The sequence below is a fragment of the Pinus tabuliformis genome, chromosome 9, assembly GCF_031772625.1.
Source record: "Pinus tabuliformis cultivar Carrire ecotype Pingquan chromosome 9, CPIR1, whole genome shotgun sequence".
Classification (NCBI taxonomy): Eukaryota; Viridiplantae; Streptophyta; class Pinopsida; order Pinales; family Pinaceae; genus Pinus; species Pinus tabuliformis.
Genome location: NC_142307.1, coordinates 1,497,047,141 through 1,497,119,229, shown reverse-complemented (window position 1 = coordinate 1,497,119,229; position 72,089 = coordinate 1,497,047,141).

Sequence of the window (72,089 nt, the reverse complement as noted above, 5' to 3'; positions counted from 1 at the left end):
GTGCCCTTTTGCTAGTTCCATAGGTATAAGCCTATTCCCATTCCCCTGCATGAAGAGATGAATTCTCATACCCCTTGAGACTTGTATAATTAAACCGAGAATGCACCCCCCGGCCATATCATGGCGCCGACTATGCTCGAAAGGTTTTTATGGCAGAAATCGACAAGGTTGGCACTGAAAGCAGCTACAGAGGAAGGTATAGGAGATCAAGCCTTTGAGGTCAGGCAGAGAAGAGCACCAAGGGATTCAGTAGAACATTTAAGGCCGAAGTGTCAGAGTCGGTCCCAGAGGTGGATGTCGTAGTGAATTAGGGGAAGGAGCATTCAAAACCAAGTATGGTTACCCCCTAGAAGTGGCTCTTTGTAACCCGTTCTCAAGGTCAGTAGCGAATATTTTTAAGACCGAATGATGAGAGTTAATTGAGTAGCACAGGAGCATATGTCATGAACTAGATGCATCCATGAAACAAAAGTGATTTAAGGGATGGGGAGCTAGGGTTTTTGCATTAATGTCTCACATGTTCGATGATTCTGTGATGTGCCTTCGTCTCTGAGGCCATTATTATTGTTCTTAATGTTTTTGGATACAAAATCTCCCCTAGCTGAGAGAGAGAGAGTTGACTTGATAGCTAAAAACTTGTCCCGAGATTTTATGTATGAAACCATCATTGAAAGCACCCCCCATTGTTATAAATTGGGAGTTGGAGCACTTAAAAAGGGTTCTGAATTCTGAAAAGAAAGTCTGAGATTTTTGTAAACGGTATCACTTAGTAACATAGATCTTCCAAAATATTATAGGATTGGTGGTGATTCCTCCTCTGAAGTTTTAAAGTGTGTTATTTCCATGTTTCATTCATGTTGTATGTTTTTCTCTTTTGAATTCACGCAATAATATATACTTTGATTTTTCAGACTTGTCTACAGATTCATCTGTGTTAAAGTGTTAATGCATATGCCTATGTGAGTGGTTTAAATCACATTTTCAAGTTGTATTGTGTGACGGATGTCACTCAACTACTTTTCTGTCCACTACATCTTCCTATAACTCGGTAGTTATAGTAAATCTCATGGTTTTAGGCTCTATTTTTTACATATAAAATTCTTGGTGCTGTGAGTTCTATATCCTGAGTTGTTATTTTTCTTTGACTTCTCTCATTTATCTTATAAAGATGATTAAAATTGTAAATATTTCAAGTGCTTTGCCTCCACTATTTCTATCATGTTTCTGGGAACTATGTGTGTGTAGAAATGATGAATCATATGGCTTGTATCTTTGGATGAAAGAATGAACTCTATAATATATATGTATAGAATACGAGTGGTGTCTATTCCTACTTGAGAATCATTCGAGGCACACCGATTTAGATGTACCCAGGCATTGGTCTTGTAAGAAATCCAAAGTTGTCTCTAGGAGTGACAACACCATTCAAGATAAATTTCAATTGATGTTTCAAAGTTTTAATTTGTTTTGAGAATCTAGGTAAAGGAAAAATGATCAACCATTAAAATATTTATGTTGAATGGAATTTCTAGTAGTTTTCAATTGGATCATTTATGAGATTTTGGTTTCACATAAAGAAGTCAAAAGGTTTTAGAGAATGGGACAAATGGAGAGAGGAACTTAAAAAGTTCAAAAGATCAATTAAGACTTCATTTAAACCTGTTAAAATCATATAGGTAGATGATAAATTAAGAATTTATGCACAAGAAAACTTAATATTTTGAACTTTGCAATTTCATTGAAAGCCTTATAAAATTCATCAAAAATTCCATGATACTCTTTGAATAATTTTAATAATTTTAAAAAGAATTAAAGAAAACAATCATACTGATTACATAATTCACTTTAACTTAACAATTTCATTTGAGCTTCATAAGAAACCAATTTTACAACACAAATTGCCATGAATATCCTTAAAATTGTATTAACCTTGAGAAAAATAGAAAGTACAAGGTGGATTCTTAGAATTGCATTCATTAGAAGAATAGACAGCCCAAAACCCACTTCAAAATTCCTTCTTACATAACTTCAAAAATCTGAATAGATTGTAGAGAAAATTTGAAAGAGTTTCCCTCTTGATGGTGATGAGAGGGTGGTAATGACGTTTCCTATGTCTCTGAGTGGGGAAAGATAAGAAATTGATTCATTTCCTACACTAGAAAATTTATCCTTAATTACATTAAAATGAGGCCTATATATAGGCACGCAAGACTCAATACCCTATCCTTAAACTACTAGTGATATTGAGAAAACCACAAGGAATATTTACAAAAGGATAGTTTTCTTATAACAAACTTATTTTAGAAGTTTCCTGAAAAATATGCCAGTTTTAGTGTGGGTACCTGCTTTTTTTCTCTAGTGGCTTGTCTATCTCTCTCTTGTGTGGGCGTTTACTAAACTAGACACTACCTTGGCTAGGATGCTGATGGTGTTGATCATACTGATGCTAGTGCCAATAGTTCAGGTAAGCAAGCTACTGTGGTGGACATCTAGAACTAGAAACTACCTCTGTTGATGCCACCTATGACATTGGTTCATATCCACTCTAAATGGCCACCTTGTATAGGTCTAACATTCCTCTATGTTCCTTACCCAGGGGAACATTGCACAACTATGCATCCAAAATTGTCCCTTCCAAGGTTGTGATTGGTTCGTATTCTACCTTCCCTTTTTCTTTAAATATGATCCTCACCATGAACAGAAGTTCGAAATAGTCCTCATATAAATTGACTATATCCTTCCCCTATAATTGGTAGCATTCCTCCTAAAATCCTCTTTTATATTCCTTTATATTGTTCAGGCTTTTCATAAGGGCTTCTTTGGAATACAAATATTTGTGGCCATTGAAGAAAGTTGGGAACTTTCTCTTATATAAAACTCCACACTTATCTTTAAAATCATGTACTTCATTATCCATTGTGTCTTCTTTCTTTCCTACCAATCCTATCAACTTTTGTTTCCTTTTCAATCCGTTAGTCCCGGTTACCAATTGGGACCAGTTGAGATTAGCCTTTTTGACCTCTTCCTTTGACATATAGTTAACCAAATTTATGATCAATCCAGCCTTGGCCGGGGTTTCTCCAATAATTCCATTAAGTGAATTCATTTCCTTGTAGGAGACTCTGACAACCTATATCTTTTCCTATACCAACTCTAGGTGACCCCAAAGTTTGTCTACTAACTTCATGATTTTATCCCAAATGATCCTTTTAATAAAATTGAAAGAGGATTTTTTAGGATGATTTCTCTTGAGGAATTAAAATTTAGCATCAACTTTGTGACCATACTCCTTCGCTCATTACATTTCTTTCTTGGTCCACTCATGCTCCTTTTATTTTTCTTTCAGTTCCCATTCTCAAATTGAAAGGAGAGTTTGTAGCTTCTTTGCATCATCTAACACTGTCATGGATTCCACCTACCCAATTAGAACATCTTGGGTCTATTTAAACTACATAGTATCATCTTTCTTCTCTTTCATCCCTTGTACCTATGCCTCTAGTAGCATGATACGGTCCTTGTACTCCTTGTTATTTGTAAGGGCTTCATGTAGCTTGACTTTTAGATCCTAGCTTTATTTTTATGTTTCTTCCACCTCAACCATTTGTGTTTCAGGGAAAATTAGTGTCGATTCGAACTACTAGTCCCACTAAGATGGGTAGCTATCTTAGAAATAAACTATGAAAGCTTTTCAAGAGTTTCTTTAAGTGTTATAGATGAGAGGGAAGAAAAAAGGACCAACCTGGATCTTCTGCTTTGATCCTAGCTTAATTTCTCCTTTCCTTGATAGAATTTGCCACTCCTCTCCTACTTGTCCCACTTCAAAGAGTACCTGTAGAGTCAAAGTAACAAAAAACCATCAAAGCATCTCCATCTAAAACATCATAAACAATGCGGAATCAGAAACACATTGACCATACAATTTCATTCATAAACGATAAGATTCATAAACACACGATTATATGGAGGAAAACTCAAAGAACTTTATTAATAGTAATGAAAGAGAGGATTACAACCCAGTTGTCTGATCCAGCATCATCCTCCCAGTGTAGAAGCCCTATTCACCTCATGAACAAGCAAATCACCCAACAATGCAATGTCTCTTCTCACCAACAAACCAACAACACTTCCTTAAAAATTACAAAATTTCAGCCTCCAAATCTCTCAGATGAGGGATCCATTTATAGATGTATTGCAAGGGTGTGAGTCAGCTCTGGGTTTTTGATTAACTTCATTCCATTGATATTTCTTGGTTCCACTTGAAGATTTCTTTGATCTCTTACTCATCACTGGGAAAATTCAGAGAGGCAACTGTCATAGGAGAAGTTTTTGGAAGATTCCATGATCATCCACTTAGCAAACTGTCTCTGCCATTTGTCTATTATCACTCATTGCACCCCATAGAAGGCCATTTTAGTATGCATCGCACCTGGCTAGTGTTTCAACCAGTATGCATTGCACCTTGTTCATGGAGTAGTTAGTATGGTCCAGTTTTGGCCAGTTTTGAGTAGTTTTTCAAGTGGAACTTTTGAGAAATGATGTAATCAGTTGACCATGATCCTTTAGGGTATGAAACAACACTTTTAGGGACAAAAGAGCCCTTATTTTATGGACATATGAGTTTGGGGTTACAGTTCCCAAATATGTATATAACAGTTGCCCCCTAAAGCATGAGGTCGTAAATCTTCTAATGTCGGGTGAAATGCTTTATCATGAGGATCCGAGCTATTCGTACTAGAAGGTGACATGTATAAGATACAATACAATACATCATCATCATATTATTTTCATGATCTAGCTAAGTTGGGCATTCCCATGCTTAGATTTATAAATTCATTTTCATGTACATAGGACATACAATCGTTTGTTGTCGCAGACTAGTGATTCTTCGCACAAAGAGTCATCTTCCCTAGCTTAGATGACTATCTGTGCAGCTTCTGTGTACAATTGATGTCTTTATTTTCCTGAATATATCATAGCCCCGATGGATGAAACTAGATCTGGGGTCTTCAAAACTCGTTAAATCTTCACCCGATGTACAAGTCAATCCATGTGAAAAGATGTTTTGAAGTCGAACATAGAAAGACATCACCTGATTACCAGCGAATAATGTAAGCTGTTAGCAGGCATGAGAGGAGCCACTGATAATGATGATGAACCTCAAGGTACTACAGTACAATTCACGTGGTGTGAATATATGAGCTTATGTCGAACACCACGCAAAATCTTTTGGTCAAAGGTCATTGATGTAAACCTATCGTTGGAAGTGAGAAACTTGCCATTGAGGCACGCAAGCTTCAAAGTACTAAAAGGGTTGTTTCTAAGTCAAATTCTTGGATAATAAGCTGATGTCGACAAGAAGTGACCTATTGTAGGAGGGCCTTGATGTATCCCACATCTATGATGCGAAATGGAGCAAATGATTTTTGTGGAGGTGAAAACGATCTGATGATATAAGGTTCAGGAATGGCGGTCATGAAAAATTAAGGGTGGAAGTATTGCAGTGGATGAGGCGTTTGCTGGATGGTGAATTCTCTGAATGACTTCTCTTGAACATATTGGCAACACTGATATGGACTTGGTAGCATTAACCCCATGGATGGTACGGAGGACCAATGGTGATGGTGAATGGAAAAACCCAACCCAAATCAATCACGGTGATGGAGTGAAAGTGTCATGTTCAAGAGTGACCTGCTACCAATAAAGTTCTTTAAGTTTTCTTCCCATTTTTCCCCAGTCATTGCTGACCAGTACCTCTTTATTTTTGTCAAGCTTGAGGAGGATAACATATGCTTGGTCTATAATTTTCCCTTAGGGAAAACCTGTCGCTTTGTGTTTAGCAAGCCTAGTGTCAGTGAGACTCGTTCTTGTCTGGGTGGATAAGTTTTTCGCTCTTGTTTTAACGAGTTTAACGACAAAGATACCTCAGTCCTTTTCATGTTTAGAGAGTTTGAAAAGGGACGAAAAGGAGACTCCAATAGTCCTTTTTCGTGGCATAATCCCTTAAGTCCGAAAAAGTATAAAATGATATGAAAGGGATGTCTTTTTGATAGCTTTAACGAGCCGACAAAGACAAGCACTTGATCTTTTTGTTTAATAATCCCTCAGGTCCAAAAAGATTAAGATATATGAGAGGGATGGCATTCCCTTTACTTTAACGAGCTGGAAAGGCCAATGGCTCAACAATATTTTTATTTTTAACGAGTCTAAAAAGAGTTTAAAAGGGACTCATTTTTTAGGAATGAGTGGTATTTTCGGGTAGCAACCAGTTCCAAGGAAGTTTCGTACTTCTCAAAACATGGCAGTGTGAAGAGGGTGGCAATCAGAATCACTCGTCGCAGATGTTCCTCAAAAGTGTAAATAATCAAGTGGAAGCATATGGTTGACCAAATGAATGGAGGTGACGGTAGGAACACAACCAAGGTTCAAAAGGGCTGATAGCAAAGTGATCACAAAGGTTATTTACCAAAGGCGGGTTTATTTTTTAATGAGCTTGAACCTTGTGCCAACATGTGCTCAGTGCAGGTTGATTTTTTAACGAGCTTGAACCTTGCAGGAACATTGCTCTTACCAGTCTTTTGATAATGTCTCTTGGTAGATTTATTTTTTAATGAGCTTGAACACTACAATAACATGTGCTCATGGCATTTTTATGCAGGCTAGAAATGACCGAACTACGAGGTTAAAGGGTTGAGAACCTACAAACTAAGAAAATCAAAGGTCACTTTTCACTTGTATACAAAGGTTTGCATGCCCCCAGGTGTTTCACTAAAAGGAGAGTTTCCAGGTTACCAAATGGAAGTCTCTGCGATTAGGCAGGATTGTTTCTATCAGCAGACAAAAAATTTTAATTTGCTTTGTCCATCGAAATGGACGAAGGTGAATGGTGTGAGCTTCCAATCACATAACATACAAGAGGTGAATGCTGTGAGCTTCTAGTCACATAATGTGCAAGGAAATAAGTGTATCAGACTAATCACATAACCTGCATGGGAATGTTTTTCATTCCAAGCATTATAACCTTTCAAGAAAATCTCTCTTTTCCTCTGGGTTTGCTTGCCGAAGCAGACTAGGGTGCATGCCCCCTAAACTTCATCACACTCACTAAACTGCTCGTTGTAATTAGGTGGATGGAATGAAGGTTGAAGAGACATTGTTGATGCGAAGAGACCGTTTAGGGGTGATGGTTGATTCATAGTTTTGTTTTTGTTATGAAACCAACTCAAAAAAAATAAAAAAGATAGATCAATGCCTTAGAATTCAGCCTCTTCATGGGGGCAACCTCCTTTACATTACACAAATGAATGATTCCTTGATGATTCAAATGAAAAAACATCCTTTCTATATATAGGAGTCTAAGGAGTCACAATATAACCCAACCGACCTAACAATAATAATATAAAGGCACAAAATTAACAATAAAGGGATTCTATGGGGCACAATAATAACAATATGGGGACAATAGGGGCACAACAATATTAATAAGGGATACAACTACAATAGTAATGGGGTAATCACTAGTATTATAGGGACCTAACATGCCCCTCTACTTCAAAAAAGTGTTGTCCTCAATGCTTGAGTAGTTCTGGATGCTTCTATATAAAATTCTCATCCTCCCATGTGGAATCTTCAGTGGATAAGTTCTTCCAATTGATGAGATACTCTGAAATTGATCGATTTTGTAGTTGTCAAGTTCTTGTTTCTGTGACTGCTTCTGGTTCCAATATAATTTTTCCTTCCTCGTCAAGTTCTGGTAATATTGTTTGAATTGGGAGCTTGTCACCTATAACCTTCTTTAAACATGAAACATGGAAAACTGGGTGCACTCAAGAAGTTTCAGGAAGCTCCAATTTGTATGCCATAGTACCAATCTTTTGTGACACCTTGTACGGACCATAATACTTTGGTGATAATTTATTATCATTCTTAGCTTGCTTGAGGGACATTTGTTTATATGGTTGTAGCCCTAGGAATACCCAATCACCTACATCAAAACTTATTTCACTGCGATGTTGATCTGCCTGTTGTTTCATTCTATTCTACGCCAACACGAGGTTATCGTTTAAGAGTTGGAGGACTTACTGTTGATGCTAAATGTGATGTTCGACTGCTTGAACCTTAGCATTTTCTCTTAAATATGATGTGATGGATGGTGGCTGATATCGATAAAGTGCCATAAATGGGGTCATTTCTGTTGCTGTATGGAAGGAAGTGTTATACCACCATTTAGCCAGAGGCAACCATTTGACCCATTGTGTCTGTTTATCAGATACAAAGTAACGAAGATATCCTTCCAAACATTTGTTTACTATCTCAGTTTTCCCATCAGATTGAGGATGATAGGATGAGCTATGAGCTAACTAAATACCGAGACAAGAAAATAATTATGTCCAAAAATTTCCAATGAAAATGGGATCTCTGTCACTTATAATAATCTTTGGGTTTCCATGTAGCTTTTGAATTGTTTCCATAAATGTAGTAGAAACTGTACTGGCTTTAAATGGATGTGATAATGCACAAAAGTGTGCATACTTGGTAAGTCTGTCAACTACCACCATGATGACACTCTTTCCCTCAAAATTGGGTAAACTTGTGATAAAATCCATTGAAACCTCCTCCCAATGTTGGCTTGGAATGGATAAAGGTTGTAATAGGCCCGGGGTCTTAATTGTTTCAACTTTATTTTGTTGGCAAACCAAACATTCTGCCACAAAATTTTTAATATCCGATTTAAGGCCATCCCAAAAAAATTCCTTCTTAACCCTGTGGTAAGTTTTTTAAAATCCTGAGTGCCCTCCTAAGGGAGAAGTGTGCAATTCCATAAGAATCTTTTGCTTGGGTTGGGAATTCTTACAGAGGTATAAGCGATATTTGTACCATAACGAATCATTTTGCCAACTAAATGTATCCGATTTACTGGAATCTTGTTGCAACTTTCGAATAAGTGCCCACACTTCTTTATCATTCTTCCATTCCTCCCTTGCTTCATTTATCCAATCTGATTGGATAATAGAAATGGTACACAACAATGCTTCCACATCCTCATCCTTTCTTGATAGTGCATCTGCCACCACATTTTGCTTCACTTTTTTGTAGATGATTTCAAAGTCATAACCCAACATCTTTGTGACCCAAATTTGTTGCTTTTCAGAGGATAATCTTTGTTCTAAAAAATATTTAAGGCTATCATGATCTGTTTTTACCTTGAAGTGTCTTCCCATTAGGTAGGGTCACCATTTCTTAAGTGCATGTAGTATTGACAACATTTCCTTCTCATAAATAGCTTTGTGTAAAAAATTTCCCTTGATTGGACGACTTTCAAAAGAAATGGGTCTTTCATATTGCATTAAAACAACACCAATTCCATTTGATGAAGCATCACATTCCACAATAAAGGCTTTTGTGAAGTCCGGTGTAGCTAAGACCGGTGCTTGGCACATTGCCTCTTTAATATGTCCAAAGGCCTTTGTTGCTTCTGGAGTCCATGAAAATGCATCTTTCTTCAATAATGTTGTTAGAGGTGCTGCTATTCTCCCATAATTCTTAACAAACTTGCGATAATACCCTATCAACCTGAGAAATAATCGCAGATGCTTTATGGATTTGGGGATTTTCCATTCCTTAATGGCTTTAATTTTGCTAGGGTCTACCTTAACTCCTTCATGAGATGCAATATGACCCAAATATTCCACCTCTTGTACTCCAAAGAAACATTTGGGTCTTTGTTCATATAATTGTTTCTCCTCCAATAGTTGTAGCACCCTGTCAACATGTTCAACATGATCCTTCCAAGACTTGCTGTAGATTAGTATATCATCAAAAATACTAACACAAATTTTCTGAGGGCTTGAAAATGGAATTCATCAAACCTTGAAATGTAGAAGGTGCATTGGTAAGGCCAAAAGGCATGACCAAAAATTCATAATGACCCTCATGAGTTATAAATGTTGTTTTCAGAATGTCTTCAGTCTTCATTCTAATTTGATGATATCTTGAATGAAGATCCAACTTGGTGAAGTAAATTGATCCATGCAATTCATCTGGTAATTCATCAATGATGGGAATGGGAAACTTATCTTTGATAGTGAGCTTGTTGAGCTCCCTATAATCCGGACACATGCGCCATGATCCATCCTTCTTGTGCACCAATACTACGGGAGCAGAGAAAGAACTTTGACTAGGTTGAATTAAACCAACCTCTAGCATTTCTGCAACCATACATTCAATTTAACTCTTTTGGGCATAGGGATATCTGTACGACCTGATGTTTGGAGGAACACTTTTTGGAATCAAATGAATAGCATGATCATGATCACAAATAGGTGGGAGACCTTTGGGAGTCTCGAATACCTTGGAATGATTGTCCAAGACTTTTTGAAGATCTAGAGAAATATATGATTTTGATGTGGAAACATCTAGCGAACATAATTGTGCAATTACACCTCTTTGTTCCTTTTTTAGAAGCTTTGTCATACCATTAGAGTTGATTATCTTTCCCTGTTTCCCTGCAATACCCCTTAATTCAACATCCTTTCCTTCCGTAGAAAATTTCATGAAAAGTTCTTGAAAATTAAAAGCTATTCTACCCAAGGATTGTAGCCATTGGACTCCTAGTACAACATCAGCACCTCCCATTGGAATGGAAAGCATTGGGCTAGTTAATACATATTCTCCCGTGGCTAGCTTGATATTATGGCACTTTCCAGAGCAGTTTATTGTTCCTCCATTTACAGCCATCAGTTGACACTCTGGTGCTGGATATAGGAAGCAATTCAATTCTTTTGCTACCTTACAATGAATAAAATTGTGGGCACTTCCTGAATCAATCAACACTATTACCTTTTCCTTTTTTATTTGTCCTTCTATCTCGATGGTTTGAGGAGTGGTAATTCCAGCCAATGCATTATAAGATATGGTCAGATTCATTTCTTCTTTATCTGGGCTTTGTTCCTAGAGTATATCCTCTTCTTTTGACCTTTCTTGCTCCTTTTCTTCTTCCTCTTCACAATCTATGTAGAATAATTTCTTCTCAGCACACTTATGACCTTTAGTGTATTTGCTATCACAACTGTAACAAAGCCCTTTTGCTCTTTTTTCTTCCAATTGTTGTGGTGTCAACCTTATAGGTTGTGGAAGACTAGGTCCAACAACACTTCCATCTTTATAGTTGTGAGTGGTATGCTCCTGGTTGCCATAATTTTGCTTTCCATTTTTCTTGCTAACATGAATGCCTTCTCTAATGAATTAGGTTCCCAAAGGTGAAAATCATGTTGGATATTATCCCTTAAAGTCCCTATGAACACATTAATATTGTGCTCCTCTAGAAAATTTCTTACCCTTATGTTCAATTTTTGGAACTCCTCAATGTGCTCCATTATTGAACCCTTTTGTTTGAGACTTATCAATTCGCTAAAAAAAGTGTTGCTTTTTGTATCCTCATAATGTGCTGTCAATTATTCCATTAAAATTGCCCAAGTGATAATTTGTTTACGAGAGCAAAGCCATTGATACCATACAAACTGATTTGGTTCAAAATATAAAGTTGCAATGCATACCTTTTGTGTGTTTTGCACATTAATGAGATCGAAAAATTGCTCCATCTGTAATATCCATGTTGCAGGATCCTTGCCATCAAACTTCCTCATATCGATTTTTGGAATATGGTGGGTCTTTAATCCAACATTAGAGTTTATGAAATCATGATTAACATTTCTTTTATTTGCATCATGAGTTTCCTTTACTACCCTTTCACCATCAGTAAGTATTTCTTGTAGAAAATATGTCAAAGCTGTCTTCAAATCTGCCATGCCTGTCTTCAAATTGGTGTTCAAATCTATCTTCAAATTGTCCATCTTAGCTTCCATTCCATTCATCTTAGCTTCCATGCCATTTATCTTAGCTTCTATTCGCTTTTGTGAGAGTGACATTTGTTGCACTTGGTCTTGTAATTTTGATATATCATGTAGCATTTCGTCCTCTTCTTCATGAGTCATGCTAGAGCTTTCAGGCTGCTTACTAGGTGTTTGCATTTTCTTTCCTTGGGGCATCAGTTATTGATAATAATGCTCTACTATGCCCTTTGAATTCCTTAAAAATAATTTTTCAAACCAAGCTTAAGAAAGAATTTAAAAAAATATACACATCTTTTTTCACTTTGTAGGAGCTCGATATTTCCTCTGATGCATCTCTGTAATTTTGGATCATCCAGTTTTGAAATTGTGATCTATAGAAGCCCTCTATCTCCTCTTTCCAATGCCACCAGTCTGATCCAAATTGGATTCTCCAAGGAAGAGTTATGCCAAATCTCCCACAGTGACCTCATTATAGACTAGTTCAGTAGAGCCAACTTGTACGGCATGCCACGTGTCCCTGTTTCGACCTTTGGATTTGAAAAATATATACAAGAAACTACAGTCTATCCTCGTTCTGTACCTTCTTACAAAATTTCAATCCAATACTCAGAGAGAAATTTATGACGGTTTTCCCCAGGTCACCTATTTGGAATGTAATTCAGGAGTCTGAAAAAAGACCAACTTCCTCAGATCATATCTCCGCAAATATAGCGCAAAAAAATTTGAAATTTGGATCTGAGGTTCAACTTGATTTCAGCTAAAATTGGTTTTTTTTTTCATTTGAAACATCACAGGAAAAAAGTTATAGTGAAAATTGCATGATGATCTATTTGGAGCAGCGAAACCCTAGAATCCAAAAGCTCTAATACCAAATGTTATGAAACCAACTCACAAAAAGATAGAAACTATAGATCAACGCCTTAGAATTCAGCCTCTTCGAGGGGGAAACCTCCTTTACATTACACAAATGAATGATTTCTTGATGATTCAAATGAAAAAACCTCCTTTATATATATACGAGTCTAAGGAGTCCCAATATAACCCAGCCGACCTAACAATAATAATATAAAGGCACAAAAATAACAATAAAGGGATTCTATGGGGCACAGTAATAAAAATATGGGGACAATAGGGGCACAACAATATTAGTAAGGGATACAACTACAGTAGTAATGGGGTAATCACTAGTATTATAGGGACCTAACATTTTGAACCAGGAAATGAAAGCTGGTCAACAAGTTGCACCAGTTTGCCTTCATGTGGAAAACACATCACTCAAAAGAATGTGGAAACAATAGCTTCCATGCTATATATATATATATAGTCACATCCAAGGAGTAGATTGTAATCTACTGGACCTTGTACTACCAGCACGTTCAAATGAACGGTTTTCTTTCTCAAAGTTATCGGTAACTTTGGAAGGATCCCTAATGGTCGACTGGTTCATTTGTTGAAGCCACACAAATTTTGTTTTTCAGCCAAAAGTGATGGCGAACCAAGCGCTTTCCAAGAAAATGAGGAAAGGATACTCACTAAAGCCCCTTCATCTATGATAATGTTAGACATGATCATTTTGTAAACTTGTACTATGATGCGGAATGGTACATTAGATGGAAGGCAGGGTTTTGCTAGCTGATTCCAATCAAAGAAAACAACTAGACTGCTTGGAGGAGGTACTGGATAAATGTCTGGATAAGTTTCATGAACTGGGGGGGTCCCTTCCTATTGTAAAGGAATGGGTGGATTGCCCCCAAGTTCATTAGACTCTGTATCGACAAAAAGAATTTTAACGGTGTCATTCTCATTCTATTTGGGAATTGTATCATCCAAAGGTGGGCCTTCTGAAGGCAAGATTCGGTCGATTGCCATCTCGACTAGTTGATTTTGGTCCGGTATGGACTCAGAAGGTTCACTTTCAATGATAGGTGATTCAATTGAAAATTGAGTTATGTCAATCGGGTTTTCAACTAGCGAAGGACTTGGCAACAGTTTCCTATATCCAGGTGGAAGCTGATGCGGTGAATCAGGACGGTTATCCAAAATGCTTTTGGCTTCATCCAAAAAAGGACAATGGTGAAGAGTATAATCACCTTCACACAACCTACATGGAACTCTGAATTTTCCTTTCTATGTATTGACTTCATTTTCACTAGTTGATGTTGTGCTGTCAACCTGACTGTCAGAGGTTGATGACACCGAATGGTGCAAACGGGGAGACCATTCTCTCAAGATCCGTGGGATGCAAGGGAAATATAGATGGTAATGGCTCCCTTTACAAATTTCCCATGGAGTTTTTGGTTTGGAAATTTTAGTGTGTGGATTTTCACTAGATGATACATTGTTGTTCCCTTGTTTAGCTGGCTTCTTCTTCTTCTCCTTCCCTTTCTTTTTCTTCTCAGTAGAGAGCATGGATCACACACTAAATTCACTTTCCTAAATCAAATTTTGCATGCAGTCAAAATGCAAATTCACATGCATGTATTTGTTTTCCGCTTCCTTACTCTGTGAATGCCAAAAAGGAAAGCTAAGTACAAATCTGGACCATTTTCTTTCAAAGCGACATTTCTAACAATTTCTTTTCAAAATGAAAGGAAGACTAAGATGACACTTTTTGATTTCGAATTGAAAACTATTTTTTACACTTCAAATACTAATAACTCAAATCAAGTATAATGACAAAATTACAATCAACTATCTAGAAGAGGAAGACTTTACGACACTCTTCTTTTGATTCAAAATGACAATTATGACACTTGTATCAAAACAACAGTTTGATTAAGCTACTTTCGACAAGGGAAGACTGTAAATGATTCACAAATACACAAAAACATTTACAATTCCTAACTGATGGAGGCTGAAATATGTGAAGGAGGAAGGTTCCAGCAGGAATATACTGATCATGTACAGCAAAACTACTGAATAAAGCTGAAAACAAGGAGGAAAAAACCAACTTTCAGAGAAGAAAACAGTATCACTCAATCATCGCACCTGCAACACAGGGAAATAGGGATGCATCTCACCTGCAACACACAAGAGGTGTGATGCATCTAGGTTGCACAGTTATAGACAGTGCGATGGACCAAGGAGCGAAACTGAGCTTGGTTTTTGCTCAAAATTTGCAACTAAGTTCAGTGATTTAGGCTGAGTAATGATGGACAGTAAAAACAAAGCATAGGGGTAAGATCTTATGAGGTTCTGAGCTACCACAAGGGCACTTAGAATGCTTTGTAAGTCAGATGTTCAGTTCATAAACCAACCTGGAGATTGACTGAAGCAGCATTCATCTACTTCGCAATTGCATAGCAAAGGAATTTTGAAGGCTATCAGATAACTTCAGGCTCTATCTGTAGTTTATAAAGTAAACAATAAACAAACAAAAAAAACTATGCATTCCCTAGCGGAGTCGCCATTTTGTTTCACGGAAAACTAGTGTCGATTCGAACTGCTAGTCCCACTAAGATGGGTAGCTATCTTAGAAACAAACAATGAAATATTTTCAAGAGTTCCTTTAAGTGTGATAGGTGAGAGGGAAGAAAAGAGGACCAACCTAGATCTTCTGCTTTGATCCTAGCTTGAGTTGTCCTTTCCTTGATAGAATTTTCCACTCCTCTCCTACTTGTCCCGCTTCAAAGAGTACCTGTAGTGTCAAAGTAACAACAAACGATCAAAGATTCTCCATCTAAAACATCATAAACAATGTAGAATCAGAAACACATTGACCATACAATTGCATTCATAAATGATAAGATTCATAAACACACGATTATATGGAGGAAAACTCAAAGAACTTTATTAACAGTAATGAAAGAGAGGATTACAACCCAACTGTCTGATCCAGCATCATCCTCCGAGTGTAGAAGCCCTCTTCACCTCATGAAAAAGAAAATCACCCAAAAATGCAATGTCTCTTCTCACCAACAAACCAACAACACTTCCTTACAAATTACAAAATTCCAGCCCCCAGATCTCTCAGATGAGGGATCCATTTATATATGTTTTGCAAGGGTGTGAGTTAGCTCTAGGTTTTTTATTAGTGTCATTCCACTGATAGTTCTTGGTTCCACTTGGAGATTTCGTTGATCTCTTACTCATCACTGGGCGAATTCAAAGAGGCAAGTGTCATAGGAGAAGTTTCTGGAAGATTCCATGATCATTTAGCAGACTATCTTTGCCATTTGTCTATTCTCGCTCATCGCAGCCCATAGAAGGACATTTCAGTATGCATCGCACTTGGCCAGTGTTGCAACCAGTATGCATCACACCTTGTCCATGGAGCAGTAGGTATGGTCCAGTTTTGGCCAGTTCTGAGTAGTTTTTCAGGTGGAACATCTGGGATATGATGTAATCAGTTGACCATGATCCTTTAGGGTATGAAACAACACTTTTAGGGACTTAAGAACCCTTAGTTTATGGACATATGAGTTTTGGGTTGCAGTGCCCAAATATCTCTATAACAATTTGCACAAGATGTGCATGTTGAATCTTGAGTTGTTTCTTCATCGAAGCTATATCTTTGTCCTTCTCCTCCAATATTTCCTTATATTTGTATTGAGGGTATTGTACCCACCAACATTAAGGGGAATTTCCTGATATGAAGTCCTAATTAGACCTCACAACGTTTGGTGTAGGAGTACCATCCAGAATACGACTCGGTTCTCGATGGAGTGGGTTTTAATGATGTGCCTTCGTTGCAATAATGCATAGAGTGATGTATGGTCACTTTAGTGGGAATAAGTGTCTGACTCTATAGAAAGGTCAAATGTAATGCATGAAAGCTCTAACACACAAAGGGAAAATGAGTGAGCCCCTTAGAATCTTGTAATAATACACATCTTGAAATGAACACATGAGCATAAAGAAATCACAAGCTAATCTGTGAAATAGTTCACAAGTTAACAGTGACGGAATTATACAATAGCACACATTCAAAAATATTCATACTAATTCAAATGAAATCGTTCATAACCATAAGCGTAAGTGAAATAACATACATTGCAAACATAAAAATAATAGTACTACTATATTCACAACATATGCAAGAAAATGTATTGGCCCTGATCTATTAATAAGTGAAACTTTCAATTATACATATACCATTGATGGACCACTAGCCCCAATAGTGGAACATCAATTCTACACTTGTTCCTCCAAAGAAATATACTCCCTCTATGCTACAAACAAGCCAAGGATCTTACAAACTCCCAAGCTCCTCATTCTAAACCTAAGCCTAGCCAAAATTTTGGCTCCCCAAAATCACTTTACATCAATTATGAGGGTATATTTATAAAAATTTGGTTACCATTCACTTCCCCTTATCACTCTTGGACTTCCCTCATGACTCTTAAACTTCTTTACAAAATGACTCTTTACATTCATTACATCATGACATTTCACATTCCAATATTGACACTTGGAATTACACTTACAAATTAATTACAAAATAATATTATAATACGTTCGTACCCACATAAGAGAAAATTGGGTAGCACCAATTAGGCATCCTAATAAGAAAAAGTAGTGAAGTTTGCGTTTGGGGGTTAACTCCCACTCAACAACTTCTCCTTGATGTTTATTGGTTGCATCATAGTGCCAAGCTTTGTATTGCATGATGCCATCCCTAAATTGTGTGATGTTGTTAGGATAAAAGAATACACTAGCCTCCATGGCATCCAGGTTCACTGACTTGGAACCGGTTTCTTTTCCCTTCTTGAACAGGAGAAACATTATGTTGATTTGGACAGGGCCACCAATGTACTTCTACATATTCTGCCTATTTACTTCATGATTTTCCTTGATGGTGACTTATCTCAAACGTTCCAAGTATTTTTAAATCTCCTTCTTGACCTAACTCCTATTTTTGCTCTCTGTGAGTGAGCCGGCTGATGGGATCACAAGCAATTTCACAAAGAAGTCTAGGCTGTTGTAAAATCACGCATATGAGCCCTCAGTGTTGGCAATGAACGAGATGAGTTGTTTGTTATTTTGGATGAGAATCTGAACCTTTTCTTCTTTCCCGATTCAAGCAGTGCCCCTTTGTATTGCATTGACCATTCATGCATGGAAGCAATAGTTGATTGCACAACCTTGAGATTTTCGAAATAATATTTACATTTCTACTACAACTAATGAAAGTGGACACCTTCCTTATGTACAGTAACAAGCTCCTCATAAATACTTTAAGTGGTCTCTCCTAGTGTCAATACTTCACTGAGTATCACTGCCTTTAGTTCTTCTAGATATACATGTGAGAGAGTTGCATTATGTAACTCTGTTTGGATTTTTTCAACCATTTTACTAGCAGCCTGCAAGTTCTTTGCCAAATTTTTGTTCTCAACCATCAAATAGTCCATGTTTGACTTTGTAGCACCTACGAAAGAAAAATTGGCTACGACAATGGCACCTGGATTTCTTCTGGTGTCTATCGCAATCACGCTTTCTCTTATGAATCTAGGAGATGTGAGGTCATCCAGAAAATGTTTCTTCCTCTCTTCTATAATATTTTCCAGAAGCTTGTGATAAGTTAAATTGTATATTTCGATAACTGGACCATCATCGAGAGGAAAAATTTCCTCTTCCTCCCTTGGAGCTTGCTCTGCTCGAGGATGGGGAGACTAAATGGTGACCTACTATGTACTTCATGTCAAATCAACATCTTGGTGTTGTCGATCTTGTTCCTTCTCCATGTATTGGATTTTAATAAACTATTCAATCTCTTGAGTCAGCTCTTTGTCTTGCATCTATTTTCTCTCCTCCTCTAGCTTTTGGTTTTGCCCTTGTTCTTTAGCTCGTCTTCATGTTGTTTCTTCTGCTATTGCTTTTTTCCTTTTTCTTCTTATTTCCTCTACCTTTATTCCTCCAACATCTTATACTCTTGTTCTTCCCTCTGCTTCTATTCTTCTACCTACACCCTCTATTTCCTCTTCTTCTATGCTGCTATTGTTGCTTTAAGTATGACTGGATCTACTTTCATATTGTAGATTTTCTCTCCCCCTAGACTATGCACAACCTTCTTCTTTCCCTTCTCGTGCACTAGGTTACTCTCTTCCAGGGAAAATTTTAAGAACCCCCCCTAAATTTATAAATATAATAAATGGGCGAATCTCCATGGTATATAGGAAAAATGGAAGGCGATTTTATCAATAATATAATATGTATATATAATTTTTTGGCGAATCTCTCACCAGGCATGGCGAATATTTTACTCAATTATAAAATCTTGTAAGATCTTGGCGAGTCTTTCACTAAATAATAAAACTTTGTAAAGTCCTAGTGAATCTTAGCATAGGCTACATGTTGGTTTAATTCCCCCATTTAAATAGGCTACATTCCAGGTGAATACCATGGGTCAATACCATGTGCCATTTTGGTGAATACCATGGGTCAATACCAAGTGCCATTTTTATTTTTATTAATTCTAATATTAGGGTTAATAATGGTTTTTTGCATGGTATTAATAACAATCTAGTCCATGGTATTTGTCCCATAGTATTTTGGCCATAGGTTTCACCTAAATATAACCTATTTTTTGAGTGTTCGTAAATATAAGGTGACTTATGGAGTAAATATAAAAAAATGTTTTGTTTGTTTACCATACCTCTCGTTTATTTATATTTTTATTAATTTACCATACCTCTTTTACAAATATCATATTTGGCCCATAGGATTCACTTAAATAAAACCTCTTTCTTGAGCCTTCATAAATAGAACGAGGGTTATGGACTAAATATAAAAAGAGGTTTTATGTATTTACGATACGTCTAGTTTATTTATATTTTTATTTATTTACCATACCATTTGACTAAGTATAAAAAGACGTTTTATTTATTTACCATACCTCCACTTTACTTATATGTTTATTTGTTTACACCGTTACATGTATATAAGGTGACTTATGGAGTAAATATAAAAAATGTTTTATTTATTTACCATACCTCTCATTTATTTATATTTTTATTAATTTACCATACCTCTTTTATAAATATGGTATTTGGCCCATAGGATTCACTTAAATAAAACCTATTCTTGAAAATGGGCGAATGGATTCACTTAAATAAAACCTATTCTTGAAAATGGGCGAATGGAAGGTTGTAAGTCCTAATTTCAAGGGCTAAATTTACCTTTTTTACCCTCTCCCTTTAAATAAGGTGGGCTATTTGAGGTGATTTGTAAAAATGTACTATGATACAAAATATTCGCCCACTAAAACTTTAAAACCCCTTAATTTCGCCAAAGGGCGAACATTCGCCCCTAAAATTATCCTTGCTCTCTTCTAATAGTGCTACCTCTTAATTTATTTCTTTCTACGGATTAACCCGTGAAGTTCCTGTAAAACTGATCGATTCACAGGACTTGGAGGCACTGTAACAATTCTTCCATGGTTCCTCCTCCGGCTAGTGAAAGGTCTCTCTTAACCACTAGAAATGAATCCTCACACAATGGTCTCTACAAACATTCTGGTGATTATACATATTGAATTCCAGAGTACTAAATGAAAACTTTTCTATCACCTCTCCTTTGGTATCTGTGACTTTTAGATTCTTTATATTGTAGAATCTGATCTACATAAAAGAGTTGTTCAAGGGGATTTCTTCTTCTTGTGCAAAGTTGCTAAAGACCCCGTGGAGAGACGATATGAAACTTCTTGGAAGACTAACTTATCAGTGGCATGCCTCAATAAAATATGCAGAGAATGTTTTCCACCGCAAATCCTAAGGAAAGTGCCACCTCATGAGGCAAACCAATCCCCTATCTCTGACATTTCTTCCTTTGCCCCACATGACATGCAAGGTGGCTCTTCCTCAAAGATCAGCTTATACAATGGAATAAAGAACTGATCAGTTATATTCTACATTACTACTCTATTGATACACTCCAAAAGAAGTTTGTAATAAACATACACGACAGGATCTGATGGTATCCAAGTCGAGTTCATGTCGGGGAATGAATTATGTGAACATATTACATCCAGTAGATAGGAAAACATGTAAAATATGGCTTGCCCACCTTAGGTGTACTAAGGGAATCAGATACATGGATCTGAAGCTACTGAGCCAAAAAAATTTACAAATTGAATGGCTTACCTTCATTCACAACCTGGTTTAGTAAGAATTCACACTCTTTAGGAAAGGTCTAGGTGTTCTACTGGACGTAAATTCTGCAACATAAAACTATCAAGAGCTTAAAGGCCCTCCCAAGAGATTTTGTCTTGTAAGTGTTGGTGGATGTCTGACAAAACTTGTTTGGCTCCTTCACCCACCCTTTAAAAAAACCCTTGGTTCTCAAGTTGCTAGTTGTCACATAGAAGTGAGAATCCATGACCGATTCTAGCTCAGAAAAGTAGTACATAAGATGATAGTTTGTTGCCAAAAAAAAAGAAGAAATACTTTGTCTGTTGCCACTATTGAAAGTCATATTCTTTGGATATGTATGGCATAATATCCAGTTGACAATGCCTATGCATGGGAAAGTTAGATATATTCATGCAATCTTGTGTAGACAAGACTGTTTGATATTGACATACACCTGTTGGTCTTCCAGATTTGCTTTGAAGGTTCTTGTTGAGAAAATTTCATTCAATTTCTACCATGTGATATATGATTCCTTCTCTATGAATAGTTGAGCATATGAATAGAGTGACAAGTAAATGTTCATACTCTCAACTGCATCTTTGGTGCCGCTCTTAGTGGTATATTTTGAAGCAGATCTCTTTGGTGCCATGATAACAGTGACTGATGAAGAGAATTTCTAAACACTTGCAATACCTATGGAAGGAAAACTCACTAATGGCAGACATAAATTAGATCCAACAAATCAACTTACAAATAAATACCATGGAATGATGACAAAAATCATGCAATTTTTTAGGTAAAGGAGGAATACTATTTTCTTGAACTGCGCATTGTGTAGTCTCAGTAGCGATTGGTGCAACCTGAGGCTAGATACTATGTAATGCACAATTCTTCCTAGGAAGGCTGAGGTTGAGGTTGTGAATTACACCATTTCAGTGGCCAAGGGATTGGCTTGATCCCTAGAAATGTGCAATGCATAGTTGGGAAAGCTAGGTATTTCTCATTGTGCGCCCTAAGAGGTGAATCTGACAGCTTGAGCTTTGGACTTGCGCAATGCCCAATTGGGTAAGGTAAACACTAACTAAGGAATGAGCATATATGCTTGGTAAGAGTGTGGGAAACACACATATTTGAGTAAGGGTGCAAGTTGAAGTGCATATCTAACTAAGTATGGATAGATCAGTGTGAAAAAAGTGCGAAAGATCAATATTTAAAATGAAAAACAAACATGCATGGAAAGTTGTTGAAACGACGATGACTAAGGGAAAAAATAAAGAAAACTAATGTGACAGTTGTGAAAGTTGAATGATGGACTGAAGAAACACTTGTATAAGCTAATATACATTAATATGCCAACAGCCATGAAACGAAACAAGAAAAACTACACTCACAAAAGCCAAACGACAAAAAGCATAGGAAAAAGCGACAAAAGAAGACAAAAGCAAAACTCACCTCGAAAAGCACCACAAACTCCACCGAAGGGTCCTTGATCTCCTTGGGAATCCTATAGCTCCAAGATCAAATGTACAGATGAGATATAGGAGTATCCATTATATATATCTATACCAATTAGGTTTTATGATGCGCATACGTAAAATCAAGGAAAATGTGACACTTGGTGGAAAGTTCCAAAAATAGTAAGTGTGCCACCTTTGGGAAACTAATTAGTGAATCCTTATTTTCTAGGGATGGTTTTTTTGACTTTTTTTTCCTTTTTCCTTTTCAATAAACTTACATGCACAATGTCAAGAAGGATTGTGCAATTCCCTAGGATTGGGCAACTTCTTAACTCAGTGCTTTGCGCAATTTCCATCATCAAGGTTTGGCTGCCATCTAGAATTGTGCAGTTTCCATGCTTAAGGATGGCCTTCCAAGAATAATTTTGCAGTTTCTAAAGGTAAGGTTGGCCTACCTTCCAAGATTGCACAATTACTGGAGGCAAGCCCAACAATGGGTCAAGGTCAAGTTAGAAGTTAGCTTGTGGTTAAAATATATCAAGTTGAGATCAGTACATCACAAGTGAAGCATGGAAAATACATTTTTTATCATAGAATGAATATTTGACTATAGTAAAAGACAATCTCATTTGGATAGAAGGGAGGCTCCAAAATAAAAGCATGGGAAAACATTTGGAGGGTGGTTGTAGCAGCTACAACACATGGTGAGACATTGGTAGAAATCCTACTCTCTGTATCGATATTGTCTCATGAAAAATATGTATAACTCTTTAGGAAATATTATTCAATTCAATGACTACCATAGCTTCTTTACTTAGCTTGCATTAAATATATAGTCCCTACCATTCTCTTCACTAGTGACACACTTAACCAATTCAAGTGAAACTCAATCGTTTCGATTGGGGACGACGAGTATATAGATATACAAGTGAAAATATCGTCAGAGTCTTATTTTTCATCTCTAGTGTTTCTCTGCTTCCAGTAGGCTTGGACAGTACCCCGATGGAGTCACTTCAGGGACACAAACATTTCTCCGCTACCAACAAGTCTAGAAAGTACCCCGACGAAGTTGCTTGCTTCACCTCTCTGCACAGGAAGCCTTTCTCTTCTTTTTCCTTTTATTATATTTTTTACTTTTTTTCTATTTTTTTCTAGAAACTATACATAGGCACATATTAATTTAAAGAGGCAAAAGAGTGATCCTGACTTATTGAGAGTAAAAGAGTTTTTCCCTTCAAATAAGGATATTTATACATCTCTGACATACTTGGAAATTTCCTCCCTTCCTTACTCTACTTGACTTAGTTCAAAAGGAACCAAAAATTATAGAAGGACAATTAGAGTAGGTGGTATTAGTTATAGATTCAAGAATCATGATTTCACTATGGTTTTGTATGAGAAAGAATGTATTATCCATCAAGGTATCATCGATTGAAAAACACAAGATTCACAAAAAGAGAGGGAATAAACAGATAACCAAGCATTGATAGTAGCACAACTTCCTCCCTAACTTCACCATGCTTTCTCCGGAAACTATCCTACAACTGGAGAGAAAAAAAGAGTGGGGTGGAAAGTAAATAAAAAGAAAACAAAATGAAACCAATAAATCAACAAACTACCACTACTCCTACACTAACCGAGAATAGGCAAGGCTCACGTAAAATGAAACTTCTAGTGTAATCATTGATGCATCAGTTCACCTATATAAGTGAGGGAATGTATATCAAGAAATATGTTCAATAATCACAATAAACATGAATGATAAAGAAATTCATGCCATAACATTCAAATTTTGAAACTGCACGTAGAGAAATACAAAAAAACACATGAAAAACAATCTACGGAAGCATCATGGTGTTCAAACACACTACGAAAATATGATATGCAAGAACTATCTTTCGAACTCTCAAACTGGGTGAAAATAAAGAATGAAGAAAACTTGGGTTTTGTAGAAGACCTCGCTATGTATGGTTCCTCCAATGATTGAGCGATGGGATTGGGCAAAACAAATGGAGGATGCAAAGATTGAGATATGAACTTATTTTCAATTTGTGCGAAGGAGTGGTGAGGAGACTTAAAAGATAGAGTGCTATTATGATTAGGACTTGAACTGATCTCAAGGATACAAGAATGAGATGTAAGCATTTTCTTGGGATGAAGTTACTCGACATTTGCAGAAGTTCTGAAACATCATCGAGTAGATCATAAAAAATTGATGGCTTAGAATTATCAACAATGGAAAGATTAGAGTTGTGACCAATGAATTAGTGAAAAGATCATGACAACCATGATCAAAAATTCAAAGACAAAAAAAAGAGGCATCCTCATGTTTTGATGAATTGTAAAGAGAGGGAGATTGAAAACAAGAAATTTCACCCTCTATTTCTTCATAATGATCACATGACAGATTGGGGAGATCAAGAAGAGAATATTTTTCCTCTTCGCATTTGGATGTAGAAATGACATCCCACGAGTTCTGAGTGTGACAAAAAATAACACCATCAGAAATTAATTCTTTGGAAGATTCAACGGGAATTACATAATCATGGAATATATCAGGATAATGAGGAAGAGGCATGGAATGAGAAAAATGAACCTTCATCGTGGATTCTTTTTCAGAGATAGACTCCCATACATAGTCATCATAAATGATATCGTGGGTTTGATACTCAACACTAAATCCATCCTGAAATTGATTTTCATGAACACCAACAAAAATAGTTGAAATAGGTGAACCAAACAACTCGCAATCACGAGGACCACATGAATCAACAGATGGAGGTCAAGGAGATAACACGTCATCACAAACATCAGATTCATAGTCTAAACCTGCACTAACATTTTGAGCATGTGGGGTGGGAGGCTATGGTGGTGAGTCAACAAATGAACTCTTAAGGTCTCCCACCTCAACCTATGAATATGGAGTTCTTTGATGAGGAAAAGAAGAAGAGTCACTTCATACAACAACAACTTCATCTTAGATTTTAGAGTTGCATAACCAAGGTATGTTGAGACACTTTTGAAAGACTCATATTCTTTTGGATTCATCAAAATATGAATAAGAAATTCAAACTTATCTTTCATTAAATTCCAACGAATATCATATTCGGAAAATTCGTAACAAAAATGAATGAAACTATCATGAAAATTATTAAGAGACTCATCAGCTGCTTTTTGCATTCGCGATATTTTCTTGAAAATGAATTTGTAATCATACCTCTCAAAGGCAATAAAAATCTCCTTGACAAGATGTTTAAAAGAGTGAATGGAATCAAATGGAAATGTGTAACGCCATTCCTTTATGCGTGCTTCGAACATGACGATGAACAACCTACATGTAGTGTCTTCGCATTGAATATTATGTTTTGTGTAAAATTTGAAAAAATAAGCGATTTTCTCGAGAATGGTTGTTCCACACACGCCAATGAATTTCAAATTTGATAAGTCACTGATTATTTCCACTGGCACTTTCAAATTTATAGTTCTAGAAAAGCATGTCGGGGTTAATATTTGGGAAGAATCCATTAAGGATGCCGAAAGTTCAAACAGAATTCATGGGCTCAGATTGTCATATGTTCCTCCTTGTAGTGCCAGAAATGTTGACAGTGTTGGACCCACCAACATTCAAGGGATATCCCCAATATGAAGTCCCAATTATACCTCACACTATTTGGTGTCACAGTCCCATCTGTAATATGGCCAAGATGTCAATGCCATGGGTTTTAATGATGTGACTTGCCTACAATAATGCATGGAGTGGTGTATGGTGACTTTGGTGGGAACATGTGTGTCGCTATGTTGAAGGGTCAAGTGAAATGCATGAAGGTTCTGCTGATGATGCTAGACTCGCCAACATGTCAAATGGATATCCCCAATAAGAAGTCCCAATTAGACATCAGAGCGTTTTGTGTAGGAGTCCCATCAAGGGGTCGTAAGGTAATGGCTTGACCGTGATGTCATACGGAGGCAAGCAAGATAACTCTCTCAGTAGCAAGGGTGTGACTGATGCATAGATTCAAGGAATGTGTACAAGAGGTTCCAACACTTCGAAGAGAGAGGAAGGTGAAGGTGAGTTCCAGGTTGAAAGGGACCAGTCCCAACTCGGCTAGGAACACACCACACGAAGGACATGTACAACTTCCGACAGAGCAATCCACTCAGATGTGGAAGTCACAACAACAAGGTAAGATAACATGAACATCACTCACGGATCAGTCCAAGATGATCGTGACGGTTGATATAGTAAGGTTCATGAGAAAGGTCTATCTGATGTCTAGCAGAGCAGTCGACATGGATGGTGATAGCATTAACAACATATGCAACACATTAACAACAAGATTCATAAAATTGCATAAAAATTAGTTCATATACAAGTACATAAGTTAAAAAACATATATCATTAAGGAAACTGGAACAGTCCAACTACAATAACAACATATGCATGAAAATGTGTTGGCTCTTATTATTAAATAAGTGTAAGTCACAATCAAACAATACACTGTGTAGACCTGCTAGCCTCAACAGTGAAATGTTACAGCCACATCTACCTACTCCTGCAAAGAGATGTACTAGCTTCGTGTAGTGGAGAAACCAAGGCGTGTTACAATATTGTCCAAGACTTTTTCAACATAGTCTTAGTAGAGGCTTGGATAACCAAAAGCCCTTACAATGAGTTATGAGGGACTGTTTATAGCAAAGGGTGGGGTGACCCTTGACATTCCCCTTAGTGACAATTCAACTACCCTCATGACTCTTCACCTACTCTATGACTGTTACATCCAACCATTGACACTTGACTTACACTTGACATGACTCAACATTACAATGCACATGAACTCATGTGAGACAACATGGCTTGAGCAAGCCTTGCAAGACATCAATGACACTCGGTATGCTATGATGAGACCAACACTTTGACATGCTTCTGATGGTGAAGGTGGTGAGATGATGCCAAGCCTAGTCATCCGTGATGGTGTGCATGCACCTCATGGTGACATCTTGCTGAAGCGAACTCTTGTCTCCGTTGCAACCGATGCATTGGTTTGGCCCCTTCATCCAACTCGCCTGCTAACATGTGCATGGTCTTCTTAGGTACAATTGAACTGAAAACACATTGATGCAATGAGTCTATGCTGATCTTCAAGTGTGTGCTAATGGTTATGCACATCAACTTGCTGAAGTGCATGTTCAGACCCAGTTGGACTTACTTCTCGTCTTCACCTTGGTGAGTGTGTTGAATGAAATTGATTGCATGCATGCACTCAACGACATGCATGCTACTGAATCCCTTCCATGCAAGCAACCACACTACTCACCATGTCTACTTTGTGTCAGTTGTTGGGATGGATCATTAACTCGTGCTGGCGCAATTTTATCCATGAGCACATGTTGTGCCCACTATTGTTCTTGTTCCTGATGAACATCTTTGGACTATCTATGCAGCTTCATGTTCTTCCTGAGTTCTTACTTCAACACATGCAACTCCTTCTTTGTTCCATCTTCTGCCTTCACACGATATTCATGTCATGCCATCACTTCATAGCCTGAGTCTCTAAAGTTTCTTTCATTATCAGTGGATTTGCTTGATCTTGCAACTTTTCTCCACCTCTCTGTTGTCAACAATCTTCTTCTCTTTGTCACTACGTTCACTGCATTGTGCCTTTAGCTATTGTTCATGATGCTGCCCTCTATGATGCTCCTTCTTGATGTCCTTGTCCATGAACAACTTGATCTCTTTGTGAGTAGGTAAGCTCATGGACACTTGATCAACTACATCCCCAAGCATGCTCTAAATGGTGTCTTCGTCTCTGCTCTCTTGGAAACCATTGTACCTGTACTGCTAAGACGCAGATGAACACCTGTGATACCTAGAGACATGGCAACACTCATAGCAAGAAATTTCTCAATCGAAAATGAAAATGAACATGAGAACTGACTTGCAACATACCTGGGTGAATGATCATGAAGTCTGTGCACTTTCGGCCAAGAGATCGGGAGACCGACTACCAAGACTATACAAGGCATAGTCTAGGCTACCAGGAGACTAACTGACTGTTGGAACTGCAAAATGCACAATCCAATTGGGTAGTTGGCTGTTGTGATTGCACAATGTGTGATTCTAGTTGGGAAAGACTGCTGGCTGAGGGACAAATTTGCGAAAAATTTTGGGCCAAGCAGACACTGACCTCCATAAATGCGTAATTCACTCCAAGAGACCAGTGCTCAGCTATAATGTGAAAATATAGAGAGGAAGGTGAGCCTTCCTTCTCCAAATTGCGCAATGAAGCCTTGGTGAAGGCAGAGACCGGGCCAAGGTTGGCCCGACTTGCCGACGAGAAATTGAAAGCAATTAAGTCGATGAAATGCATGGAGACGTTAAGTGATAGCAAAAGTGATAAACAGTGCATGCAAAACATGAATGGAGGATTGATCAAACAGATCAGCATGCATGTGGGTGAGGTTGTTCTCGGGTTGGGCAGACATCCGTGAAAAATAGTTTCATGTAAAGTGAGCTTACCCCAAAACAACTGAGTTAAACGTGTCGACTGCTCCTAGATGTGATGTGGGATGTTAGAGCTACAAGGTTGATGTGAGGAATGAGCTCTATAGCGTTCGGCTGATGAGTTTTTATAACATTGAGGTTTTGACGAGCATGCCACAAATCTAGGGGAAGCAAAACTTGGAGGGAGGTTTCTAAATTGGTCCTTGCATGTAACCTCCAACTAATAAATATAGATCCATGAAACAAGTGATGCCTTTGCATGTTGCCTTAGGAGAGACAGCGCATGCATGCAAGTTTGTTTTTCTCAGTCCTGAAGGGAACCGGTCAACTCAATTGTACATGCAAGAGACTTCTCAACCATTGGAGAAAAATGTGCATTCCTGAATATAATATGGGTTGAATACCCAAGGGGATTGTGCCATTTCTGGGCCCAATAGCTAACTGCTACCCAAATTTCCACAAATCCTGGGCTGAATAACCTGTTGATGGGAAAAATTTTGCAAATCATGCTAGGAAGGTTGGCTGGCAGAATTGCACAATCCTGGACCCGAGTGGGCTGTTAGAGGGAATTACGAAATTCCTAGAGGGAAGGCTAATTGCCCTCTAGAAATGTGCAAATTTCACTGGGAAGTTGCTCAGCCTGCAGCTGGACCATGTCCGAGTGAGCAGCCTGTAAAGGGAAAAGATTAATCTGTGATCGACAAGTTTCCTTTGAGCAAGAAAGACACTAAATCTTAAGGACTTGACGAAGCAAGGCAAGTTGCTGTGAAGGTTGGTAGGGAGGCTCCAAAATAAGCTAAGGAAAAATTTTGGAAGGTTGTTGTAGCCACTACAACATTTGATGACACACTGGTAGAACTCCAGCTCTCTGAATGGATCTTGTTCATGAAAAGAAAATCTAACACCTCCGGAGGTATTGTTCAGCTCTCAACTTGTCTAACACAGTTTTTTCTATTGGGGTTGAGGGGTATATAAGTGCACAAGCAGTATAGTCATCAGAGTCTAAGTTTCATCTATGGTGTTGCTCCACTATGAGCAAGCTTGGACAGTACCCCAGTGGAGTCACATAGGAACACAAGCATGGCCTCGCTGCCACCAAGCCTGGTCTATACCCCGACAAAGTTACTTGCATCACCTCCTTGCACAGGAAGCCTTTCTCTACTTTTGCCTTATTCATTTTTTATCTAAATTTTTTTACTTTACATTTTTCTTATTTTCATTGTGCATAACACTTATTCATTTCAGAGGCGAAAGAGGGATCCCGACTTATTGAGAGTAGAGGAGGTTGTTCTAGCAGAGAAGTAGTTTATTATATCTCTAACGTGCTTGTTAAGTTTTCCCCCTCACCTTACTCTACTTGACTGAGCTTACAAGGGTTAACTCAAAAACAACCGACTAGAGCAAGTGACACTAGTTAGCGCATGAGCGTTGTGTTTCCACCAAGGTTCACTTTGAACAATATGTATTTTCCTTCAATGTATCATGGACTAAGAGTAACAAGCTCATCATATAGAGGCAAGATGATCGATAAACAAGTAGTCATAGTTGTACAATCCCTCTTGTACTTTACCTTGCTTGTTTCATGAGTCACACATGGTTTCATGCGAACTAACCTACGAACGAAACAAACAAATGAACTAACAAAAAATCCAACCAAAAGCAGAAGAAAAAATGAGAGCAAAGCAAGCAAACAAACAAGAAAGAAAACAAATAAGAAAACAAAGAATGTAAGAAAACAAGCATGCAAGTAAACAACTGAAAGCAAACACTACTCCTACTCCTACACTAACGGTGCATGGGCCTAATCATGTGAAGTGATACTTCCAATGCAACCACCAACACATTGGTAGACCCATGTTGTTGAAGGCTTGGTCCGCAAGTAACCCAGTTTTGTAGACCAGCACACAAGAAAGATATAAAAGTGAAGACATCCTAATCCGGATTTAAACAGGAACACAACAAATTACAGAGATAACCATAAACACAGAGATGCAGTGGAAATAATACTTCATTTCATTAATGTAAAATACTAAAATATGCTTACAAACAGAAATGGAAATAAACTAGCTAGGGCGATGGTAGCTTATCTCTGAGAAGAGATGTGGTGGCTACATGCCTCTAAATTGCCTTACAATGAGGCTCAAGGGCCTTTTTATTATTGAACAATAAGAGCAAACCCTAAACAACCAAAACCTTAACCCAAGGAGATATGACACCAAGATTTTATGGGCCCCATTGGGGTGAGTTAGACAGCCAACTTCCTGGTGTCATGACTTGGTCATATTATCTTAGTTTGACACATATGATAGCCCGTCGGAAAGATCTCTCGAGGACTACGATGAAAAATATCATTGTAAACAAAAACTTGCTAGCAGTAGATTTCCAAAAAAACGTCGTTTAGGGCCTAAAAACGGCTCCAGAAGTTTAGGACCCAAAAAATTGCTAAAAAGAGTAAACTGTGCTACAGTTAAGGAAACTGAAAAATTGCAAGAAGCAATGGTGGGGGTCCAACTGGAATTGGCAGGTGGCCACCAATATCCACCTAGATCATTCCTCCCCCCTTAGGAGGCAATGGTACCCATTGCATTGAGTTCCTCCATGAGATGAGGGAAATTCTGCTAAACTTCGTCCCTGGTGAGCCACTTGCCCTGGTGAAGGAGTTGGCCTGCTTTGACAACTCGATAGAGTTGGATATTCTACTGGTGAGTGTGCTTGATCTGTGTGTCCATGAACCAATCAGTTACAGCTTGTTCCATGCAATCTAGATTTAACTCTGTGGGTGTGAGCTATTCCGCAATGTCGGATGTGTCTAGTAATGGTGGAAAGTATGGCCGAAGGCAGTCCACATGAACACTGGGTGCAGGCCAAGGAATTGGGGAATGATGATCTCAAATGCATTGTCTCCCACAACCTTGGTAATGGTGTAAGGACCATATCAAAGTGATCTGATTTTCCGATAGACTCGGGTAAGCGTTCCTTTTGCAAATGCAACCAGACTTTGTTGCCCACCTGAAACTTGTGTGGCACCCGATGTTGATCATGTCACTGCTGGTATTTTCCATTTGATTTCTCCAGAATGTCATTGACCTGCTAGCAAATATGTTGGATGTGCTCAATGAATCTGTTTTCTTTATCTGTTTCGGACTGGACATGAGCCGAATCTATGTGAGAAGCTACAAATGGCATGGCCACATCAATGGGACATACTGGCTAGAATCCCAAGCCCACCTGAATAGGGTTCTGGCCAGTCGAGTTGTGGAGAGCCTAGTTGTAGCTGTGCTGAACATAAGGGAGGCTCTCGTCCCATGTGTGTGGATGCTTTGAGTTGTACATGCACAAAATGTGTACGATCATCCTATTGACAACCTCTATCTGACCATTAGTTTGAGGATGGAAGGCTGTGGACTTAGTGAGTTTGGTGTCCAGCATCGACCAGAGACTATACCAAAATGTACTGAGGAACTTGATGTCACGATCTGAGATGATAGACTGTGGGATCCCAGAGTGCACCCACACTCGTTCAAAGAAGAGTTTAGTAGCGGCTTCTGCTATAATATTCTTGTTGCAGGCTGCCATAATGGCCATCTTCGAGAACCTGTTGACAACCACAAAAACACAGTCATTTACATGCTTAGTGGAAGGAAGACCTGACATGTAATCCATGGAGATGGATTCCCAATGTCGACTAGGGGTAGGAAGCAGGGTATAGAGGCCTTGCTTCTTGATGTTTTGTTTGGCAATGGCACAGCCAGTGCATGATCTAATGTACTTCCTGACATCTTGTCGAAGATTCATCCAATAGAAATACTTTTGCGGTACTGCCACCGTTTTCTCGACACCGAAATTCCCAACAGCCCAACTGTAGTGTGCTTCCCAAATCATCTTGGCACGCTCGCTTGAAGGAACACAAAGGTGACCTAGGTGGCATAACAGGGCATCATGGAGGTGGAAATCTAGAACATGCTAACCCTCCAAGAGTGTCTGGTATTTATGGACAAATTCTGGGTTGCTTTGGTAGAGAAGTGGCCAATCAGAAGTCTCGTGCCCACAAGAGTTGAGCACAATGGTTAATGCCATGACCGGTGGTCAACTGCGGCAATCTACAACATTATTGGTGTTGCCCTTCTTATACTTGATATTCAAATGGAATTGTTGCAGGTATGTGGACCACTTCTGATGGCGATCATTCTGAAATTTCCCTTGGGTCTGTATGAACTATAGGGGTCGGTGGTCTTTGTGGATGACCGTTTCCTTCCCGAAAATGTAATGCTTCCATTTTCGGTAGGCCTGCACAATGGAATACATCTCTTTTTCATAAGTGGGATACTTCTAGACTATTTATGAAAGTGTCTCACTGTGATATGCCACTAGATTCCCATGTTGAGTAAAAACTGCCCCAATAGCATAGTTAGAAGCATCTATCTCGACCTCAAATAGTTGCTTCAAGTCTGGTAATGCGAGCATTGGTGCCGAGCAGAGGCGATCTTTCAACTCTGTGAATTCCTTCAGTTGATATTTAGACCAAAATAATTTTTCTTTCACTCCTTCCTTGGTGACTTGACTGAAGGGCCAAGTGTGATATGAGAAAATCCCAACACGAACTTGCAGTAAAAGTTGGCAAGACCTAGAAAGTTGCGAAGCTCTGTCAGAGTGGTTGGAGATGGCTAATCTTGAATGACTTGGATCTTGGCTGGATCCACATGCACCCCCTATTCATCAATAATGTATCCTAGATACTAAACCTGGGTCATGCCAAAAGTGCATTTCTCCAAATTGGCACATAACTTATGTTGTCGCAGTGTTTGGAGAACCTGTCGGATGTGGTGGAGGTGCTCTTCCTAACTCTGGCTGAAGATCAGGATGTCATCCAAGTATACCACTAAAAATGAGTTGGCGAATGGCAACAAGATGTCATCCATTAGTCTCATGAAGGTTGTAGGAGCATTCGTCAATTTGAAAGGCATAACCAACCATTCGAAAAGGCCCTCCTTGGCTTTGAAGGTAGTCTTCCACACATCGGAGGGTTCAATTGGTACCTGGTGATATACTGACTTCAAATCGATCTTTCTGAAATATTTTTCCCCCTTTAGTTGGTCCAGGAGGTCATCAATCCATGGGATTGGGTACCTATTACAGACAGTGATCTTGTTTAGCACCCAATATTCAATACAGAGTCTCCAAGTCCCATCCTTCTTCTGTACCAACACGATTGGGCTCCCACAAGGAGATGAACTTGGACGGATGTGACCTTTCTGTAGCATCTCCTAAATTTTCCTCTTGATTTCATCGTTCTCCAGAATGGAGTGCCAATAGATTGGTCCATTGGGCAACAATGCACCTGGGGTCATATTGATGGAGTGCTTGACCTGATAGTGTAGAGGAACCCTTGTGGGGGAGGTGAAGATGTCCTCGTACTCCTCCACAACCTTGTCCATCTGTAGTTGTCATGCAGAGGGGCCCTTTATGGAGGTCGTGGCTACTGTCTTCTTCTTTCCTTAAGGACGTATCATCAGGAAAACAAATTTCCAGGTTTTGGAAATGAGCTTACTACATTGTTTTGCAGTAACCAAAGAGATGGTGGTAGGCAGTGCTATCTCTGGTATCCTGTACAACTTATTTCCCAAAGTAACAATAACAACATGGGGCCTTGATTCATACACAGCATGTTACTTCCACAAGTATGGTTGTCCTAATAATACATCACAAACTTCAACGGGAGAAATGTCACAAAATAACTCATCCATGAAGGGCTTGATGTTGTATGGAAGGCGACACTGCTGGCTCATGCGAAGATCCCATCCTTGGTGAAGCCACCCAAAGGTGTACGGTTGTGGATGTGCTATGGTCAGTAAGCCCAGCCGTTTCACGACCCCTGCAGAAATGAGATTCTTTTGGCTCCTATTGTCCACATTGAACTGTAGTAGGGAGCCCTTTACCCACATCTGGGAGTGGAAGAGACGCTCCTCCTCCTCTGGATCTTTGGGTTCCTCCTTCTAGATCCTCATGGTGGCAACGGTGGCGTTGGACTCCACATCAATAATCTGCTGCCCTTTTTCATTCCCCTTGTAGGGTTCTCACTCAGAGTCGGAACATGCATCTAATTTTGAAACCTTTAGCTCGGCCACCAGTGACTGCTTGGTCCGACACTCACTTGTGTTTTGAGCGGAGCTCTTATGGAACTCACACCACTTTCCCATGTCCTTTTTCATCTTCACAATGTTGTTCTTTGCTTGCAGCTTTGGCGGGTTGTCTTGGGTCGCCCCGCCTTGGCTTTGGTATTTATTTTGCAGTTTGGGGGCACCTTTCCCTTGCTTCGAATTCGCAAATCCAAAGTCTCGCTTCTTCTGTTTAAACTTTTGCTCGACCTTGACGGTATATTGATGTGTCGTGCCAAGTGAGGAGATGTTCAGGAATTCTATTTCTTCCTAGATGTACCTGTGCAGGCAGCCACAGTATTTGAGTACCAAATGTTGCTCCGTATCCTTGATAACCAACTTTGTGCGAAGGGTATGGAAAATATTGGTAAACTCCAGCACGTCTTGGTCCCTTCCCTACCGCAGTGTGGTCCACTTTATGTATTGATCCTCGTAGCTTCCAACAGGGTAATACTGCTCCTTGATGGCATCCTGGAATGAATTCCAAGTGTGTTATAGATCCACTTGGGCACATCAACCCCAACTTACAGATCAGTGTTATTAGGGCCCATCAAACCCTAATTCAATTGTTTCATGCCCTAAAGAAGTCAACCATCAGAATGCCTAGCTTCCCAAGAAGTTCCATGATTAAAATCATCCAAAAACTACCTCTAAGAAGATCAGCGTAGGCAGGCCTTCATTAGGGTGCGTTATAGTGTAGTCAAGTACACTGCTAGGGTTCTATGCAACGCACTTGAGCCCTCTTTGGCCTGCGCTGGGCGAATTTGAGCAAAATTGCATTGGGGTTTTGGAATATTCTTATCTGTTGGATGCATCTAGAACTTTCCCAAGTCTATCTACTCCTTTGAGCTCAAATTGGATGAGGAAGGTAGTTAAGGAGCATCAATCCCTTTAAGGAACTAAATCCTAAGTTTGGAAGGGCATTCATTATCACCATTTATGGCATAACTTCCTTCATTCACCTACAAAAAGACTACTCATCTAAGTGTTCAGGGGCTGGCTTGGCTAGAAATCATTGAATTATAGGGAGATGTTGTTAGTATGAGACTTGAGTTGGTTTCAAGTATTGTAATGATGTCAAAATGTCTTGATTTTTATGAGGAGAGGATGGGATTGAACTGGAGGAGTGACACTGAATCAAGAAAATTGGGTTGTAACTCTTCCATATGTTTGTATTGTTCATTGATGTTTTCATATTTGTATTATAAACTTGATTCCATTCTATGTTTAATCAATAGATCATTATCATATGCTTTGATCAATTTTTTGTCTTTTGTCTGTGTGCAGGTACTTTTCAAGCAGATTAAGTATGGAAAGAAGTGACAAAATTGGTCAAGGGAGATAAGAAGTAAGTGAAAGCTATAGGCAGGCTTCTTTACTATCTTATTTAATCTATTGGTTATAGAAAAAGTAGAGAATGCTTTGCACTGTTGTTCTAGACTTAGCTACTAGTCTAGGGGATTAGGCGTTTATCCAAAGACACTAAAACTTCCCAAAACAAAGTGGGTGTGGTTGAAAATAGTGAGCATGTACTTTCATCCTTTTGTTCGCAGTAGGTTTCCCACCAGTCCTTGACATGGGTGGCTGCTTTGAGAAGAGCAAAAATAATCTTTTACCGACTGGAAAAATCATGAATAGAAAAATAACCCTCTAGCAGATTTAACCATTTATCAATGGCATATGTGTCTATCTGACCCTTGAATATGGGGATTTCAAAATTAACTTGTACCTTAAATGGTGTGGAATTCCTAGAGTAGCTGTTGGAAGCTGACGCATCGCCCCTAGGTAGCTGCTGAAGAATCTAGTAAAAGCTGTCCATCATCGTGTTCCTTTATTGCTCGAGGGCTTCTTCAAGCAAGATTTTGATAGGATCTCTTGCCCCCTCTTCTTTATTTTTATCCTCCATGGGATGCCATCGAGATTTGCGAGGCTGGTCTTGCAAAGGTTCAACCAATTCCAACCCTAACTCCTTATATCCTGACCTTATTGGGGACATGCAACGAAAAACAGAGAAAAAAAGTAGACCGCTCCAATACCACTGACGCACCAAATTACAGAGATAACTATGAACACAGAGATGCAACGGAAATAATACTTCATTTCATTAATGTAAAATACTGAAATATGCTTATAAACAAAAATGGAAATAAATCAGCTAGGGCGATGGTAGCTTATCTCTGAGAGGAGATGTGGCGGCTACATCCCTCTAAACTGCCTTATAATGAGGCTCAAGGGAATTTTTATTATTGAACAATAAGAGCAAACCCTAAATAGCCAAAACCCTAACCCGAGGAGATGTAACACCAAGAGTTTATGGGCCCCCGTTGGGGTGAGTTAGACAGCCAATTTCCTGGGGTCGCGACTTGGTCATATTATCCCTGTTTGACGCACATGATATCCCATTGGAAAGATCTCTCCGAGGACTATGACAGAAAATATGACTCTAGACAAAAAAACATTGGTCGTAGATTTCCAAAAAAACGTCGTTTAGGGCCTCAAAATGGCTCTGGAAGTTTAGGACCCGAAAAACTACTAAAAATAGTAAACTGTGTGCTACAATTAAGGAAACTAAAAAACTAAAAGAAGCAATGGTGCGGGTCCAAGTGGAATTGGTGGGTGGCCACCAATATCCGCCTGGATCACAACCATCGTTCATGTTTCAAAGTGCCCATGGGACATAAGTGACTGCATGTGCATGGCGAACTGTCTGTGGACTTATCATGGTGTTGTGTGACACTACGTGCAACTTTGAAGCAAAAGCACACTCTTGACTGAGACATGCAAGAAAATGAAAGAAACAAAGATAACTTGCATTGTGAACGAGTGCTTACAATGTAATACTCTTCTAATGCATGAGAAATGGGATCGTTCAGTTTGAGTGGAGGAATTGTGATCTGTGTGTGAGATGGATCTTCAATGCATACAAACGAGTGATGAGGAGCCTTGGGTGATTAAACAATTTCATGATCAGAAGTGAGACTAACCCCAAGAGAGTGAGGGCTTGACATAACCATCAGCTCAGGCTAAAGTTCCTTGACAGTCTTGGATGTCTCAACTTCATCATCATGTATATAATCATAAACCGATGGCTTCGAGAGATCAACGATGATAGATTCATGATCATGATAAAAAATGGAAGCAAATGGATCACGACCACCACGACCAGAAAAATCAATGAATTCTTCGGCATCCTCATGATCAAATGAATCAAACAGAGGGGTAGATGAAAAGTGAAGGACCTCATCCTCTGTATTTCTGGAAAAGATGGATGAAGGATCAAGTGGATCTTCAATCAATAACTTATCCTCCCCGTTGTCAAATGATGGACTAGCAGCCGGTGAGTTTTGCAGGTGATAAACAATGGGTGCATTCATGGATGAAGACACACATGTAAAATCTTGGATGGCAAGTTCACTAAAAAAGCTAGGAAAGAACGAAGGGGGTTCAGACAGAAGGGAGTCATCCTTCATCGAGTCTTGATGTTCAATCTCCCACCCATACTCTTCATGAATGATAGTGCATGTTGGTTGTGCAACACCAACTCCGTTAGTGGGTTGTTCCTCGTTCACAACAAGTGAAGACTCTGGAATGGACGAACACAAGACAACATCATCCGGAGGAACACTCGGGTGTGAAGACGGAGGTCAAAGGAAAGAATTCATATGGGAAATTGAAGGACTAACAACCAACTCTGTGTGAAAATTGAGTGGATTGGTGTTGGGAGGGTGAACAGATGTGTGAACATGATCCTAGACATCATTAGGCGATGGTGGAACTATTGAATGAGAGGGATCTAGACAGTCTATTGAGATAGTGCCTTCTCCCACATGGGATTGCGTAGTTCCATCAACAAATAAGGTTGAGAAAGGCTTGACATCAAGTTTCCTCTTGGGACACACAAATTTCTTAAGACAGTACTTGAACGAGTCCCAAAGTTAAGTGAACTTCATCTGGCTCCTCGGAGCTTGAAACTACATGTCACGGAAGCGCTACCAAAAATCAATAATAGATTCATGCGGAGCCCTCCTTTGCTGTAACAGTTTCCAATCAAGATGGTCTGGATTGAAATGATAGAATGTGCCTTCACTAATATCATAGAAGTGCTCACATGAGTGCATAGTGTCAGTTGATAGGCTCGGCACCCAATGAAATGGATATTTATGAAGTGTGAATGCAAGCAACAGACCAACATGTTCGTCAATCAACTCATCTTCCTCATAAATCATGGAAATAAAGTTATGTAAGTGCTCAGGCTAGGCCACTTCACCTGCACCATCATACATGTGAGTGGACAAGAGATTGAAAAGCTTCACTGAGATGGAGACATCTTCATGATTTAAAAAACACCTCGAGGGAAGAAGAATGAAAGACTCCATGAAAGATATGTAGAGGTTCAAAACTGGGTGAGAGGACACTGCTTGTCATCGGGCCCTCATTCTAATGCCAAAAATGCTGATGGTGTTGCCCCGCCAACATGTCAAGCAGATCTCCCCAGTAAGAATTCCCAATTATACCTCAGACCATTTGGTGTAGGAGTCCCAGCAGTGGGTCATAAGGTAATGCCTTGACCGCAATTTCACACAGAGGCAAGTAAGATAACTCTGTCAGTAGCAAGGGTGTGATAGATGCAGAAATGCAAGGAATCTGTATGAGAGGTTCCAACACTTCGAAGGGAGAGGAAGGTGAAGGTGAGTTCCTGGTTGAAAGGCATCAGTACCAACTCGGCTAGGAGCACACCACACAGAGGACATGCACAGCTTCTGGCGGAGCAGTCCACTCAGATGTGGTAGTCACAAAAACAAGGTAAGATAACACGAACAACACTCATTGATCAATCTGAGACGAGTGTGATGGTTGATATAGCAAGGTTCATGAGAAAATTCTGTTTGATGTCTAGCAAAGCAGTCGACACTGATGGTGACAGCATTTACACCATATGCAACACATTAACAACAAGATTCATATAATTTCATACAAATCAGTTCATATACAAGTACGTAAGTTAAACAACATATATCATTAAGGAAACCAAAACATTCCATCTACAATAACAACATATGCATGAAAATGTCCTAGCTCTTATTATTAAAGAAGTCTAAGTCACAATCATACAATACACCATGTAAACCTACTAGGCCTAACAGTGGAATGTTACAGCCACATCCGCCTGCTCCTCCAAAGAGATGTACTAGCTTCGTGCAGTGGAGAGGCCAAGGCACATTACAATACTCTCCAAGCCTTCTTTAAAATAGTCTTAGTAGAAGCTTGGCTGACCAAAAGCCCTTACAATGAGTTATGAGGGACTATTTATATCAAAGGATGGGGTGACCCTTGACATTCCCCTTTGTGATAGTTCAACTACCCTCATGACTCTTCACCTACTTTATGAATGTTACATACAACCATTGACACTTGACTTACACTTGACATGACTCAACATTACAATACACATGTACTCATGTGAGACAACATGGCTTGAGCAAGCCTTGTAAGACATCACTGACACTCAGTCCCCTGTGATGAGACCAACTCTTTGACATGCTTCTAATGGTGAAGGTGGTGAGTTGATGCTAATATTGGTTGTTCGTGATGGTGTGCATGCATCTCATGTTGACATCTTGCTGAAGAGAACTTTGTTGGAAATAATACTGAGAGGGGGGGGGGGGGGGGGGTGAATCAGTATTTTCTAGTTCTTTTTAATAAATCTTCCTTATTTATACTTTGAATTATTCTTGTATGTCAGTACCATAAAACAATGAGCATGAACAAGAAAAATAGATAGTCACACCAAAGAACACCAGATGTAAGGTGGAAACCCAATGTGGGTGAAAACCACCTGCTGCAATATGTCTCTATCTTCTTTCAATTAGAAACTCCTTTTACAATGATTTTGTACTGGTGCAGTCCTTTACCAGTACGCAGGCTGCAACCTGCAGAGAGCTACAACTCTCTCTCGTTTTCCAGTCTCTCCTGGAAGGGAGCTACAACCCCCTACTTCTTTTCTTTCAAGGACCACCTTTCATAAATTTTCAAACTGGATCTATGAACATCAAATGATCATCAAGTACAAGTAAATCACCCAGTCAACTGCAGTAACCAGATCAATAGTAACAGTAAACTAAACCCAGAACACCTTATCAACAGAGAAAAGTCAGTCAAATAAAAGCCTTAAGACAGGTACGCAATTTTTCTTTATCTGGCATGTGTTGCTATGCACTTCGCCTTCTGCACTTCTGCGTATTCCCGCAGAGAGCCTTGAGCTGCACTGCGTATCCACGCACTGTTCCTTTAAACGCGCCGCATACCTTCACTGTGCCCATGCACCCACTGCTTCTATCGCGCCGCGTACTACTACTGTGGCCACGCACCCTAAGATGCTATCACGCCGCGTATCTACACACCTGCGGCTTCTATAGCACCACGTACTTTCACTATGCCTACGCACCTGAACCTCTGTTGCGCTGCGTACCCACGCACTGCGCCTTCTTCTGCTCTACGTACCCACGCACTGCGCCTTCTTCTGTTGTGCGTACCCACGCACTTGCACTGTTAATCACCTGCGTACCTCTGATTAGGGCCGAATTGGCAGTCCCCCAGTGTGCCACCGACAATCAGATGCCCAGATCTGATCATGCGCCTGAGAGATCACACTTCATAGATTCACTTTAAACTTCACTTTTATATAGATCAAGGTTTTAAACCGACAACCCAATATTTCAGATCTTAAGATATTCAATTTGCAAAAGATACCTTAGCCAAGAGATCTCCTTCCCTATTTATAGTCAAGCCCTTATTCACACCATGGGACAAAACCATTAATAACCAATACAAGGAATCCAAAACGGGGCAAAAATAGATCCTATACCATGGGCCAAAACCATAGAATCAAGAATGGTGGGCTAAATACCACGGGCCAAACATAAGAAACCCCACGTGAGCGCGCTTCTCTGCCTTGAAGTGAGTGAACTGGGGGTATGCACCTCATGAACGGGTAACCTGCGGGTATGAATGCACTTCCTGGCCGGCGTACCTGCGGGTACGCACCTTTTGAACCATTCACCTGCGTACCTCTTAATTTCCAACATTTTGAGAGCCTGATCAGAGCATTGCCACTTGAGGGTGTTGCCATCAAGTACAACATCTGTAACATAGAGCCATACCAGAATCATAATGCCAACAATCTCCCCCTTTGGACTTGATGGCAACCTCAAGATCCTCAACGTCATTCTCCCCCTTTGACATCAAGGGCAAAGGGTTATGCTCCCCCTAAGAACATGCTCCCCCTGACTATAAACCAGATCTGCAAAGAAGAACCATAATCCACCAAACACCATAAATGACCATGAAAGAGATAGAGACATATTGCAGCAATATTCAAACCAGCATCCATGATCTCCTTTTGTACGTCCTCCATAATGCCAACAACGCATTATATGCTCCCCCTGAACCTGTGCCATTTGATCTTCGACCAATCCGCACCCTAGATGAGCCTTGCGTACAACCAACCATCAGAGGAGATTCAACAACAAGATGATGCATCAACAACCCCCAGCTTTTGCCTGAGGTATTCAAAGGTCTCCCTGGGCAATGGTTTGGTGAGTATATCAGCAACTTGTTCCTTAGAAGGAACATATTCCAACTTGACCTTTCGTTCAAGTACTTGTTCCCGGAGAAAATGATACTTGATCGGTATGTGCTTGGTCTTTGAATGCATGACTGGGTTCTTGGAAATGTTGATTGCACTTGTATTATCACATAAGATGGAGATGGGTGGTATACAAGTGATTTGAAAATCCTGCAAGGTCTGCATCATCCAAAGGAGTTGAGTGCAGCAAGATGCAGCAGCAACATATTCCGCTTCAGTTGTAGACAAGGCAATCGAACTCTGTTTCTTGCTAAACCAAGATACTAATCTGGAACCCATAAAGAATGCACAACCACTTGTGCTCTTCCTGTCATCCACGCTTCCGGCCCAATCTGCATCTGTATAAGCATGAAGTGTGAGATCTGTATCTCTAGGATACCATAGCCATAGTTTTGAGTTCCTTGAAGATATTTGAAGATTCTCTTTACTGCTTGAAGATGAGTTTCCTTTGGATTTGCCTGAAATCTTCCAACTATTCCTACTGCATGCATTATGTCTGGTCGGGTACCTGCCAAATAAAGTAGGCTTCCAATCATAGATCTGTAGGTTGGTTGATGCACTGCTGCTGATTCATCATTTGCACTGAGGTTACATCCTGTGACCATGGGTGTACATACTGGTTTTGCATCTTCCATGCCATATTTCTTCAAAATCTGCTTGAGATACTTGGTTTGAGACAAAAAGATCCCTCCTTCTTTTTGTTGGATTTGCAAACCAAGAAAATATGTCAGTTCTCCCAGCAAGGACATTTCGAATTCTTTCTGCATTACCAAGGCAAAGCTTTGACTCATAGCTTCTTCATTGCTTCCAAAGATAATGTCATCTACATACACAACAAGTATTAGCAATTTGTCGTTTTCAACTTTTATATAAAGATTGCTATCTGCTGATCCTTTTGAAAAACCTTGTTGATGAAGATATTTGTCCAAACGATAGTACCAAGCCCTTGGAGCTTGTTTGAGACCATAGAGAGCCTTTTTCAATCTGCATACAAGATTTGGATCATTTCCAAGAATGAAACCATCTGGCTGCTCAATGTATACTTCTTCTTCCAAGTCTCCATTCAGAAAGCCTGATTTCACGTCCATTTGAAATACTTTGAAGTTTTGAAAGCTTGAGAGAGCAAGGAACATTCAGTTGGCCTCAAGTCTTGCAACAGGGGCAAAAGTTTCTTCAAAATCTATTCCTTCTTGCTGCGCATACCCTTTACAAACAAGTCTGGCCTTGTTTCTAATTACTTCTCCATTTTCATTCAATTTATTATTGAAGACCCATTTTGTCCCTATAACATTCTTATCCTTTGGTCTAGGAACCAACTCCCAAGTGTTGTTCTTTTCGATCTGCTCAAGTTCTTCATCCATTGCTTTGACCCAACATTCATCTTTGCATGTCTCTTTCACATTTTGTGGTTCAGTGAAAGAGAGTAATGCCAAATAGCTTGAAGCTTCTGCAATTGTTCTTCTTGTTTGTACACCTGCTTCTTTCTGCCCCAAAATCTGAGATTCTGGATGATTCTTCTGAACATATCGGGATAGAGTCTTCTCTTCTATCCTTATCTACTCCTCTGGTTCTTCTTGAGGTTCTTCTTCTTCATCATTCTGTCTTTGAGGGTATTCTTCATCTTCTTCGATATCTTCATGATTTACTTGCCTAGGAATGTATCCCTTCTCATCAACCACTACATCAATGCTGTCAACAATTCTTCCAAGTCTTTTATTGTAGCACTTGTATGCTTTGCTGTGTGGAGAATAACCAAGAAGAATGCCTTCATCTGCTCTAGGTTCAAGTTTGCCAAGTTTCTCATCAGTATTCTTGATATAGCATTTGCTCCCAAAGATTTTGAAGTGCTTTACCGAAGGAGTCTCACCATACTAGAGCTCATGAGGAGTTTGAGTGCTATTCACCCAGACATTTGTTTTGTTGAGAATAACAACGCAGCATATGCAGCTTCACCCCAGAAAGTTGCGGGAGTTCCAGACTCATCAAGCATAGCACGAGCCATTTGTTGGACTGTTCTGTTCATTCTTTCCACTACTCCATTTTGCTGAGGAGTTCTAGCTATAGAGAATTCTCTTCTTATCCCATGTTCTTCACAGAAATCGAAAAATTCATTTGAGGTAAACTCCCCACCTCTGTCGGATCTGAGGCACTTAATTTTGTATCCTGATTCATTTTCAACCAAGGCTTTAAAGGATTTGAATTTTTCGAATGCTTCATCTTTGTGCTTCATAAGTCCTAACCAGACAAACCTGGAGAAATCGTCAATGAATAATATCAAGTATTCTTCTCCTCGAGGTGTCCTTTTCCTGAATGGTCCACATACATCTGTATGTACAAGCTCAAGAGGCATGCTAGCTGATCCTTCCTTCTCTGGAAAGTTAGTTCTGGTTTGCTTTCCAAACTGACATGATTTGCATATGGTGTTGTCTGGAATTTTGATATCTGGAAGACTGCGAACTGCCTGATATTTGCATGCTTTCCTTATTTGTGAAAAGCTTAGATGCCCCAACCTCCGGTGCCATAACCAGTGTTCATCATCCTTGCTTAGATAGCATTGTTGTTGTCCTTCTTCAAATATGTATAGATTATTTGGAGTTCTTTCACCTTTGATCACCGTTTTACCTATATCAAGATCACGAACAAGACATCCATTTGATCTAAATATCACCTCGGTTCCTTGATCACACATCTGGCTGACACTCAGAAGATTATGCTTCAATCCATCAACATACAAAACATTTCCAGCTTTGACCTTTTCTTTTAACTGAGCAGTGCCTTTTCCTTTTATAGCTGCAGGAGTATCATTTCCAAAAGAAACTTTCTTTCCTTTTTCTAAAGCAGAATATCATTCAAGTTTTTCTTTATCACCTGTCATATGCTTCGAACATCCACTGTCAATGTACCATAGATTTTCATGTCCCTCTGCATAAAATGCTATCCCACATCTTTCTGTTTGTGGTTCCTTTATTCTCCATGTTTTGGTGCTTGAGGCTTGTTCCTTTGTCTGTTGAAACCTACTCCTGCATTCAGAGTCTTCATGACCAAAGTTATTGCAAATAGAACATTCAACTTCATTTTCAAGAGCCGGAAAGTTGTTATAGGTACTTTTTGTAATCCCGGTCATACTTCTTTGTTTTTGAGCTTCTCTAGTCATGATTGTTTTATATGCAACACATTGAGCTGCTTTGTGACCAAAGTTATGGCAAGAGAAGCATTGTCCATTGAAGAAACTTCTGCGGTTATTAAATCTTCCGGCCAAATGATTGTAATTTCTATTGTCATCCATTCTTGAAGCAAATTGAGAGGATTTTACCTGTGGCTGGTTGTAGCTTTTGTTCATCCTTAGGACGGATTGCCCCTGGTTTACCTGATAGTATTTGTTTGATGTAATTCGTCCCTGCTTTACCTGGTGATCTTCATTGTGCTTTTGCTCATTCCTTCTTGCTGCATCAAGATAACTCTTTGAGGTGGATGGTTGAGAAGTTTCTCCATTATAGCCCAGACCTGTCTTGTTTAGAGGAGAACGCTGTACATTGATGATCTCATCCAGAGTTTCAGATCCTTTGACAAACTTAATATTAATAGCCTTTGTTTTCTCAATCTCTTTTCTAAGACCAACAATTTCACCTTCTAACTTTTCAAGATATTTTTCTTTTTCATCAATTTGAGATTGTAGGGTATCAATGATCATATTCTTTTCTTCTATACATGTCTTGAGTCTAGAAATTTCTTCATAAAAGCTATCCACATCTATAGCATCCATGTAATCATCATCTTCAAATGCCATTAAAAGTTTATTGTCATTGCCTCGTTCATCTTCATCACTATTTGATAGACCATCACTATCTTCATGAGTGTAGTAGCTTTTCTTATTTGCAATCTGTTTCTTGTTCCATCTAGCAGGTTCCTTTCCTTCCTCATTCTTATCCTTATGCGGACATTTCGCAGCATAATGACCTACTCTTCCACAAGCAAAACATTTAAAAGGTAACTTACCTCTGAACCTTCCAGTACCCCATTGAAGATTTCGGACAAAATTTGATTCTTCTTCTTCTTCTGGCACGTGACTTGCTTCATAGTAGTCTCCTTTGCCTGAAACCTTGAAAGCAACTTCTCTCCTGTCTGGTGGACCTCCCTTTCTCATTTCATAAGCAGTTAGAATCCTGTGTAGCTGAGACATAGTAAGAATTCGTAGATTTTCCTTTTCTTCATTTGCGGATTTATATTGCATAACCTTTACGAATTCTATTTGAGATAAGCATCCCAGCAGAGTATTGACTGCTTTAGCATTTGTTTCATATTTCTTCTTCTCGGCCGAATCTGTAGGAGTAGCTGAAGGAAAAGTGTAGCCTGTATCTATGATATCCCAAACTTCTGTACCAAGAGATTGAAGATAGGCAGTAACTCTTACCTTCCAATAATTGAAGTTTGTCCCATCAAAAATTGGTGGCCTGATTGATGCTTCTCTCTCGTAATTGCTCATGATGAATGATCTTCCTTCAAGCGATCAAGCTTCTCTGAAGGACCTACTCTGATACCAATTGTTGGAAATAATACTGAGAGGGGGGGGGGTGAATCAATATTATCTAGTTCTTTTTAATAAATCTTCCTTATTTATACTTTGAATTATTCTTGTATGTCAGTACCATAAAACAATGAGCATGAACAAGAAAAGTAGATAGTCACACCAAAGAACACCAGAAGTAAGGTGGAAACCCAATGTGGGTGAAAACCACCTGCTGCAATATGTCTCTATCTTCTTTCAATTAGAAACTCCTTTTACAATGATTTTGTACTGGTGCAGTCCTTTACCAGTACGCAGGCTGCAACCTGCAGAGAGCTACAACTCTCTCTCGTTTTCTAGTCTCTCCTGGAAGGGAGCTACAACCCCCTACTTCTTTTCTTTCAAGGACCACTTTTCATAAATTTTCAAACTGGATCCATGAACATCAAATGATCATCAAGTACAAGTAAATCACCCAGTCAACTGTAGTAACCAGATCAATAGTAACAGTAAACTAAACCCAGAACACCTTATCAACAGAGAAAAGTCAGTCAAATAAAAGCCTTAAGACAGGTACGCAATTTTTCTTTATCTGGCATGCGTTGCTACGCACTTCGCCTTCTGCACTTCTGCGTATCCCCGCAGAGAGCCTTGAGTTGCACTGCATATCCATGCACTGTTCCTTTAAACGCACCGCATACCTTCACTGTGCCCACGCACCCACTGCTTCTATCGCGCCGCGTACTACTACTGTGGCCACGCACCCTAAGATGCTATCGCGCCGCGTATATACGCACCTGCGACTTCTGTAGCGCCGCGTACTTTCACTGTGCCTACGCACCTGAACCTCTGTCGCGCTGCGTACCCACGCACTGCGTCTTCTTCTGCTCTGCGTACCCACGCACTGCGCCTTATTCTGTTGTGAATACCCACGCACTTGCACTGTTAATCACCTGCGTACCTCTGATTAGGGTCGAATTGGCAGTCACCCAGTGTGCCACCGATAGTCAGATGCCCAGATCTGATCATGCGCCCGAGAGATCACACTTCATAGATTCACTTTCAACTTCACTTTTATATAGATCAAGCTTTTAAACCGATAACCCAATATTTCAGATCTTAAGATATTCAATCTGCAAAAGATACCTTAGCCAAGAGATCTCCTTCCCTATTTATAGTCAAGCCCTTGTTCACACCATGGGACAAAACCATTAATAACCAATACAAGGAATCCAAAACGGGGCAAAAGTAGATCCTATACCACGGGCCAAAACCATAGAATCAAGAATGGCGGGCTAAATACCACGGGCCAAACATAAGAAACCCCACATGAGTGTGCTTCTCTGCCTTGAAGTGAGTGAACTGGGGGTACACACCTCATGAATGGGTAACCTGCGGGTATGAACGCACTTCCTAGCCGGCGTACTTGCAGGTACGCACCTTTTGAACCATTCACCTGCGTACCTCTTAATTTCCAACATTTTGAGAGCCTGATCAGAGCATTGCCACTTGAGGGTGTTGCCATCAAGTACAACATCTGTAACATAGAGCCATACCAGAATCATAATGCCAACAAACTCTTGTCTATGTTGCAACTCGTGCATTGGTTCGGCCCCTTCATCCAACTCGTTTGCTAACATGCGCATGGTATTCTTGGTTATGGTTGAACCAGAAACACACTGATGCATAATGTCTGTGATGATCTTCAAGTGTGTGTTGATGGTCATGTGTATCAACTTGCCGAAGTGCATGTTCAACCGTAGTTGGACTTGCTTCTCGTCTTCCCCTTGGTGAGTGTGTTGGATGGGTTGGATTGCATGCATGCACTCAAAAACATGCATGCTGTTAAATCACTTACATGCGAGAAACCACACTTCTCACCATGTCTGCTTTGTGTCAATTGCTAGGATGGATCATTAACTTGTACTCGTGTAGTTTCATCCGCAAGTGCATGTTTCACCCACTGTTGTTCCTGTTCCTACCACAACTCATTGAATTGTCTGTGCAATTTCATGTTCTTCTTGATTTTTTGCTTCAACACATGAAACTCCTTCTTTGTTCCATATGCTACCTTTGTACGATCTTCATGTCGTGCCGTCACTTCATAGCCTAAGTCTCCAAAGTTCCTTTCATTATCAGTGGATATGCTTGATCTTGCAACTTTGCTCACCTCTATGTTGTCAACAACCTTCCTCTTGCATTTGCTTCGTTCACTGCATTCGGTATGCTGCCTTCAACTGTTGTTCATGATGTTGCTTGTTGTGATGTTGTTTCTTGAGGTCCTTGTCCTTGAACAACTTGATGTCTTCATGAGTAGTTAAGCCCATGGACACTTGATTGAATGCATCCCCAAGCATGCTCTAACGGTGTCTTTGCCTCTGCTATCCTACAAACTGTTGTACCTCTACTACTAAGAGGCAGATGAACGCTTGTGATACCTGGAGACATGGAAACACTCATAGCAAGAAATCTCTCCATCGAAAACCAAAATGAACATGAGAACTGACTTGCAACATACTTAGGTGAGTGATCATGAAGGTTGCACACTTTCAGCTGGGATGTCGAGAGACCGACTGCCAAGACTGCACAAGGCACAGTCTGGGCTACTGGGAGACTAACTGACTGCTGGAACTGCAAAATACACAATCTAGTTGGGAAGTTGGCTGTTGGGGTTGCGCAATGCATGATTCAAGCTGGGAAAGACTACTGGCCTAGGGACAGATTTGTGCAAATTTTTGGGCCAAGCAGCCACTGACCTCCAGAAATGTGCAATTCAGTCCAAGAGGCCAGAGTTGGGCCAGAATACGCAAATATTGAGAGGAAGGTGAGCCTTCCTTCTCCATATTGTGAAATGCAACCTTGGTGAAGGCAGAGACTGAGTCACGGTTGGCCTGTCTCACCGACGGGCAACTGAAAGCAAGTAAGTCGATGAAATGCATGGCGACATTAAGTGATAGCAGAAGTGTTAAATAATGAATGAAAAACATGAATGGGGGATTAGGCAAACAGTTCAACATGAATGTGGGTGAGGTGATTTTCCAGTTGAGTGAACGTCCATGCAAAATAGTTTCATGCATGCGACAGTAGTGAGATAGCAACAAAAGTTCAAACAGAGCTAGGAAAATATAGTATACATGTAAATGTCAACAAGCTTCCAAATAAATCAAGCAAACATTACTCATACAAGAAAAAACCAAAAAAGTGACAGAATGTAGCACAAGGCATGGGATGTCAGAGCTATAAGTTGATGTGAGGAATGAGCTCTGTGGCATCCAATTGATGAGTTTTGATAACATCGAGTTTGTGACGCACATGCAACAAATCTAGGGGAAGAGACACTCGGAGGGAGGTTTCTAAATTGTTCCTTGCATGTAACCTCCAACTACTAAACATAGATCCTTGAAACAAGGGATGTCTTTGCATGCCTCATAGGAGAGACAACCCATGCATGCAAGTCTATTTTGCTCAGTCCCAAAGGGAACTAGTCAACTCAGTTGTACATGCAAGAGACTGCTCAACTACTGGAGAAAAATGTACATTCCTGACTATAAGCTAGGATTACTGCCCAAGGAGATTGCACAATTTCTGGGCCCCGCAGCTAACTATTACCCAGATTTGTGAAAATCCTGGGCTGAACAGCTTATTGATGGGAAAAATTGCGTAAATCCTACTGGGAGGTTTGGCTGGGAGGATTGCACAATCCTAGACCCCAGCAGGTTGTCAGAGGGAATTGCGTAATTCCTAGAGGGAAGGCTGGTTTCCGTCCAGAAATGCACAAATTTCACTAGGAAGCTGCTTAGCTTGTAGCTGGACCAAGTCCAGGTGAGCAGCTTGTGAAGGGAAAATATCAATTTTTGATCAACAGGCTACCTTTGAGCAAGAAAGACACTGAAGCTTAAGGACTTGATGAAGCAAGGCAAGTTGCTATGAAGGTTGGTAGGGAGACTCCAAAACAGCCTATGGAAAAATTTTGGAGGGTGGTTGTAGTCGATACAATAGGTTCTAACACGCAAATGGAAAATGATTAGAAGCCTATGATATATGCAGCTTGAAAGGAACACACGAGCATAAAGACACAACAAGCTAATCTATGAAATAGTTCACAAGTTAATAGTGATGGAATTATACAACAACACGCATTCAACAATATTCATACTAATTCAAATGGAATATTTCATAAGAATAAGCGTAAGTGAAATAACATACATTGAAAACATACCAAGAATAGTCCTACTATATTTACAACATATGCATGAAAATGTGTCGGCTCTGAGCTTTCATTAAGTGAAAGTTCCAATCATACATATACCATTTACAAACCACTAGGCCCAATTGTGGAACATGAAGTCTACACCTGCTCCTGTAAGGAAATATACTCCCTCTATGCTATGGAGAAGCCAAGGTTCTCACAAACACCCAGGCTCCTGATTCTAAGCATAATCCTAGCAAAAAGTCTTAGCTCTCAAAAAGTGCTTTAGATCAGTTATAAGTGTTTATTTATAACAAAATAGGTGACCATTCACTTCCTCTTATGACTCTTGGACTTACCTCATGGCTCTTCAACGTCTTTACAATAAGACTCTTTACATTCATTACATCATGACTCTTCACATTCAAATATTGACACTTGGAATTCCACTTACCAATTAATTACAAAAGAATAATGCAATACACTCATACCCATATAAGACAAAATTGGGTAGAGCTAGCTAGGAAACCTCATAAGACAAAACAATTAAGATTGTGTTTGGGGGAACTCTAGCTCAACAACTTCCACTTCATGTTTCTTAGTTACATAATGGTGCCAAGCTTTGTACTGCTCTATGACATCCCCAAACTATGCAATGTTGTCAGGATGAAAGTGGACTCTAGCCTCCATGGCATCCAGGTACATTGACTTGGAACCGGTTCAGGTTCCCTTATTAAGCAATAGAAACATTGTGTTTATTTGGACATGGCCACCAATTTAATTTGGCATATTATGTCTATTTACTCCATGATCTTCCTTGATGGCGATCTCTCTCAAATGTTCGAAGTATTCTTCAATCTCCTGCCTGACCTGATTCCTACGTTTGGTCTCCATGAGTGAGCCAACTGATGGGATCCCATGTGATTTCACCAAGAAGTCTAGGCTATTGTACAATCATGCATATGAGGCTTGAGTTTTGGCAATGAAAGAGGCGAGTTGCTTGTTATTTTGGATGAATATCCAACTTTTTCTTTCTCCAACTCCACCTCTTTCCTTGTCTACTTTGCCAATTCAAGTACTGCTCCTTTGTATTGCATTGACCATTCATGCACAACAACAATAGATTATTGCACAATCCTAAGAGTTTTGAAATAATATTTACATTTCTGTTGCAAGCCATGCAAGTGGATAACTGCCTTATGCATGATAAAAATGTATTGGTAAATACTTTTTATGGTCTCCCCCAGTGTTGATTCTTTGTCGAGTATCATTTCCTTCAGTTATTCCAGATAGACCTGTGTGGGAGCTACATTCTGTAACTCTTCTCGGATATGTTCAACCTCTTACATAGCAACCTGCAAGTTCTTTGCCAATTGTTTGTTCTTGGAAATAAAATAGTCTGTGTTTGACTTTGTACCACTTTTGAAGGCCAAGATGGTTGTGACAATGGTACATGGATTCCATTTGGTGTCTATCATGATCACCCTTTCTCTAATGAATGTGGGAGATGCGAGGTCATCTGAAAAATGTTTCTTCCTTGATTGTACAATATTTTTTTGAAGGTCATCATAAGTCAAATTTTATGTGTCCATAACTAGACTATCATTGAGAGGAAAAATTTCCTCTTCCTCGCTTTGAGCTTGCTCTGTCAGAGGATTGGGAAACTAAATGGTGACCTTCTATGTACTTGGAAGCATATCAACATCATGTTTCTATGGCTTTGGTTTCTTCTCCATTTCATAGATTTCAATCAACTCCCTAATCTCTTGAGGGATCTCTTTATCCTGCATCTATTTTCCCTCCTCCTCTAGTTTTTGGTTCTACCCTTTTTCTTCATCTTGTCTTCTTCTTTCTTCTGCTATTACTTTTTTCCTTTATTCCTCTTCTTGCCTCTACCTTTCTTCCTCCAATCTCTTCTCCTCTTGTTTTCCCCTCTACTTATGTTGAGTTTCCTACACCCTCTATTTCCTCTTCTTCTCTTCTACTTTGGTCGCTTTAAGTATGACTGGATCCGCCTTCATCTTGTGGCTTCACTCCCCCCCTGGACTGTGCACAACCTTCCTCTTTCTATTCTTGTGTACTAATTTTCACTCTTCCACTGGTTCTGCTTCCTAGTGATTTATTTCTTTGGAGTAACCTGTGAATTTCTTGCAACACTTGTAGGTTTTAATCTCGTATAGAAATTACCTACATACGAATTCTAAAACATAGAAAATAAACAATGCGAGAGCATAACACATAAAACACATATATAGAGCGATTTTCCCCTGGATCCCAAAATCGGGACTACCAGATTGATTTTTCATTATATTCCTTCCAATGTTACAATACATCTCTGTCTCTCTCTCTAGATATATATATATATATATATATATATATATATATATATATATATATATATATATATATGTTGAAGCATCCAATACCATGGACCTAAAACCATTGCGCCCAAAACCATGTGCGAAAACCATGCACAAAACCATAGGTAGGTTTGCCCAACCTAATATAGGGTCTAAAAAGAATTCCCCAAGGCATTGTCCCAGACCCCGTAGAAGGGGGTTTCCCACCCCCCTCAAACCCCATGGATAGGAGGGGCTTCCGCCCCCCCCCATGATCCCCTTGTTGTGCAATCAACGTAATGAGAGGGGGCTCCACCCCCCTCTAACCCCCTAGTTAACTAGGGTGGCTAGTCATGGAAAGAATATAACATAACCCAACATTCTCCCATTGGTTGTTTTCTTTCCACAAGAGAACTTAGTCATTTATGTAGCCCTCCAACGCCCATTGCTTCTCTACACCAAGAGAACTTCTCAGAGCTCACATATTTTTTCAATGCTTCTGCAATATTCTTCAAAGTGTCCACCTTTACCAGCAACACCTTTTTGTCTTCTATCATATCCCTCCCAAGGCGATAATGAACATCAATGTGCTTTGTCTTTAAATGGTAAGCAAGGTTCTTTCCCATGAAAATTGCACTTTGGCTATCACAGTCTATCCTTATAGATCTATGTACTAACCCCATACTTGAAAACAATCTCTACAACCAAATTGGTTCCTTGCTTGCATGAGTGGCTGCCATGTATTCTGCCTCTGTAGTTTGATAGTGCCACTATAGATTGGTACTTACTCATCCAACTGACTGCACCTCCAAATAGGTTAAACACATACTCACTTGTATATCTTCTCTGATCCAGAGCTCTAGTCAAGTCTGCACCAACAAAGCCATGAATATCCAAAACTCTGTCTAATTCTGGTCTTCCTTGGTAGCAGAAACCATAATCACTAGTGCCATGCAAATACCTGAAAACTCGCTTCACTATTGTCCATTGCTCCTTCCCTCGGTTTGACATAAACCTACTCAATACTCTCACTGCATGTGCAATGTCTGGTCTAGTACAGACCATCGCATACATCAGGCTACCAACTGCACTTGCATATGGAACACGGGACATGTCCTCTTCCTCTTCTTGTGTCTTAGGACACTATTCAGCAGATAACTTTACACCTATAGGAATAGGAACCTTCACTAGTTGACTATCCTGCATATTAAACCTCTACAATATTGTCTCGACATACTTCCTCTAGTTTAACCAGAGCTTCCTCTTTGCCTGATCTCTTTAAATTTCCACCCCCAAAATATAGTTTGCAGCACCAAGATCTTCCATGTCAAATTTGGAGGACAATTAGGTATTCAAATCTTGGATAATTTCTTTTTCATTTCCAACCAACAACATGTCATCCACATACAATACTAGATAAATAACACAGTCACCAATTAATTTAAAATACACAGTGATCTGCTTTGCTTCTGGTGAAGCCAAGTCCCCGTAGAGATGTATCAAATTTCTAATACCACATCCTTGGTTACTGTTTTAGCCCATACGAAGATTTCCTTAACTTGCATACCAGTTCTTTCTTACCCTTCGCCGCAAGGCCTTTAGGTTTCTCCATGTATATCTCCTCTTCCAGATCCACATAGAGAAATGATGTCTTCACATCCATCTATTCTACCTCAAAATCAAAAGTATTAGTAACAGATAAAAGTAATCTAATAGAAGCTACCTTGGCAACAGGAGAAAAAATATCACCAAAATCAATTCCCCGCACTTGGGAATAACCTTTTTCTACCAACTGAGCTTTGTATTGCTCCACTTTTCCTTCTACTTTTGTCTTCTTCTTGAACACCCATTTGTTGCCAATGGGTTTCCTTCTAGCCGGAAACTCCACGAGATCCCAAGCCTCATTTTTGTGCAAAGATGCCATTTCATCAACCATGGCCTCTTTCCAGAGTTTTCCATCCTCTGAATCTACTGTTTCCTTCACAGTTCTGGGATCATCATAAGTAATAGATAAAGAGAAATTGGAACAGAAAATAGATGGACTATACCTTTATGGTGCCTTCTTTCTCGAACTGATCTTCTCATAACCGGAGTTTGTGGCTCTTCATCTTCTGATTCCTCTTCTGTTATAGAGTCTAATTCTTCCTCCTTTAGCTCAAACTCTATCTTCTTTGAACACCACCTCTTGGATGTACACAACCTTCCTTGTTACTCAATTCCAAAGCTTATAACCCTTTAAACCATTCTTATACCTAATAAAGATGCACTTTTTAGATTTACTATCCAACTTTGTTATTTTCTCCTTTGGAACATGTACATATGCATCACATCCAAATACTCTCAGATGTGAAAGAGAGGGTTTCTTACCAGTCCATACCTCTTGTGGAGTTTTATCCTCCAATGCTAATGAAGGTGATCTGTTGACTAGGTAAAATGCTATCTCCACTGCCTCTGCCAAGAATTCCTGTCCTAACCCGGCACCACTGAGCATGCTTCTTGCCCTTTCAATCAACATCTTGTTCATTCTTTCTACAACTCCATTTTTCTCAAGTGTGTATGGAGTAGTCTTCTGTCATGCTATACCACACTTCTTACATAATTCTTCAAGTTCCTTGTTGCAAAACTCTCCACTGCTATCTATCCTCAGCACCCTTATCTTCTTCTCTGTATGTTTTTCCACCAGAACCTTAAATTCTTTAAACCTACTAGAGACTTCAGATTTCTTCTTAAGGAAATATATCCATGTATTCCTTTAGAAGTCATCTATAAATGATACATAGTACACAGACTTACCCAGTGATAGAACCTTCCCGGGTCCAAACACATCACTGTGCACAAACTCTAATATATGTTTTGCCATCTTACCACCAGAGGGGAAACTCACCTGATTCTGCTACCCATATACACAATTTTCACAGAAATCAAAATGTAGAGAGCTATTAGTCCTACCTTCTACCATACCTTTAGCACGAAGTATTTGAAGACCTTTCTCTTCAATATGTCCAAGCCTTTGATGCCATAGCGTGGTCTTTTCTCCAAAGACCATTAGATTTTTTGCTCCACTTTCAGGAACCACAGAACTGTTGCAGCCATCAATAACAATGCTACCTTGCAGCTTGTACAGAGTTCCAATTGGAACTCCCCGCATCAATACCAGTGCTCCCCAAACCATCTTATGGTTATCTTTTTTGAACACTATTTTTACACCTGCATCATCCAACTTGCTTACAGAAATCAGATTTCTGGCCAATGAAGGAATATGCAGAACACCCGGAAGTGTTCTAACCCTTCCACCTTGCAACTTCAACTTTACTTCTCAGCGACCAATGATTCTAGCCTTCCTATCATCCCCTAAGAAGACATCACCACCATCATATTTCTCATACTCGCAGAACAACTCTCTATGGGGAGTGAAGTGAAAGGATGCACCTGAGTCAATCAACCATGCCTCATGATCTACATGTGTACTTGAAGAAGCCACGTATACATCCCTACCTTCATCTGAGATGGTTTTTTCCTATGCAAAAGGAGCATCATCAGATCCATTTCCTTTGTCAAGAGCTTTAGATTTACAGTCCCTTTTTTAGTGCCCTTTCTTTCTGCATTTCCATCACACCTTTACATGTTTTCCTGGAGATTTAGATCTCCCTATAGATTTAGATCTCCCACTCAATGACTTATTTTTTTTTTCTGTTCTAGGACCGTCCTCGCACAGACAAGGCATCACCATTCTGGCTCTCCATATTTTTCCATCTCTTCTCCTCTATCAACAAGGATGATACTATTTCATCAAACTGCAAGGCAGTTGCATTGCTACCTATTGTACTAACCAACCTATCCCACAAATCTGGTAGAGAACACAACAAACTAATGCACTTATCTTCATCTGAAATTTTAATATCAACAAATAATAACTGACTTACCACAGTATTAAATGCATTTAGATGCTCTATCACCATGTCTCCATATTTCATCGTCAGGGTATACAACTTTTTCCGCAGGAACAATTTATTCACCAGAGAGTTCGATTGGTACAAAGTCCCTAACTTGACCCATAAAGCCTTAGCTCTAGGTTCCCCTGATACATTCAGCAATATTGAATCTGAGACACACAATTGTAATGTGCTCATTTCCTTTTGATCCAACTTCTTCCATTCTTCATCAAACACTCCCGTTGGTTTACTACCTGGATCTACTACGATCCACTGATCTTTATCTACCAACATATCCTCCAGCTTGAGTTTCCATAACTCAAAACTTTGACCATTAAATTTCTCAATCTCTATCTTTCCATTGCTTGCCATCTTCTTTCACCACTAGAATCGATCCCAAAGATCTCCCACTAAACAGGGTCTACCATATGCCCGAGTGAAACCCCTCAACAACAAAGGCGTCCCCTTGAAGCCAAAACAACTCTAATACCAAATGTAGGTTTTAACTCTGTACATAAATTACCTGCATACGAATTCTAAAACACAGAAAATAAACAATGCGAGAGCATAACACATAAAACACATATACATAGAGATTTTCCCCTGGATCCAAAAACCGAGACTACCATATTGATTTTTCATTATATTCTTTTCAATGATACATTACATATATATACATGCCGAAGCATCCAATACCATGGACCGAAAATAATCATGCCCAAAACCAAGTGTGAAAACCATGCACAAAAGCATAAGTAGGTTTGCCCAACCTAATATAGGGTCCAAAAAAAATTCCCCAGGGCGCTGCCCCACCCCCTTTAAACCCCTTGGATAGGGGGGGCTGCCATCGCCCCTGTGGCACCCCTTGCTACGTAATGGGCACAACAAATGGGGGCTCCACCCCTCCTCTAACCCCCTAGTTAACTAGGGTGGCTTGTCATGGAAAAAATATAACACAACCTAACAACACGAATAGGCTTGTGGGACTTGGAGGTATTGTAATAATTCTTCCATGGTTGCTCCTCCGACCAATGAAAAGTCCCACTTAGCCACTCAAAATGAATCCTCGCACAGTGGTCTCTAAAAACATTTTGGGTGTCATATAGATTGAAGTCCAGAGTACATAATGAAAACTTTTCTGTCGCCTATCCTTTGGTATCCGCAAATTTCAGATTCTTGATCTCGTACAATCTAATCTGCATAGGAAGAGTTGGCCAAGAGGCTTTCTTCTCCCTGCGCAAAGCTGCTGACAACCGTATGGAGAGATAATATGCAAATTATCACATGACTAACTTATCAGTGGCATACTTTGGTAAAATATGCAGAGACTTATTTCCACTAAACACCCTCAAGAAAGTGTGATATGGTGAGGGAAACCAATTCTCTATCTCTAACATTGCTTCCCTTTCCCCACATGACATGCAAGCTAGCTCTTCCTCAAAGATCAACTTGTAAAATGAAATGAGGAAGTGATCAGTTAGCTTTTCCATTACTCCTATGTGGCTACACTCTCAAAGAAACTTGCATTAAACATACACAGTAGGCTCTCGTGGTGTCCAAGTCCAATTAATGCGAGGGAATGAATTACGTGCACAAATTTCATCTACTAGATAGGAAGACATGTAAATTCTAACTTGCCTATCCTTGGGAGGACTGAGGAAATAAGATACATGGGTCTACAACTACTGAGCCAACAAATATAACCAATTGAATGGTTTACCTCCATTAACAAGTTGGTTTAGTAAGAATTCCCACCCTTCAGGAAAGGTCTTGGTGCTCTACTAGGCATAGAATCTACAACATAAAACTATCAAGAGCTGATAGGCCCTCTAAGAGATTTTTTTCTTGTAAGTGTTGGTGGATGTATGACAAAACTTTGTTTTCTATTTCACCCAGCCTTTAGTAATTTCCTTGGTGCTCAAGTAGCTGGTTTTCTCATAGAAGTAAAAATACATGAGCAATTTTGGCTTAGGAAAATGGTGATGAGCCCTGGAAATGGGTAACTATATGGGCTCATTTTTCCTATCATTCTCATTTAATCCACCATTATCCATAGTTTTATGCATGCTTTTGAATATATTTATGTTAGTTGTGTGAATGGGAATAGTCACTTTACCACAAAGTCTAATACGTGCTTATTGCAGATTTTTTAACATTTTTGGACCAAGATCAGACATTTATGAGTAGATTGGCAGCAGAATACGAAGAAAAAAGGCTGAGGATTTGTAGGAGGGGTGTCTCCTGCACTAAATGACCCCTTCCTCAAGTTCTCCACCATCAGCTCCGAGTTCAACAGCCCACCAAAGATGATTCAAGGGGCAGCCGAGCAGGTCTAGTGAAGTGGTTGATTAACTACATTTCTGGGTAACCAAGCTCCTAAAGTTAAGGAGGACTAATGGGACTCCTCATTTGCATAAGTAGGAAGGCTTCAAACCTTAATATTTTAGTCATTTGTTAGTCTATTTTGACAATTTAGTGCAGCCTTGTATCAACACATTTTCGAGCTTCTTCTTGTAGACAGTTTTTGGGATGTAACTATTATTTTTTTATCAATGAAGATGAATCCAACTTTGCACCAGCTCTGATCTTTCTTAGGAGGCTATAGCTCTTGGGGTTGGGCCCAACCCAAGTGCCCAGTACCTCCTTTGTGTAATTTTGTGTGTTTTTCTTGCATTCATAGAATAATTTTTGTTAATTAGGTTAAAATCTTGCTTTATTACTTAGGTTGTTTTTGATGATTAAGAAGTTTGTTCATGCTTTAGGTTGATTTGATAGTTTTGTAATAGAAAATATCCACAAAAATGCTACCAAGCAGTCCTTGATCTCATTTCTCCCTCCTTGGGACCATGAACTGAGACCAAGGCACACTTGCTGCCACAAAAACATTGTTTTTGCCTTCCAATGCAATTGCTAGTGTTAGATTTTGAGTTGGAAAAGTTAATCTTAGTTGTGTTTTCATGCTTAGATCTACTCTTGCTTAGTTTCCATAACTTTCTTGCATGATTTATTGTCTATAAACTTTTTTTCATCACATTTCTGGTTTTTAGTGCAGATTATGTCAAAATAGATAAATCTCTCTGTTTTTTTTAGTCTTTGTTTGGATCAGTTTTGGAAAGTAGTGTGCAAAGAACCTGTAAGACACTCTTACCTACCCTTCCTCCATCATAAAACCTACTTCAATCCTTCACTCAAGATTGATTTCCCTCATTCGCCACACTTTCCCAACTTGCCCTAATTTCTACATGCAACATTGCTTTCTTCATCCTTGAACAAATCCAACCATCTTCATCACTCCTGAGCTTCATTTACCAAGTCCTAAACCTATTAACATCCTTATTCATCCTTCATTTCCACTTTCCCATTGTTTTTCCACCATTAACCCTCTAAAAACCACTTTCGGCCTGTTCCTGTAGAACTTCATGTAGAATTTCCTATAGATCCCCTGCAGCCTCCTGTAGAAGTTCACGCAAGCACTTTTTCGAAATCCGGGTGTGGTGGAAATCTCTAAAAGGGTGCTAGGTACCCCTTAGGTCCTCTCCACACCTTCCCAACCTCCTGCAAACGCCCACTCTATTTCCTTTCACCAATAAACCTCTGCACAGTCAAAAATAGTTAAAACACATGCATAATAATTCTGCATAAAATTGCTAAAGAATACTAAAAGATGATTTTTCCATGTTTACCTTCAAAATTAGCTTAAACACATGCATTTTACCTTTTCAATAGTAAATGGCATCTAGTTTAGTAGTTTTACATCTCTTTTCTTGCACAAATAGGGTTAGTCGGTAAAACTAGGGTTTGCTAAGGTTTGCATTTCCTTTCAGCTTTCATCTTCTTTTTGCAAGTAGACTAGCCTCTTTTGAGTTAGCTTTCATCCATCAAAGTTAAGAGCTTCTTCTAAGAAATCATAGAAGTTGGCTTAAGCCCCTAGCGAACTTGTGCCAGCTGATCAAGTGACTCCCTGCAGTAAGAGCTAGTACTTGTGCATATAGCACCGTCACTTCCAAGTTTGTTACGAATTACCGGGTTCATAAAAGTAAATTAGGGAGTCCCAAGAGTTGTAGCATCATTGCTGCAATATTAGAGCTCACCATACTTTTGGCACCGTTGCCAGCGAAGCGTTAGAGTATTTTGTGATTACTACTTTTCTTCTATTTTCTACTACAACCTTCTGTTAAGTAGTTTATTTCAGCAAGAGTAGAGTAGTTGTTTCATTTCAATTCTGCAAAAGTAGATTAGACCTTTTCCTACTTTCATTTCAATTCCGCAATTTCATTTCAGCAAGTGTAGATTAGTATTTCCTGCTTTCATTTCAATTCAGCAATTCCATTTTAGCAACATAGATTAGTCATTTCTTGCTTTCATCTCAATTCTACTTTTTCATTTCAGCAAGATAGATTTCAGTTAGTTGCAATTTGCATTTCAATATATTTCAGTTTTTGCAGGTACAAGCAAAAAAAACAAAAAAAATCACCCAAAAAAGAGATTTCATTTCATGCCTCATAGGAATAGAGACAATTCAGGAAAATTCCTACTGAACACCCCCACCACATCATTGAGTCACCCTTCTCTCTTCTTTGGTGGCAGTGATCCTGAAGAACCTATAGGTAAACCTCCAGAGATATACGAAGATCCTATAACAGAAGAAGAGCAAGAAACCATTCCTCCTGAGACCATGGCTGAAAACAGAAATGGTAGAGGAAATGGGGAGAGAGTAGAGGGTACTTTTCCCATCCGAGAGACCAATGGGGACACAAAAATGAAAAACATAAGTCCCTCAGCCTTACCTCACTTCCATGGATTGACTACTGAAGACCTTGATACCTTCTTGTTTGAGCTTGTTGTCCTTTGTCGAACCTATGACTATGCAAAAGATGAGCAAAAGTTGAAACTATTTCCTTCTACCCTCAAGGATGCAACACTTCGCTGGTTCATGGGGCTACCTGGAAACAGTATCACAACTTGGGCTCAAATGCAACAAGCCTTTAACAACAAATACCATGACTACTATAGGTTAAAGGATACAAATGAAGAAATCTTTTGGATGACCATGGAAAGTGATGAATCTTTAGAAGACTATGAAGAGAGGTTTCAACTCAGTTATAAAAGGGCCAGGTGCACACTTGACCCTGAATCTCTGAAGTTGGTTCTGCTCAGAGGAGTCCCTGAACACCTTCTAGATATTCTCCATTCACTAGCCGAGAGTGACATCTACTAGCTACCTTATGATGACATAAAGACATTGTTTAGAAACCATTCTAGGGTAGCCAAAAAGAGAGGTAGGGGAAGTCAACTCTTATCCAATACCCCTTTATCTAGTTCATTCCTTAAAAATGAGTTTGCAAATCAGATGGAAGACTTAAAAAGCGAGACGAGACAAACCATTTCCATGCAAATGGATATCTTGTGAATCCAAAATAAGCAAGAGGAAGCCGAGAGGGATTTGGCCATCTTTTGTCCCAAGTGTACCAGAAAGCATCCTAGGAACAAATGTCCATTGCACTCTGTAGAAGTGTGTTTTGTCTGTGAAGAAGACCATCCTACAAATCAGTGCCCTTCCTTTCCTGGATTTAAAGCTATGTACCAAGGGGCTAAAGGAGCCACTAAACCACTCTACTTCATGAACCAAAGGAGGCCACATGGACCCAGATCTTACCAGCAGGGAATGCAAGGGACATCCCAGGCTTATTACAACCCTAATCAAGCCACTTCCATGACCTCTTGGAGTCCCCCTACTCATCCTTCCTAGTACATAGCCCCTCCTTGGTCGTATCCTCCTCAATACCATACTCAACCAGCTGCTCACTCGTTTCATTCTCACACCCAGCCACAACCTCAGTGGAATGCACCTCATGAACGGTGGAGGCCCCAATACAACTCTCCTCCCACTCTTTTGCCTCCACCACCTGCTCAACCACAACCATTACCTCCTGCTCCTCCAAGACAACCCTAGATACCTGCTCAACCGAACCTGAACCCCAACAACATACAGGCCCAGAAGGTATATACTGGAGAAATGACATACCCTACCTATGTTGTGCAGATTCAGGAGATCAACCTACGATCTGGGAAGGTCCTCCCAGATAGCCAACCTCCTCCTCAGGAGGATGAGGAAGAGAAACAGGAAGTGAACCCAAGGCCATTCCACCCTTTCCTGAGAGACTAACTGGAACCACGCAACCAAACCTAGAAGAAACAGAACTTCTGGGATAACTTAAACAGTTATGTGTGAAAATACCACTTATCTAGGCCATAAAAGATGTATCAATCTACAATAAGTTGATCAAAGAGAAGTGTTTCAGGAACCCAGGTAAGCGCAAGAGAGATGCCCCAACTATCAATGTCATAGGAAAACTGTATGACCTGATGTTGTGACAGGTAATCTGTCCAAAATATCTAGACCCTGGGAGTCCTGTAGTCAATGTCCACATCAATGGCACCATAATCCCCCACACTTTGATTGATCTAGGGGCTACCATTAACGTAATGACCAAGGACACTATGCTCAAACTCAACCTTCAGAGTTCCCTAAGAAAGACCTCAACAGTACTGCAATTGGCAGACCGCTCCACTGTGACTCTTGAGGGGATTGTGGAAGATGTCATGGTCTCCATTGATTCCTGGGAGTACCCTACTGACTTCTTGGTCCTTCAGCCAAAGGCAAAACTCACTGGGTATCCCCTCATCTTGGGAAGGCCTTGGTTAGCTACTGCAGATGCTTACATCAGTTGTCGAGCTGGGAGCATGACCATCAAGAATGGGCATATGTCCAAATAGCTAGTCCTATATCCTCTTTCCCAATATCTACTAGAACATGACTTACCTCTATGGTTGGAGGAGGAAGATGAGGATGAAGTCTACTCTGCCCTATTGTGCACAGTGGAAGCCACCAAGGGAGGTCCTCAAACCAAGGATGATCTTATTGAGAATTTTATTCAAAATCAACCCCCCAGTGTGCTACCATTAGAAGAGTTGGTGCAAGAAACCCAAGCCAATTCTTTATTTGATCTCTGTGTGGCTGATCCGACCTCTCTCTGAGTTAAGAATATGGAATTTGGCCCTGAAAGAACCTTGAAGATCAACTCATCCTTATCTACCTCTCAAGAGAAAGAGCTCTGTAGCTTATTAAACAACCATTTGGATGCTTTTGCTTGGAGCTATAAGGAGATGAAGGGAGTCCACCCTTCAGTCTGTACCCATCACATCTACATTAAAGAGGATTGTAAACCAGTCAGATAGCCTCAAAGGAGGATGAATCCAGCCCTTAAGGACATTGTCAAAGAAGAACTGCAAAATTTGTTGGATGCGAGATTCATCTACCCCATCTCTGACAACGAGTGGGTTTCTCCTTTGGTGCTTATGCCCAAGAAAAATGGGAAGTGGAGAATCTGTGTAGATTATTGAGAACTTAACAAAGCCACCAAAAAGGACCATTTCCCTTTGCCTTTCATAGATCAAGTGTTAGATGGCCTAGCAGGGAAGAAGTTCTTTTCCTTCCTAGATGGCTTTAGCGGGTACAATCAGATGCAAATCAGTCCGGAAGACCAAGATAAGACCACTTTCACTTGTCCACTGGGTACCTTTGCCTACTGGGTCCTTCCCTTTGGGTTGTACAATGCGCGTGCCAGTTTCCAGAGAGTAGTACTAAGTATATTCGCTGAGCTGGTTCATGATTCAGTAGAAATCTATATAGATGACTTTACCCCTTATGGTTCTAACTTGCAAGAAGCTCTGACTAACCTGAGGAAAGTTTTAGCCAAGTGTATTGAAATGAACCTGTCCCTCAGTCCCAATAAATGTGAATTCCTAATGACTGGACGGACCGTGCTAGGTCATACAATTTCTTAGCAACGTTTACAGGTGGATCCCAACAAGATTGCTATCATCCAAAGGGTCTCGCCTACTCAAAAAGTAAGAGATGTTCAAAGTTTTCTAGGCTTAGCAGGATATTATAGAAGATTCATTAAAGATTTCAGTAAGCTATCCTCTCCATTGTTTGGTCTTTTGGGAAAAGATGTTGAGTTCATATGGACTGACAACTGTCAAGAGGCTCTGAATGCTTTGAAAGGTAAGCCGATAACTGCCCCAATCTTGAGAGGTCCAAACTGGGCCCTACCTTTACACATTCACACAGATGCCTCGAACAAAGCCATAGGAGCAGCCTTAGGACAAGTTGAACAGAAGCTACCGTATGCCATATATTTTGTCAATAAAAACCTATCCAAGGCAAAGTTAAACTATACTGTAACTGAGAAATAGCTCCTAGTTGTAGTCCATTCCCTAAACAAGTTCAGACACTACATCACTAGCTATCAAACATTCGTGCATACTGATCATGTTGCAATTAGGTATTTGATGAACAAACCTGATGTAAATGCTCGTATCATTAGATGGTTACTTTTATTGCAACAATTTGATTTGAACATTTTTGATAAGCCAGGTAAGGAAAATTTTGTTGCTGATTTTATGTCTAGACTATATTTGCCTGCAGGTGAAGAAGGGATGGTGGATGATCAAATGCCAGATGAACACCTATTTTCTATTTCAGTACTCTTTCCATGGTTTGCTGACATAGCAAATTATTTGGTTTCAGCACAGTTTATGCCATACCTGTCCTCAAAAGAGAAGAGTTAGATCGTGAGGAAAAGTGCCCCATTCACTTGGATTGGGGGCAATCTTTTTAAACTTGGCCTAGATCAGATTTTGAGGTGATGTGTCAGGCAGGAGGAATTTTTTGACATCCTCCTAACTTCTCATGATGGGCCCTGTGGAGGCCACTTTGTAGCAAAGAGAACCGCCTTCAAAATTCTACAAGCAGGGTACTATTGGCCCACTCCAAACGATGAGATGCCCTTGCAGCCTCAAGAGACTTTCGATCCATTTGAGAAGTGGGTCATGGACTTAGTAGGTCCTATCAACCCTCCTTCAAAACAGAAGTCCTACATCATTGTGTGCACGGTTTACTTGACAAAGTGGGTGGAAACAAAGGCAATCAAAGCAGCAACAAAAGAAAAAGTAGCTAAGTTCTTGAGGGAAAATATCTTCTACAAGTTTGGCTACCCAAGAGAATTAGTCACAGATCAAGGAAGTCAGATTACCTCTAACTTGATTGAAGACATACTCACTCATCACAAGATTAAGCATATAACTTCCACCCCTTATCATCCGCAAGAAAATGGACAGCTGGAAGTCACTAACAGGGCTTTGGAAGGGATTTTGACTAAGGTAGTGAGCAGCAGTAGAAAAGATTGGGCAGATCGCTTTGATCCAGGTGGATATTGGTGGCCACCTGCCAAGTCCACCTGGACCCCCACCATTGTCTTTCTCAGCATTTTCAGTTTCCTTAATTGTAGCACAACTTACTATTTTTAGCAGTTTTTCGGGTCCTGAACTTCCGGAGCCGTTTTGAGGCCCTAAACGACGTTTTTTTGGGAAATCTGGGGGCAACATGGGTCCATGGACCGATGTTGCCCTTCCCAAAGTGGTAGTGCTTGGATAGATCTTTCTAACGAGCTATTGTACGCGTCAAACAGAGATCGTATGCCAAAGTTACGACCCCGGGAAGTTGATGTACCAATTTACCCAAACGGGGCCCACAGTTTGGCGTTTCATCTCCTAGGGTTAGGTTTTGGAATGTTAAGGGTTGTCCATTGTTTCTCAACAATAAATAGGCCTTCGAGCCTCATTGTAACACAGTTCAGAGGCATGTAGCCATCACATCTCTTCTCAGAGATAAGCTACCATCGCCCTAGCTAGTTTATTGCCATTTCTGTTTGTAAGCATATTTCAGTATTTTCCATTAATGAAATGAAGTATTATTTCCGCTGCATCTTTGTGTATATGGTTATCTCTGTAATTTGTTGCGTTCCTGTTTAAATCCGGATCAGTGGTATCAGAGCGGTCTGCTTTTTCTCTGTTTTTCTTTGCATGTCCCCAACAAGGTCGGGATATAAGGAGTTAGGGCTTGAACTGGTTGAACCTTTGCAAGACCAGCCTCGCAAATCCCGACGGCCTCCCATGGCGGACGAGAAGAAAGACGAGGGGGCAGGAGATCCCATCAAAATCTTGCTCGAAGAAGCGCTCGAGCGACAACGGAACGCGATGATGGACAGCTTTGCGCAGATCCTTCAGCGGCTACCCAGAAGCGGCGCATCGGCTTCCAGTAGCTCCTCTGGAAACACCACACCCTTTAAGGTACAAGTTAATTTTGAAATCCCCATATTCGAGGGTCAGATAGACGCCGATGCCGTAGATAAATGGTTAAATCTGCTAGAGGGTTATTTTTCTGTTCATGAATTTTCGAGTCGGGAAAAGATTGTTTTTGCTCTTCTCAAAGCAGCCCCCCACGTCAAGGACTGGTGGGAAACCTACTGCGAGCAGAAGGATGAAAGTACTGGCTCACTATTTTCAGCCGCACCCACCTGGGATTCGTTCCGGGATGCCATCAAGGAGCAGTACTACCCTGTCGGAAGCTATGAGGATGAATACATAAAGTGGACCACGCTGCGGCAGGGAAGGGACCAAGACGTGCCGGAGTTCACCAATCTTTTCCATACCCTTCGCACAAAGTTGGGTATCAAGGATTCGGAGCAACATTTGATACTCAAATACCGTGGCTGCCTGCACAAGTACATCCAGGAAGAAATACAGTTCTTAAACATCCCCTCGCTCGGCGCAGCATACCGGTATGCCGTCAAGGTCGAGCAGAAGTTTAAACAAAAGAAGCGAGACTTTGGATCTGCGAATCCAAAGCAGGGGAAAGGTGCCCCTAAACCACAGAACAAAGGACAAAGCCAAGGCGGGACAGCCCAAGACAACCAGCCGAAGCTGCAAGCAAAGAGCAACGCCGCGAAGCCGAGAAAGGACACTGGAAAATGGTGCGAGTTCCATAAGAGCTCCACTCACAACACAAGTGAGTGTCGGGCCAAGCAGTCACTGGTGGCTGAGCTAAAGGTTTCAGAATCAGATGCATGTTCCGACTCTGAGTCAGAACCCGATAAGGGGTATGAAAAAGGGAAGCAGATCATTGATGCGGATCCCAGCGCCACTGTTGCTACCGCAAAGATCCAGAAAAATGAACCCGAAGATCCAGAGGAGGAGGAGCGTCTCTTCCACTCCCAGATGTGGGTAAAGGGCTCCCCGATACAGTTCATTGTTGATAGCGGGAGTCAAAAGAACCTCATTTCGGCAGAGGTCGTGAAGCGGTTGGGCTTACCGACCACAGCACATCCACAACCATACACCATTGGGTGGCTTCACCAAGGGCGAGATCTTCGCGTGAGCCAGCAGTGTCGCCTTCCATACAACATCAAGCCCTTCACGGATGAGGTATTGTGTGACATTGCTCCCCTTGAAGTTTGTGATGTATTACTAGGACAACCATACTTGTGGAAGCGACATGCTGTGTATGAATCAAGGCCCCGTGCTGTTATTATTACATTGGGAAATAAGTTGTTCAGGATACCAGAGGTAGCACCACCTGCCGCCATCTCTTTGATTACTGCAAAACAATGCAGTAAGATCATTTCCAAAACCAGGAAATTTGTTTTCCTGATGATACGCCCTCAAGGGAAGAAGAAGACAGTGGCCACGGCCTCCAAACGGGGTTCCTCTGCACGGCAGCTACAGATGGACAAGATTGTGGAGGAGTACGAAGACATCTTCACCTCCCCGGCAGGGGTTCCTCTGCACTGTCAAGTCAAGCACTCCATCGATCTGACCCCAGGTGCGCCGCTACCCAATGGACCAATTTATCGGCGCTCCGTTCTGGAGAACAATGAAATCAAGAGGCAGATTCAGGAGCTCCTGCAGAAAGGTCACATCCGTCCGAGTTCTTCGCCCTGTGGGAGCCCGATAGTGTTGGTACAGAAGAAGGATGGGACGTGGAGACTCTGTATTGACTATCGGGCGCTGAACAAGATCACTGTCCGTAATAGGTACCCGATCCCGCGGATTGATGACCTCCTAGACCAACTAAAGGGGGCGAAATATTTCAGCAAGATCGATCTGAAGTCAGGATATCACCAGGTACCAATTGAACCCTCAGATGTGTGGAAGACTGCCTTCAAATCCAAGGAGGGCCTCTTCGAATGGTTGGTCATGCCTTTCGGATTGACGAATGCTCCTGCAACCTTTATGAGGCTAATGGATGACATCTTGCGGCCATTCACCAACTCCTTTGTAGTAGTATACTTGGATGACATTCTGATCTTCAGCCAGAGTTGGGAAGAGCACCTCCACCACATCCGACAGGTTCTCCAAACACTGCGGCAACACAAGCTATGTGCCAATTTGGAGAAATGCACTTTTGGCATGACCGAGGTTCAGTATCTGGGATACATCATTGATGAACAGGGGGTGCATGTCGATCCAGCCAAGGTCCAAGTCATTCGGGATTGGCCCTCTCCAACCACTCTAACAGAGCTCCGCAGCTTTCTAGGTCTTGCCAACTTCTACCGCAGGTTTGTGTTGGGATTTTCTCATATTTCTTGGCCCTTGAGTCAAGTCACCAAGGGCGGGGCGAAAGCAAAATTCTTTTGGTCTGAATCTCAACAGAAGGCATTCAGGGAGTTGAAGGATCGCCTCTGCACGGCACCAGTGCTCGCGTTACCAGATTTACAACAACCATTTGAGGTCGAGACAGATGCCTCTGACTATGCTATTGGGGCAGTCCTTACTCAACATGGACATCCAGTGGCATATCACAGTGAAACACTTTCAGACACAGTCCGGAAGTACCCCACTTATGATAAAGAGATGTATTCCATTGTACAGGCCTGCCGACAATGGAAGCATTACATTTTGGGGAAGGAAACGGTCATCCACACAGACCACCGACCTCTGCAGTTCATACAGACCCAAGGGAAATTGCAGAATGATCGCCATCAGAAGTGGTCTACATACCTGCAACAGTTTCACTTGAATATCAAGTATAAAAAGGGCAGCACCAATAATGTTGCAGATTGCCTCAGTCGACCACCGATCATGGCGCTAACCACCGTGCTCAACTCTTGCGGGCACGAGACTTCTGATTGGCCACTTCTCTACAAAAGCGACCCAGAATTCGGCCACACATACCAGACACTCTTGGAGGGTCGGCAAGTTGCAGATTTTCACCTCCAGGATGCCCTATTATGCCACCTCGGTCACCTTTGTGTTCCTTCAAGCGAGCGTGCCAAGATGATTTGGGAAGCACACTACAGTCGGGCTGCTGGGCATTTCGGGGTCGAGAAAACAGTGGCAGTACTGCAAAACTATTTCTATTGGCCGAATCTTCGACAGGATGTTGGGAAGTACATCCGATCATGTACTGCCTGTGCCATTGCCAAACCGACCATTAAGAAGCAAGGCCTCTATACCCCGTTGCCTACCCCTAGTCGACCTTGGGAATCCATCTCCATGGATTACATGTCAGGCCTTCCTTCCACTAAGCATGGAAATGACTGTGTTTTTGTGGTCGTCGACAGGTTCTCAAAGATGGCCATTATGATGGCCTGCAAGAAGAATATCACAGCAGAAGCCACTGCTAAACTCTTCTTTGAACGAGTGTGGGTGCACTTTGGGATCCCACAGTCTATCATCTCAGATCGGGACAGTCGGTTCCTCAGCACCTTTTGGTCCAGTCTCTGGTCAATGCTGGACACCAAACTCACGAAGTCCACAGCCTTCCATCCTCAAACTGATGGCCAGACAGAGGTTGTCAATAGGATGATTGTGCACATTCTGCGCATGTATAACTCAAAGCATCCACGCACATGGGACGAGAGCCTCCCCTACGTTCAGCACAGCTACAACCGAGCTCTTCACAGCTCCACTGGCCATAGCCCTTTTCAGGTGGGTTTGGGATTCCAGCCACTATGCCCCATTGATGTGGCCATGCCACTTGCAGCTACTCACATGAATTCAGCTCATGTCCAGTCCGAAACAGATAAGGCCACCAGCTTCATTGAGCGCATCCAACATATTCGCCAGCAGGTCCATGACATTCTTGAGAAATCAAATGCCAAGTACAAGCAGCGACATGATCAACATCGGGTGCCACACAAGTTTCAGGTGGGCGACAAAGTCTGGTTGCATTTGCAAAAGGAACGCCTTACTGGAGCCTATCGGAAATTGAGACCACTCCGATATGGTCCTTACACCATTACTAAGGCTATGGGAGACAATGCATTTGAGCTCAGCATTCCCCCATTCCTTGGCCTGCACCCAGTATTTAATGTGGACCGCCTTCGGCCATACTTTCCACCATTGCTAGACACATCCGACATTGCAGAACAGCTCAAACCCACAGAATTAAATCCAGATTGCATGGAACAAGCTGCAACTGATCGGATCATGGACACACAGATCAAGAACACTCGCCAACAGAATATCCAACTGTATCGAGTTGTCAAAGCGGGCCAACTCCTTCAGCAGGGCAAGTGGCTCACCAGGGAACAAGTTCAGCAGA